At 33.6% G+C, this 72,089-nt stretch overlaps 3 protein-coding genes across 4 annotated transcripts; 2 read left to right on the top strand and 1 right to left on the bottom strand.

The window, feature by feature from the left end:
• The first annotated feature begins 15,438 nt into the window (after nucleotides 1-15,438).
• Nucleotides 15,439-16,381, top strand: LOC141547948 (olfactory receptor 4P4-like). Its single transcript, XM_074276643.1, is given in 3 exon segments — nucleotides 15,439-15,641; nucleotides 15,644-16,206; nucleotides 16,208-16,381. Coding segments are annotated over 3 exon segments (906 nt in total). The 5' UTR covers nucleotides 15,439-15,472.
• Nucleotides 16,382-29,726: 13,345 nt separating this feature from the next.
• LOC141545907 (olfactory receptor 4P4-like) lies at nucleotides 29,727-56,632 on the top strand. Of its 2 annotated transcripts, XM_074273280.1 has the most exons (3): nucleotides 29,727-29,863; nucleotides 49,744-49,869; nucleotides 55,652-56,632. In XM_074273280.1, the coding sequence occupies exon 3, from the start codon at nucleotides 55,697-55,699 to the stop codon at nucleotides 56,630-56,632; it is 936 nt and encodes a 311-aa protein (XP_074129381.1). In that variant the 5' UTR covers nucleotides 29,727-29,863; nucleotides 49,744-49,869; nucleotides 55,652-55,696. The 2 variants fall into 2 exon arrangements, with proteins under 2 accessions (XP_074129381.1, XP_074129382.1); XM_074273281.1 differs by lacking the exons at nucleotides 49,744-49,869; nucleotides 55,652-56,632 and adding an exon at nucleotides 33,188-34,261.
• A 7,161-nt stretch (nucleotides 56,633-63,793) lies between these two features.
• Nucleotides 63,794-64,732, bottom strand: LOC141547418 (olfactory receptor 4P4-like). The gene has a single exon (XM_074275853.1). The coding sequence runs from the start codon at nucleotides 64,730-64,732 to the stop codon at nucleotides 63,794-63,796; it is 939 nt and encodes a 312-aa protein (XP_074131954.1).
• Between the last annotated feature and the right edge of the window lie 7,357 nt (nucleotides 64,733-72,089).

Here is a 72,089-nt window from a genome sequence, read left to right as displayed (position 1 = left end):
GGAGAATTTGATTTAGAAGGTAAAAATAACCTGGGAAGAAAAACAAAAGTTCAAACTGTTTAAACTCATTTCCCAGTATTCCTTTTCTGGGTGTGACTGATTTTGTCCATCATTGATCAATTGGAATTGAATTAGATCTTCTCTTTGTCGAAGATATCCACTTCCATCAGAATACATCCTCATAGAGTATTTTTGTTGAAGTGTATAATGATCTCCTGGTTCTGCTCATTTCACTCAGTATCAGTTCATGTAAGTCTCTCCAAGCCTTTCTGCTGGTCATTTCTTACAGAACAATAATATTCCATAGCATTCATATACCACATTTACCCAACCATTATCCAATTTATGGGCATTGATTCATTTTCCAGTTTCTAGCCACCATGAAAAGGGCTGCCGCAAACATTTTGGCACATACAGGTCTCTTTCCCTTCTTTAGTATTTCTTTGGGATATAAGCCCAGGAATAGCACTGCTGGAGCAAAGGGTATGCACAGCTTAATAACTTTTTGGGCATAATTCCAGATTGCTCTCCAGAATGGTTGGATTCATTCGCAACTCTACCAGCAATGCATCAATGACCCAATTTTGCCACAAAACCTCCAACATTCATCATTATTTTTTCCTGTCATCTTAGCCAATCTGACAGTTGTCTAGTGGTACCTCAGAGTTGTCTTAATTTGCATTTCTCTGATCAATAATTATTTGGAATACTCTTTCATATGAGTGGAAATATAGTTTCAATTTCATCATCTGAAAATCATCTGTTCATATCCTTTCACCATTTATCAGTTGGAGAATGTGCTTAATTTCTTATAAATCAGAGTCAATTCTCTACATATTTTGGAAATGAGGCCTTTATCAGAACCTTTAACTGTAAAAATGTTTTCCCAGTTTTTTGCTTCCCTTCTAATTTTGTTTGCATTAATTTTGTTTGTACAAAGAATGCCATTGCTTCTTGTTCTTCAGTATATCAACTGGTGTAGCCACAAAGAACGTTTTCCTGCTTGCTCTCTACCCAGAAATCTAAACAATATTGAAATAGAGAGATGCACTATGGGGCAATCATTCCCAAAATGAGCAAATCTAATTTCAAAGCATTTGGGGAATTGAGAAATTATTCTCCCAACAGTACTAGTTAGGTGGTGGTGGTAGAAAAGCAGTCTGTTATTGCTGTTTGTCTTGCATTTCAGAATTTGTGGATGATCTCAAAAGGGCTTGGTGTAGCGAGCTGTCGTCTCTAGAAGCTGCCGGATCACTCTCTGGGAAGAGATCTGCTGTGTCTTCTACTCAAATCTCTCAGACAGATTCTTCTTCCTGTAACGAACCGTTGTCTCCAGGCAGTTGCTGTTAACTCTTGTCCAGAGAAGTGACTTCCCTTCCTGCAGAGAGCCGACTTCCCTTCCTGCAGAGAGCTGCGTCAAACAAGATGTAATGCAGAGTCCTCTTCTATCTCTGGGAGTCCTCTCTTTTATTCTCCCAGAGAATGGGCGTGGGAAGAACCACCTCAGCCAATGAGCCTGCTCCTTCCATCAAGTCAACCTGAGTTCTCACCTTGTAATTGTCCAACCTGAATTCTTACCTTGTCACTATCCAGACAACCCGAGTTCTCACCTAGTAATCCCAACATCTCCCCCTTTCTTTTGATTTAGAACATAGGACAGTCATGATCTTGAAACATAAATCCATCAATATGGGAAGTATTACACATAATTACATAAATTACATAAGCACATAGTAACATAGTAACATAATACATGCTAGAAGTATATGACAAATAACATAATCAAATAATCATAAATTGAAAATTTATAAATGTCCATAAGTCCATTGTCCATTAGTCTCATCTTGTGTGAGGAAGTCCAATGATTCCTGCTGGTTTTTAAAGTTCTTTAACAGTCTTCTTATTATCCATGCTCTTTCAGTGTCAGATGTTTCTTAGATCTTCTCCTTTATTTTGAGGTCTTTCTCTTTTTCTGTCTCTCTGTGATGGACAAGGCGAATATGACTCGTTGGCACCCATCTGATTCCTTTTCCTGCTGAAGAAATACAAGCAAACCCTCTCCCCCAGGCAGTTAACCTATCTGGTCCCTTCCATTCACCACTTTCTGTATCTCTCCACATCACCTGGCGATTATCTAAGGACAGTGGAGATGCTCGCACTGGACACTGCCCTTCTGGTGGGTTATAAAACCTGTCTGCCGGAGCCAGTGCATCTTTGTCAAAAATTAGAAAATTAATGGTATAGAGAACTAAATTTAGAAGTTCCCTAGGGCTACCTGTGGCTCCCCCTTTCTTTTGTTTTTGGAGGAGTGTCTTAATATCTCTGTTTCTTCTCTCTACTATTGCCTGCCCTTGAGGATTAAAGGGTATGCCCGTGGTATGTAAAATCTTATACTGTGCACAAAAGTGTGTAAAATGTTTGGACGTATATGCAGGTCCATTGTCTGTTTTTATTGCTTGTGGCACACCCATAATTGCAAAAGCTTGTATAAGGAATTCAGTGACCACTCGGGCTGTCTCTTTTGCTGCTGGCATTGAATTTATTGAATATTGCTGGATAGAAGAGGACTCTGCATTACATCTTGCTTGACGCAGCTCTCTGCAGGAAGGGAAGTCGGCTCTCTGCAGGAAGGGAAGTCACTTCTCTGGACAAGAGTTAACAGCAACTGCCTGGAGACAACGGTTCATTACAGGAAGAAGAATCTGTCGGAGAGATTTGAGTAGAAGACACAGCAGATATCTTCCCAGAGAGTGATCCGGCAGCTTCTAGAGACGACAGCTCGCTACAATTGGCATCCACACGTGGGGCAAGGACTTTTGCTTATCCTGACAAGAGGAGCTAGACCAGACCTTTGCAATTTGGAGACTATAACTTGGAATTTGAGGCATTTTTCAGATTATAGAAAGTTAAAAATATATAGTGAAGAAAAACAGAGGTGGCCTAATGACATAGATGGGAACAGGAAAAAATATGTTATAAAAGAAATCCATCTTCCAGAAAGTCATCTAGAAGTTCCTAGATTCCTTTTTTTTTTTTTTTTTTTTTGGGAAAATGTAATAGTTATTTAATAATAAATAATAATTTAGTAACTGGCTCTTCTTCCCTAGTACTCTCTATCCACACTTTAATCCTTTCATCTCCATTAGAATAGGTCACTAAATCATGCACTGAAACATGGCTTCCTAAGTGTTATTTTGTGCTATGGACTAATTTTCAGGAAGTCTGATAAAGACTATACAGCTTTCAGGGGAAAATAAAATAAAATATATTCTAAAATAAATGAAAGAAATTCATGTGTTTGATTAGAGATTGTTGTCAATAATGATATTTTTTCCTAACCTGATTCAAAGATCATCTGAAAATTACCCATATAATGTTTCAGGATATGTATGTTCCAAGTTGAGGATTACATTAGTATGCATTTTGGGGAGTTTTTGTATCTGTATTTAATTGAAGTCTCTCTCAGGGAACTGAAAAACAATGAAACTCTGAAAAAAAAAGGTGCTATGGAAATAATTTCTTCTAAATGGAATTATATGTTTAAGGATTCATATATTCTTTTTTTTAATAGTTTTTATTTACCAGATATATGCATGGGTAATTTTACAACATTGACAATTGCCAAAACTTTTGTTCTAATTTTCCCCTTCCCCCCCAAGATGGCAGGTTGACCAATACATGTTAAATATGTTAAAGTATAAATTAAATACAGTATATGTATACATGTCCAAAAAGTTGTTTTGCTGTACAAAAACAATCAGACTTCGAAATAGTGTACAATTAGCCTGTAAAGGAAATCCAAAATGCAAGCAGACAAAATTAGACAGATTGGGAATTCTATGTAGTGATTCATAGTCATCTCCTAGAGTTATTTTGCTGGGTGTAGCTGGTTCAGTTCATTACTGCTCTATTGGAACTGATTTGGTTCATCTCATTGTTGAAAATGGCCACATCCATCAGAATTGATCATCATATAGTATTGTTGTTGAATATACAATGATCTCCTGGTCCTACTCATTTCACTCAGCATCAGTTCCTGTAAGCCTCTCCAGGCCTTTCTGAAATCGATTCATATACTCTTAATGAACTCTGGGCAACTTTGCATAGAGTAGAGATAGTATTGAGCCCAGAAATAAGAAGACCTGAATTAAAACATGGTCTTAGATGCTTATTTATCTAATTGACTCTGGGCAAGACAATAAAACTCTATCCACCTCAGTTTGTTCTACTGTTAAATGGACATAATAATAGCATCTACCTAGCATGATTTTTGTAAGGATTAAATGGTATAATATTTGTAAAGGATTTAAAATGATGCTTAGGACATAGTAAATTCTTGATTTCTCAATTTTCTCTCTCTTACCTCTATCCCAAAGGTAATGTTGGGGAGGAAGAACTCCTATTCTAATCTTGCCTGAAGTAAAGAATAGACCAATCTCTAGGCTGGACTCTAAGCTCCCTGAAGGAAGGATGATTTTCTTAAAATACATAATGAATCCAGTGTCAGGAGAAATCTCTCCCAATTAAATGATGTGTTTAATTTTACATTAATTAATAATTTCTATCTTATGTTGCTTAAGACATGCTGCATGATATTGGGCATGAAAAGATTTTAAAAAAGGATATAAACACATAATCTTGGGTTTCATAAATATGGAATGAAGAGATGACTAGCAAGTATTTCATTTAAGAAATACTGGGCAGGACAGCTAGGTGGTGCAGTGGATAGAGCATCACTCCTAAAGTCAGAAGGAACTGTTTTCAAATCTGGCTTTAAACACTAAACACTTTTTAGCTGTGTGACCCTGGCCAAGTCACTTAACCTCAATTGCCAAAAAAAAAAAAAAAAAAAAAAAATAATAATAAAAAGAAAGAAACAGGGCAAGGAAGTTTCACAGAAGTCAGTTCTGGGTCATGGGAATCAAACACATCTATTTATATGTGCTAATCAACCTTCTTTTTCACATTTGTAGGTAATTCCAGATCGAGACAATTTCTCTGCCAATGTAAGAGCAGAAACTATTGCCACTTTATAGTTTTATAATTTTAAGGAATTGTCAAGGTGCACAGAAAGTGGCATTGTATTTCAATAGGAAGAAGGCTGACTTGGAATCAGATGGTGGATTTAAACCATACTCCTTCCAGTTACCACATCTGTGACTTGGGGAAAATTACTTAACCTCTTTTCATATCTGTAAAATTAAGTCATTTAAAAGATAACACCTAAGGTCCCTCTCTGAGGCTTCAATTTTTAAAACTTGATTTTAAGTTATTTGACCATGGTCATAGAAAATTATATGATGGAGAGCTAATGAACTCAGGCCTTCTTGACTCTGAGGCCAATTTTTTTTTTTATCTGTTATGCAATAGGACTTCTCAGGACAACACTGGCCTAAATTAAAAGGCACACATAATATCAAGGTCAAAGGAGATAACAGACTTGTTATATATCTCTAGATGAAATCTGGAGTAGTATGTTCCAATTTGGGGACCAAATTTTGGAAGGAACATAGATATGCTAGAGAGCATCTAGAATAAAGAAATGAGAATTCTTAATACATCATCCAAAAAAAAAAGTTTGGTTAAATGAACTGGACATATTTAGCCATATTGGGCATGTTTGGAGGGGAAAATATTAGAAATAAATTTATTCTTGATCTGAGAGTAAAATAAATTTCAATGGGTAGAAATTGCAAAGAGGAAGATTTAGTTTCAGTTATAAAATTCATAACAATGAAATACATGTGTCTAACATGAAAACGGATTGTCTCATGATATGGCAGATTTCCATTTATTTAAGGTCTTTAAGAAATTGGTTCTCACAGTTCAGTATGGAATGTTACAGAAGGCATTCCTTTCCACTTAGAGATTGACACAGCAGGCATAGGGGCTGGTTTCTTGCTTTGCAGTTCTGATTCTATGACTCACAGAGGAAAAAAAACAAACATGTTTTTTGGGGTGATGGGACAATGTAAACTGAGAAGAATAATACATGGTAAGGTGTAAAGCTTTCACTAAAGTGAACCTGAGTTTTGAAGGAATACTGAAAGCTAACCCTGAAATGGACAAAAGAGTGGCCCTCTCATCCCTGAGTCAAGGGGCCTCAGGCTTATAGGAAAATGCTGCTTAAACTAAATTAAGGGAAGTGTTATGTTCATATTGGGCCCCATCCCCTGGTTCATGAGACCCTAGACTTTCCGAGAAGTGTGTGTCTAACAGAGCCAAGACAACATTGCAGAACATGTTGACAGATTCCATTGTGTGCTCACTTACATCCAGACATTTCCCCATTATAAAGGAGAAACTCTGTCAGTAATTCCCGAAATCACAAGGCTGTACCAGGATGTGGCAAACGCGCTTAAAAGTGTACTTTGCTAAAGGTTCGGGGCTGATCTCTACTAGCTTGTCCAGTGGGATCAGCTAGCTGGCTAATAAATGATGCTTTAAATTGAATAATCTGGTCCAAGTTGTCTATCTCCTGTCAGTCCATTTCAACCCTTTTGTAACATGTTAATGTTTACAAAATATTCTCAAAACAATAGCTCATTTTGTCTATTAGACTATCTTGTGACTTAGAAGCCAAAGGTTTATTTTTACTCTCTCACTTATTCATTCATTTAATCATTTGTTTTTTAACTAAGGGAATCAAGGTGGAGATAGGTTAAATCCATTATTTATATTTATCTAGTATTAGAGGTAGAATTCAAAGTAGAATACATTTTAAAGTAAGTAGTACACTTTCCATTTAAAACATGATGTCATTTGAAAAATAAAAAGAGAATTCTTATTAGTTGAATTTAATTGAATTTAGAGCAACTAGATAATGGATAGAGCAACAGCCCTGGAGTCAGGAGAGTCTGAGTTCAAATCTGGCAATAACAATAATTTAAGTTTTTCAAAGCTGCCATTTTAATAATGTCTGAAGCTAGATTAAAAATTGAATGCTTTATACCTTTTGACCCAGCAGTGTTATTACTACTAGGTTTATATCCCAAAGAGATCTTAAAGAAGGGAAAGGGACCTGTATGTGCAACAATGTTTGTGACAGCCCTCTTTGTGGTGGCCAGAAACTGGAAAGTAAGTGGATGCCCATCAATTGGAGAATGGCTGAATAAATCGTGGCATATGAATATTATGGAATATTATTGTTCTGTAAGAAATGACCAACAGGATGATTTCAGAAAGGCCTGGAGAGACTTACATGAACTGATGATGAGTGAAATGAGCAGGACCAAGAGATACTTCAACAACAATATTATATGATGATCAATTCTAATGGATGTAGCCATCTTCAACAATGAGATGAACCAAATCAATTCCAATAGAGCAGTAATGAACTGAACCAGCTATACCCAGTGAAAGAACTCTGGGAGATGACTATGAACAACTTCATAGAATTCCCAATCCCTCTATTTTTGTCTGCCTGCATTTTGGATTTCCTTCACAGGTTAATGGTACACTATTAAGGTCCAATTGTTTTTGTACAGGAAAACAACTGTTTGGACATGTATACATATATTGTATTTAATTTATACTCTAACATATTAAACATGTATTGGTCAATCTGCCATCTGGGGGGGAGGAGAGGAAAAATTAGAACAAAAGGTTTAGCAATGGTCAATGCTGTAAAATTACCCATGTATATATCTGGTAAATAAAAACTATAATTGATAAAAAAAATTAAATGCTTTATCACTTGTCTATCTATTACCTGATAGTAAATTTCCATTTATAAAAAAAAAGAGAATGAAACATTTTGGAATAATTTGGTTTGAATATTTTGGCACTTGCCCGAAAATAGCATAATAAGCCTTCCTGGGAAATATCGGTTATTAGGGCATCTTGAATAAGGGACAAATGATGCCATGACTAACCATATAATAATTGAAAACTATCTCATGGGGGTAGAGTTTCAGTCCTTATAGCCACCATTGTCCATTTGGTATCCATATAAATCTTTAACAATAATAGAATGATAAAATATATTCTGAATGACATTTTGAATAAATAATTTTCTTTTTACAAAGTCTACCATCAACTAATTTAACTTCTGACTCATTTTTCTTCTCAATATGCTATGACCATGTATATTACAAAGGTTAGAAGAAGTGATGGACACTCTTCACTTTGAAAAATGTTGGTATTAATTGTGAGACACAGGAGTCATTGGCACAGGACTCCCTAGAATGACATATCTGTATTAAAGTAAGTGCTCTATGGGCAAAGATGATTTGCAGTTACCCAAAAGAAATATAAAATGTACAAATTTAGAAACATCTCCACTCTAAATATTAATAAGAACTATTTTTGGGTGATCTCTGCTAGATCATTCTGTTCTTGTATTGCTTTGTCAGCCACAAGTGGGCACACTGAAGCTTGATCCCTACATAATGATGTCATTTGGGTTCTGTTCAAGCACGAAGGACAGCAACCAGCTAAGCAACCACCTGCATATAATTTCTGCTATATAACATAGTTATAATTTTGAGAACATTAGATATGGGGCAACTGAATGTGTTCATATATATATATATACCTATGCAAACACACATACATATATGCTTGTATGTTTTTAGGAGGACCTGAGTTCAAATCTAACCTCAGACACAACACTTTCTAGCTGTGTGACCCTAGGCAAGTCACTTAATCCCAATTGCCTCAACAACAACAACAACAAAACCCCAAAAAGTTTTGCTTCAATTACTTAGTATCTATGAAATATAATAGTCATTATGAGCATTGTACACCATTAGGCCATCTGCATTTGTCACTTTTAAGGAAAAAAAAAACACCTCATTATATCCAAATACAGATTTGAACAATACACTCAGAACATTTCAGTAACAAGTAGAAATTATACCACAATAATGTTTCAAACTGAGAAATTTGCAACTTCTGCATATTTGACTGCATTCAATTTTTATCATGTTCTAAAGAGATAGCTATAAAAATCGTACTTAAAATTTAAAAATAAAGGTGTTTAAATTTTTATAATTATAGCACATAGCCTTGGAAAAGAAGTCATTCTTCTCTCTTCAGTTTCTAATTTCAATGGGTTGTTTTTAATTTACTACATTGTATCCATAACTTTTTTGAAAAAAAAAATGCTAGTAATGGTGAAATAATGCGAATAATTCACATCACTCTGTTCTAGAAATTCTGATTGTCCTTCTTTAGAAAGCTGGGTAACACAGATTAAAAAAAATGAATAAATAATATCTCAAGTATTGACTTATACCCTTAGCCCTCAGTGAAATGAGTAATTTTATAAAATCATACAGAACTGTATGATAAAAACATGAGTGATAGTTATAGTACAGAACTAATATGATATAAACATGAGAGAAGTAAGAAGTAACTTAGTTCAAGGGAGAGAGATCTGGTTTCCAGGTCAGCAAAATCTCTCTTTAAACATATCTCTGATGATTATTGGAAATGTGAACCTGGGAAAAATAACAGAAAAAGATTACTTAGGGAGGAAAAAGACAGAGACAGAGAAAGACAGCAGAGAGACAGACACACAAAGATATAGAAAGAGGCATAGAGGGAGACAGAATCAGAGAGACAGAGAAACAGAAGCAGAGAAAGAAAGACAGAGATAGAGGCAAAGAGAGATGGGGGGTGGCAAAGAAAGTGAGTTGGACAGAGGCATAAAGACAGAGATACATATGAACAGAAAGACAGTGAAACAGAGAGAAAAGAAGAGCATGTGATGGAAAAAGAATGTAAAGAAAGTCAATTTTTATTGTAGAATGGATGAGGGCTTAAAGGAAAAAGCAGTGTTTAAGATGTAAACAATTTCATTCAACATAAGGAATATGTCAACTAACATCATGATAATGGTAAATTTATATTTATCTGAGTAATATAATTTGCCTAAAACATAGAGTGCCTTTAAGGTGCTAGAGTCAAGCCTACAGAACTGGAAGGGACTTAAGAAAACATGTTGTCCAATTTCTTCACTTCATGAAGAGGGTAGAGTTGGCAAGAGAATTTGGGTTTTCAGCACCTTTTCTTTGGGTGGTCTTCTCAGCACTCTTCTCTTTCTATTGTTCCTAACTTCCAGTTTTAAGAGAAAAGTTGAGAGACTAACCTCACTCAGATTCTTAAAGAACAACACTCTGGGAAGAAAAGAGAAATGATTCTCCATAATATCCTTGTCCCCCAATTTGTTCTTTTAGAGACTTTTAGAAGTCTCTCTTGGTTCAACTCTCACTTCCAATGGAAAAGTTTCTTTATTCTGTGTTGTCTAGTATGAATGTCTGTCTGTGTATATATGTTTATATATGTATGTATATTCATATTCTACATATGATTTTTATATATCAGTACTCTTTCCTTTCCCTCCCTCTCTCTCTATCTCTATATGTACATATAAATACATATATTTATATACATATATATATATGTACAGAAATACATGTAGACACATAAATATTCTATTTCAGAAGTAGAGCTAATATTACATTGGTATATAGATGAAGGCTTTCTTTTGGGGGAGTCAATTGAAGTTAAGGGACTTGCTCAGTATTATATAGCTAGTTATATGTTTAAGAATTTGAACTCAGGTGTTCCTGACTAGAGGATTGGTGCTCCATGCACTGCACCATTTATAGATGATGAAGACATCTCACTTGCTAATGTGGAAGAGCATCTCATTTTCAGTAGGAGAGTGTTCCATGGGGGCAACTCAACAGTTAATCTACTTTTCTGTGATGACTCAAGCAATCGTTCTCAGAGACTGAATTTAAACTGAGATCTTCCTCACCCTGAGACAGTCATTATAACATTTTCCCCCGCTAATACAAATTTATTTTCAGGTCAATAGCAGTTGTTCAATAAACGCTGGATTGTACTAGGTGTTTAATAAATGTTTGATTGACTAGCTGATTGATGTACTAATTAGTTGACCCTGAAATTTGTCTTTGTATTTTAATGTCTTACATTTCTTAATTGCCTGGGAATGCTTCTGGGAGACTAAGTCCTAAAGGTCCCTCACAAGCCTTTAAATTTGCTTTTCTCTATGACTCCACAAAAAGCAGTTATTGGGCTAAATGTTTTAGGTGGAGTCAGTAACTTTGAAAATCTATTTGTCTGCTGAGTTCCCAGTCAGGAAAAGAAGGGAACACTTCTTGATTCCCATCTGTTTTCCCTTTACAGTGAATTGAGGTCACCTGGCAATAGTTACCTACTTCCACTCCTGCTTGTTGATAAAAACAGACCATTCTCTTGGAAGATAATGAGAGTCCACATTTCCAGGAATACTTGACCAGAAACCAGTCTTCCCTTCATGGTATCAGGTATGTTTATGATGGGAATATATCTCCTATGAAAGATTGTATCTATTGTCATGATATAATGTAAGTTTTTTTTGGATGGATTTTCACTCATTGATTTTAGGATTTGATTATCCAAAAAACATCACCCCCACCATTATTAACAATGTTGTTTACATATATGACAGGTAAGCCAAAAAAAAGGAAATGCTTTTGGAAATGTTTTCTCTTTCTTTTAAGACCTCCATAGTTGTAAGGGTCTTAGTTGTAAGGGTCTTTGTAAGCCTAACACATAGTCTAGTCATTTTAGATTTCCTAGGTTCCTACTTCCCTGTGTCAACTAGCCCAGTCATATACTCACCCTTTCCCCCAAAACATATTCTCCTTAAATACACCATCAACAGGCTGTCTTAAACCTCAAGATGTTCAATATTAAGGACTCGAAATATGTGTCTTTAAGGCTAGGATTGAAGAAAGGGATTCTAGGTTAAAAAAAAAAAAAAGAAAAAGAAAAAGCTTTAGTTAAGGCACTTCAAAGTTCTTAAAGATGTTGATGGGAAAAAAAAAATATTCTTTTGCTTCTTTGGAATCTTTTTTATCATTACCAGCATTTCTGGACTGAATGGGGCATAGCCAAAAGATATAATAGGAAAAAAAACTCTTAAAATTGGGTGGTTTAGATCTTGACTCTAACCATTGGCCCTTGATAGCAATATGCCAATGGAGGATTCATTTAACTCTTTTGAGTTTTAGATTTAGATTTGAATCCTTACAAAACTAGTCATTCTCGGAGTGTCTTTGAAAATGTCACTTTGTTTCTCCAAGATTCAGTTAATTAATCATTTAGACATACAAATAGATCATAGACTTAGAGATGAAAACATATTTTAAAGTATTTTACAAAGTCTTTTCATTTTATAGAAGAAACAAGAACAAATAAATTTGTAAATGCAAAGTGAATTTGAACTAAGGTATGGTAATTCCAAGTTCAGTATTCTCCTTTCTAAAGTTTCCTTGCCTCTAAGGTTCCTTTTTGTTGTTCTTCACTTGTTTCAGTATTGTTTAACTCATGATAGTCCCATTCAGGGCTCCTTGGTGAAGATGCTGAAATGGTTTTCCCTTTCCTTTTACAGTTCATTTTATATATGAGGAAAAAGAAAAAGTAACAAGGTTAAATGACTTGTCCAGGGTCACACAGTTATTAAGTGTCTGAGGTTAAATTTCAATTCAGATAGATAAGTCTTCCTAATTCCAGGATTGTAAAACTCTCCATTGTGCCACCTCATTACCTCCAAGATACCTTATAATTCTACATCTTACAATATCTACTCATTTTCTTTTCCTCCCACATATGAAACTTTACTTTGGGTAGATAGCTCATGTTAAGATACTGAGAAGTAGAATTGTAAGGTTTTGTTTTTACAATTGAAAAGTTCATCTCATAGACTCCCTCTCCATGTCCATTGTAGAAAAGAACATGATATAAGCTTTAGGGTAGTAGAGTCTGTTTGAAGAGGAGTAAAGAATGTCTTATGTCAACAGATGTAATAGACATAATCAATGGTGCTTCTTGTGTACAAATGACCTGGGTTTATTGGGAAAGCAAAAAATTTAATTGAACATCAATAAGCCTTGTGTATATTACTTTCTCCTCCCTTAAGGAGGATACATCCATCATTTATTGAACATATGGTGATGTGACAAAGGGAGGGAACAATTTGGAAGCCCATCCAACAGTGCATGTACTGGAAATGTCATAAAATGTTAGCTTATGGAAGGATTTCCTCCCATGGAAATTCTGAAGAGTAGATCAGGAGGCAGGGTGATATTATGGAATACAATTGCTGATTCAGCCTCTTTGAACAGTGGGTATCCCCTCAAAAGGGTATAGTGACTGTTTCTGGCTTATGAAGTCTTCCTCCAATCATTCCAAGAATTTGTGTCTAAAGTCTTCATTTCCAACAAGATCCTTTATCTTTGGAGTTTAAATCCTCACTCAGAACAGAGCATGTTCTTCATTATTCTGTGCTATTGGGTAGTTATACCTATAACTTCCCACACAAAAAAGCTCTGGGATAATTAATTATGAATTGCCCAATTATTTTTTTTTCATCTTTCTTTTGGGTTATTTCTTTATTCCTTGTGATTGAATGTTACAATTCACAATTTGATTTAAAATCAAGAATAGAAACCATTACTGGATTACTGGGGGGAAAAAAACAAACAGATCAATTTGAAAATAATAAACAAATAAAGGTCTGGGACAAATACTAATTTCAAAGAAAAATGATAAGTTGCCTCCCTTTACTCTAGAGAAAAATGTTACAAACATAGATTATTTTTCTACTTGTTCTGTGGTTTTTCCCATCTCTACTTTGAATTTATAAGACATAGGAATAATCAGATATATCTTAATCTTTCACTTTATTAGATCAAACAAGGAAAACTTATCTCTTTTTATTTTATTTGTTTCCTTTTGATTTGTTTTTTCTTTTAGTAATAATACAATAAATTTCTTATTTCTTTTTTCAGATTGCATAGGTTTCATATTCCAATGAGTATTAAAATACCTCATGAATATACTTGAAAATTCTTTGTTAAATTTAAATAATGATTCGACCAAAAGTGTAATAGGATGATTTGTCTCTACTATGAGAGGGATGAAAAGCTATGAATTGAGAAATGCTTGTGATTAAAAATTAAATATATTAATGAGTTTAAAAAGAGAAAAAATTTGAGGAAATTACAAAAGTAACAAGTTAGCTATATAAGAGAGACAATATAGCACTAAATTAATTTGTTCTGAATATTTATAATTATGAAACAGAAAATTTTTAGTCATGAAGGAGAAAAAATGGAGGAGTAAATGTTATTTAGATTTTCTAAGATTATGTCTGGAAAAATCTTAATTCCAGGATCTTTCATGAAACTGGAAAAATTTGGCCAACATAATTAAATCTCTCACAATGGATCAGCTATAGTGTATTTGAAAAGCCTCAGAATAATATTTTTTGATGCTAAGGTGATATATCACTTTCAGCCACAGCAATAGAAAATCTTCATTTTCTTAAATGAAGAAAGATTGTTGCCCCCAAAACCTGCAAATGTATTTAGAGACCTAAGAGACATAATCATTATTCTTTTATAAAAATCTTTTTGCTGATTTGGAACTATGCCCAAAAAGTTATCAAACTTCGCATACCCTTTGACCCAGCATTGCTGTTATTGGGCTTATATCCCAAAGAAATACTAAAGACCAGAAAGGGACCTGTATGTGCCAAAATGTTTGTGGCAGCTCTTTTTGTCGTAGCTAGAAACTGGAAGTTGAATGGATGCCCATCAATTGGAGAATGGTTGGGTAAATTATGGTATATGAAGGTTATGGAATATTATTACTCTGTAAGAAATGACCAGCAGGAGGAATACAGAGAGGCTTGGAGAGACTTACATCAACTGATGCTGAATGAAATGAATAGAATCAGAAGATCGCTGTACACTTCAATGCTGTATGAAGAGGTATTCTGATGGAAGAGGATATCTTCAACATAAAGAAGATCCAACTCACTTCCAGTTGATCAATGATGGACAGAAATAACTGCACCCAGAGAAGGAACACTGGGAAGTGAATGTAAATTGTTAGCACTACTGTCTATCTACCCACGTTACTTATACCTTTGGAAACTAATACTTAATGTGCAACAAAAAAATGGTATTTACACACATATATTGTATCTAGGTTATATTGTAATACATGTAAAATGTATGGGATTACCTGTCATCAGGGGGAGGGAGTGGAGGGAAGGAGGGGATAATTTAGAAAAATAAATACAAGGGATAATATTATAAAAAAAATGAAAAAAAATATTTATACTGCTTTTTTCCCACTCCCTCTTTCCCCCTCCTCATATTTTAAGTCATTCTGTGATTTTTGAATTGCAGATATAAATGGGTATATTTAGCCTTGAATAAGTATTAAGAGAGATATTCACTTTTTACAAAATTCTATCCCTTAAAGTTCTACACTTTGGTTTCAAATTTGTTTTATGATCAATGTGTCAATTAAAACAATTGTTTGTTTTTTCTAAATGGGTTTTATGAATTATATAAAAAACTAATACCAATAATGTTTTCTTCTATTGCACAGAATTTCAGGTAATTTAATATTATACTGAATATTCTTCACCTACTCTAACTACATGGAAAATCGGAACAATGTCACAGAGTTCATTCTCTTGGGACTTTTTATGAACAAAGAGATCAAAATAATATGTTTTACTTTCTTCTTGCTCTGTTACTTTGCAATCTTCCTGGGTAATTTCATCATTTTCATCACTATCACATGTAGCCATCTGATTCAGCAGCCCATGTTCTGTGTCACCTGGCCCTCATGGATCTGGCCTATACTTCCACCATTGTACCTAGGCTGATCAGAGACCTAGCTGCCAAGAGCAAAAGCATTTCCTTTAATTGTTGTATGATTCAGCTCTTCTCTGCTCACTTGCTGGGAGGTGTGGAAATGTTCATTCTGGTGTCCATGGCCTTTGATCGCTATATTGCCATCTGTAAACCACTGCACTACACAGTTCTTATGAACCGGCTCAGATGCAACATGCTGATATTGATGGCCTGGGCAGTGGCCTTTTGGCATTCAATTGCCCAGCTTCTCATGGTCCTCAGCCTACCTTTCTGTGGCCCTAATCAGATTGACCATTACATATGTGATGTGAAACCCCTCCTGAAACTGGTCTGCACCAACACTCATGTTGTTAGTATCTTGGTCATTGCCAACAGTGGGATGGTTTGCTTGGTTACTTTTCTAGTCTTGGTAGCATCTTATATAGTCATATTGTATAATCTTCGAAAGCACTCACTAGAGGGTAGGCACAAAGCCCTTTCCACTTGTAGCTCCCATATCATGGTTGTTATCCTTTTTTTTTATCCCCTGTGTTTATACTTATGTGCCACCTCCCAGTGCCAACAATAATGAGAAGGAGTTTTCTGTGTTGTACACTGTGATTGCACCCATGCTGAACCCTCTTATATACACACTGAGAAATACAGAAATGAAGAATGCCATGCGAAAGCTGTGGTACCACAAAATATAATTGAATCAAAATATAATGTATGATATTCAAATTGATCTAACCTTTCAGTCCATAGTGTCAAATTCAATTTCCATATTCTTTAATTTCCTGGCATGGACAGTGTCATAGAATACCCTCAATAAATAATTTGAAAAAATATGGATAAATCTTGTCTAAATTATTTATTTCTATATAATCTAGTAGCAGGAAGAAATACACATACAATATAGTTTATACTAATTAAATATTTATTGACTGAACTAATAACAAGTATTAAAAAGATAAAATTAAATGACATATGTGTTCTTGTTACTCTATCAAAATATTTAAGCCTTAAATTGATTGTTTCTGAAATTATTAAATTACAAAATGAGGACCAAAACAACTGTTTCTTTGAATACTCTCTAGGTAATAACATAATGACAATTGGAAAAGGAATGTGATAATATGTTAACAAAAAGAAAGCAAGTTTAGACAAATGGCCCTGAAATACAAAGGCAAGTAATGAAAGTGGTACAGATACAGACAGTGATGAAGAAAAGGAGATAGTGATAAATGGGGGACATGTTGAGGAGAGAGGCAGAGATTAACAATGTTGTCTCTTCCAGTCATCAAATTCCAGAGGCAAGACAAATGTCAAGAAGCTAGCAATGGCCCAGAATTCAGTGAATTACTTTGATGTTTTTGATGTCTTACTAAGCTTTAAAGTATTGCTCTGCACCTGCTTAAGTTGCCCTCATGGTATTTGAAACAAAAGAGGGTATCTAATCATACTTGGAATAGATACCCCCAATCCCAATTCACCCATGAGTTTGGGTCCTTCAGGAACCTTCAACCTCATTTAGATTGTCAGCAGGATAGTTTTACTGGGGTGAATCCACTCTTTTAAAAATAGCTTTTTCTTTTCAAAATATATGCAAAGATAGTTTTTAATATTCACCCATAGAAAAACTTGTATTCTAAATCCATCCCCCAAGACAGTAAATAATCCAATTTATTAAATATGTACAATGCTTCTATACCTCCCCTTCCCCATACCACTCTCTTTTTTTATGCTTAGTTCTTGGGAACTAAAGAGTATAACTGAGTGTGACTTAAAGAATAACTTCGAAAGAAGAGGAGAATTGGGGAAGAGGAGAAATCGGTGGGAAGAAGAAGGATTCATCAAATATTTTTCTCTTAATATGTATGTGGCTTTATGGAACTTTTGGGATTTTCAAAAACCTTGGTGGAATATTTTGATATCATTGAACATTATAAGAACATAAAGCCAGTCTAGGAATTTCCCTAAAATTCTTAATGTGCTAAATTAATGAAGCATATTTTGTTGATACACAGAATAATTTGCACACATACACATATACAAGGTGCAGAGGAAAAAAGAGGGAAGAGAATAGGAAGGTGAAGAATATAAAAATACAGAGGATGGTGAAGGTTGTGGGCAATAAGAGAGAATGTGATATAACTAATCAGTAAAGATGATTTTAAGCAACTCATTTGTCAGTGAGATTTACTTTTCTTGCCTATAAAATGAGGTAGGCTACTGGAACTAGAGAACAGCTAAATTTTTCAGAATTGTAGTTTTTTTTTCAAATCTTAGGAAAGGTGGAGGGAGAAAAAAAATGGCATAGGAAAAATCCCTAATTGAAAATTCCCATGTCACAAAAATATACTGTGTATATTTCAGTTGTGATTTCAAGTGTTCTTCCCCAGTTCCAAATTATATTTCTGCTATTATTCTTCAACTCTGCATCAGAATACAGAGTGACAAGGGATAGAAGATGATTTATAGCTAAACTTGTAGACTAGAAGGAATTCTGTTACAAATCAGAGTGCTTTCCTGGAAGAATATTAAGTGTATTTAAGTTGAAGTCTAGAGAACTATTGCATCTAATAACCATTGGTCTGGATTATTCAGTTAAATGTAGCAAACCAGACTTTGTTCCTCAATAGGAATCATATTTGTAAGGAGAGAGTCTCTGTGCAATATTTATACTTGAAATGAGTGAAGCACAGTAATAAAAAGCATCTGGGGATATGGAGACATATCTGCTAAAGTATATAAGGGGCATTTTGATATTATTTGAAATTTACTTTCAAGTTTCAAGATAGAATATAGGTTTTTAAGAGTTCAATAAATTGTTTTGAAGGATTACTTCAGGAAACAAACAAAAATACCATTACCACCAATAAGAACTTATTCCTTCACTTTACATATGAAGGAAATTGGTTCAAGAATATAGTATTAATTTTTCAAAGGTCACATATGTAACTTTTTTGTCTTTAAGTGCCAGTATGGAAAAATTTAACTTTTGAGGAGAAATTTAGTTCTTTTTCCTATCCCATACTGGTATTTACATATTGGCTGAACATATTTTCTCATTCTTGCAAAAAATAGAGTGAAGTTTTATGAATGATACCTTTCTCTGAAGTGTGGTCAAAGTTATCCTGTGATGAGCTTTATTATAATAGGATTCTATTATTGCTTCATTCAGTGAGAAACCTTTTGTTTTAAAATTCTACTGTGTGTCAGGTAATAAACAGATGGCCCCGTAGAAAGAAAAAAAAAAAAAAAAAGTAAGACAATTTATAGGACTACTGTAAAGACCAGCTTCTTAAAATTTGGGTTATCAACCTTTAAAGAGTCTTGTGATTGAATGTGGGGGGGACACAATTATAATTTATTATTAGTAAAAGTTTGATTTTTATATCCATCTTATATTTATAGTAATATGAAATTGCTTGGGCAAAAAGGGAGTCACAAGTGTACAAAAAACAAAACAAAACAAAACAAAAAAACCTAAGTAGCTTTATATAAAAAAGCAAAAATGATGTGCTTTGGTATAGTGTTATTAAGAATAAAGTTCCGGAGCATAGAGCCAAGAGGGTGGAGAGGAATGAATTTATCTGAGCTCTCTCAGATGTCCCTCAACTTAACAGCAAATCAAGCCTCTGAACTAATTCTGGAGTGAAAAAACAAAACAACAATAACAACCAAAAAAACATAAATATTTGGAGTGTATCAAAATTCCAGCAGAAGATATTTTCAAAGAACTTCAGAAAAAGTTCTGTTTCAATCAGGCACAGAGAGAAGCAGGTCAAGAACAGGCAGGATGATGTGAACTATGCCAGGGAGAAAATCTCCCAGGAGGAATCTACAGCAGTGTTGGCTACTCTGTTGTGGCTACAAGCTAGTAGATCAGCAGGTTATAAGTAAGGCATCCAACACAAATAGTAAAGGTAAATAACCCTAAACCCCAAAATATTATGGGAACTGACTATGCCCACCAAGCACCTAAAGTTAGTCAACACAGATCTAGCTTAGCCACCTCTAGAGGAAGCTTGGACAATCTCCCCTTTGCCTAAAAGCAGACATCAACTTTTAAAACAATCAGCAAAAAAGCAAAAATAATTCTGATCATACTTCTTTATGAAGAAAGAGAAAAATAGATTTCAAAACATGAGGATACTAAAAGCAGATCATCTCAAGAAGCACCACCTGACCAGACTCTCTTGGAAGAATTCAAAAGGGATCTAAAAAGAAAGTTATAATAAAAAATGGGGAAAGGAAATAAGAACTATACAAGAGGATTTAAAAAAAGAAAACAGAAATTATCTGAAGAAAACTCCTTACAAAATAGAATTAGTGGAATGGAAAATGTACATTATTCTTTGCAAAATATATTTGACAAAATGGAAATAGAAAACAACTCCTTGAAAAACAGAATTTGGCAAATGGGGGGGGGGAACCCATAGAAGAAAACAATTCATTTAAAATTCAATTGGCTGATAAATTGTCAAAGGATATGAACAGAAAAATTTGAGATGAAATTTAAACCATCTCTAGTCTGTGAAATGTTGCTCTAAATCACTATTGATCAGAAAAAATGAAAATTAAGGCAACTCTGAGGTATCACTACACACCTCTCAGATTGGCTAAGATGACAGGAGAAATAATGACAAATGATGGAGGAGATGTGGGGAAAACCGGGACACGTGCATTGTTAGTGTTATTACGAACTGTTCCAACCATTCTGGAGAGCAATTTGGAACTATGTTCAAAGGGGTGTCACATTTTTCATACCCTTTGATCCAGCAGTGTTTCTATTGGATTCTATTCCAATAACATCATAAAGGAGGGGAAGGGACCCACATCTGCACAAAGATTTATGGCAGATCTTTTTGTAGTGGAAAGAAACTGGAAGTTGAGTGGATGCCCATCAGTTGGAGAATGGCTGAATAAGTTATGGTGTATGAATCTTATGGAATATTATTGTTCTATAGTGAACAATCAGCAGAAGGATTTCAGAGAGACTTGGAGAGAAACTTACATGAACTTCTGCTTAGTAAAATCAGCAGAACCAGGAGATCATTAAACACGTTAACAGCAAGATTATACAATTATCAGTTCTGATGGTTGTGGCTCTTCTCTTTTTTATTTTTATTTTTTTTTTTATTTAGAATTTTTTCCACAGTATATATGCATGAGTAATTTTTTTTTATAATATTATCCCTTGTATTCATTTTTCCAAATTACCGCCCCTCCCTCCACTCCCTCCCCTTGATGACAGGCAATCCCATATATTTTACATGTGTTACAATATAACCTAGATACAATATATGTGTGTAAATACCATTTTCTTGTTGCACATTAAGTATTAGCTTCCAAAGGTATAAGTAACCTGGGTAGATAGACAGTAGTGCTAACAATTTACATTCCCTTCCCAGTGTTCCTTCTCTGGGTGTAGTTATTTCTGTCCATCATTGATCAACTGGAAGTGAGTTGGATCTTCTTTATGTTGAAGTTATCCACTTCCATCAGAATACATCTTCATACAACATTGAAGTGTACAGCGATCTTCTGGTTCTATTCATTTCACACAGCATCAGTTGATGTAAGTTTCTCCAAGCCTCTCTGTATTCCTCCTGCTGGTCATTTCTTACAGAGAAATAATATTCCATAACAATCATATACCATAATTTACCCAACCATTCTCCAATTGATGGGCATCCATTCAATTTCCAGTTTCTAGCTATAACAAAAAGAGCTGCCACAAATATTTTGGCACATACAGGTCCCTTTCTGGTCTTTAATATGTCTTTGGGATATAAGCCCAATAGCAGCAATGCTGGGTCAAAGGGTATGCGAAGTTTGATAACTTTTTGGGCATAGTTCCAAATTGCTCTCCAGAATGGCTGGATTCTTCACAACTCCACTAACAATGTATCAGTGTCACAGTTTCCCCACATCCCCTCCAACATTCATCATTATTTGTTCCTGTCATCTTAGCCAAACTCACAGGTGTGTACTGGTATCTCAGAGTTGTCTTAATTTGCATTTCTCTGATTAGTAGTGATTTGGAACACTTTCATATGAGTGGATATAATTTCAATTTCATCATCTGAGAATTGTCTGTTCATATCATTTGATCATTTATCAATTGGAGAATGGTTTGATTTCTTATAAATTAGGGTCAGTTGTCTATATATTTTGGAAATGAGACCTTTGTCAGAACCTTTACTTTTAAAAATATTTTCCCAATTTGTTACTTCTCTTCTAATCTTGTTTGCATTAGTATTGTTTTACAGAAACTTTTTAGTTTGATGTAATCAAAATCTTCTATTTTGTGATCAATAATGATCTCTAGTTCTCCTCTGGTCATAAATTCCTTCCTCCTCCACAGGTCTGAGAGGTAGACTATTTTCTGTTTCTCTAATCTATTTATTATTTCATTCTTTATGCCTAAATCATGGACCCATTTTGATCTTACCTTGGTATATGGTGTTAAGTGTGGATCCATATCTAATTTCTGCCATGCTAATTTCCAGTTTTCCCAACAGTTTCTTCCGAATAATGAATTTTTGTCCCTAATGTTGGTATCTTTGGGTTTGTCAAAGATTAGATTGCTATAGATATACACTTTTTTGTCCTTTGTATCTAATCTGTTCCACTGATCTACCGGTCTATTTCTTAGCCAATATCTAATGCTTTTGGTGACTGCTGCTATATAATATAGCTTTAGATCAGGTACACTTAGACCACCTTCCTCTGACTTTTTTTCATTAATTCCCTTGCAATTCTCGACCTTTTATTCTTCCATATGAATTTTGTTGTTATTTTTTCTAGGTCATTAAAATAGTTTCTTGGGAGTCTGATTGGTATAGCACTAAATAAATAGATTAGTTTGGGGAGAGTTGACATCTATATTATATTTGCTCGGCCCATCCAAGAGCACTGAATGTCTTTCCAATTATTTAAACCTGACTTTATTTTTCTGGCAAGTTGCTTGTAATTTTTCTCATATAATTCCTGACTATTCTTTGGTAGAAGGATTCCCAAATACTTTATACTCTCAACATTTTTTTGGAATGGAATTTCTCTTTGTATCTCTTACTGTTTCATTTTGTTGGTGATATATAAAAATGCTGAGGATTTATGTGGATTTATTTTGTATCCTGCCACTTTGCTAAAATTCTGAATTATTTCTAATAGCTTTTTAGCTGAGTCTTTGGGGTTCTCTAAGTATACCATCATGTCATCTGCAAAGAGTGATAGTTTGATTTCTTCATTTCCTACTCTAATTCCTTGAATCTCTTTCTCGGCTCTTATTGCCAAGGCTAGAGTTTCTAGTACTATATTGAATAGTAATGGTGATAGTGGGCAACCTTGTTTCACTCCTGATCTTACTGGGAAAGGTTGCAGTTTATTTCTATTGCATATTATGCTTACTGACGGTCTTAAATATATGCTCCTGATTATTCTAAGGAATAGTCCATTTATTCCTATACTCTCAAGAGTTTTTAGTAGGAATGGATGTTGGATTTTGTCAAATGCTTTTTCTGCATCTATTGAGATGATCCTATGTTTTTTTATTAATTTGATTATTAATATGGTCAATTATACTAATAGTTTTCCTAATATTAAACCAGCCCTGCATTCCTGGTATGAATCCTACTTGATCATAGTGTATTATCCTGGGGATGATTTTCTGAAGTCTTTTTGCTAATATCTTATTTAAGATTTTAGCATCAATATTCATTAAGGAAATTGGTCTATAATTTTCTTTCTCAGTTTTCGATCGACCTGGTTTAGGTATCATTACCATGTCTGTGTCATAAAAGGAGTTTGGTAGGACTGCTTCATCCCCTACTTTTTTAAATAGTTTATATAGCATTGGGGCTAATTGTTCTTTAAATGTTTGGTAGAATTCACATGTAAATCCATCTGGTCTTGGGGATTTTTTCCTGGGGAGGTGATTAATAGCTTATTCTATTTCTTTTTCTGAAATGGGACTATTTAAGCAATTTATTTCCTCCTCTGTTAATCTAGCAAGCCTATATTTTTGGAGGAAGTCATCCATATCACCTAAGTTATCAAATTTATTGGCATAAAGTTGGGCAAAGTAACTCCTTATTATTTCTCTAATTTCCTCTTCATTGGTGGAAAGATCCCCCTTTTCATTTGTAAGACTTACAATTTGATTTTCCTCTTTCCTTTTTCTGATCAGATTTATCAAAGTTTTATCTATTTTATTTGCTTTTTCATAAAACCATCTCTTGGTTTTATTTATTAATTCAATAGTTTTTTTTTTTACTTTCAATATTATTGATTTCTCCTTTTAATTTTTGTACTTCAAGTTTAATTTTTGGTTGGGGGTTTTTAATTTGGTCTTTTTTTCGAGCTTTTTTAAATTGCAAGCCCAATTCGTTAATCTTCTCTTTCTCTATTTTCTTCAAATAAGCCTCTAAAGATATAAAATTTCCCCTTATTACTGCTTTACCTGCATCCCACAGATTTTGGTATGATGTCTCATCATTGTCATTATCTTGGGTGAAATTATTAATTGTTTCTATAATTTGCTCTTTAACCCACTCATTCTTTAAGATGAGATTATTCAGTTTCCAATTACTTTTTGGTCTATTTACCCCTAACTTCTTACTGAATGTAGCTTTTATTGCATTGTGATCTGAGAAGAAGGCATTTATTATTTCTGCCTTCCTACATTTAATTTTGAGATCTTTATGTCCTAGTATATGGTCAATTTTTGTATAGGATCCATGAACTGCTGAGAAGAAAGTATATTCCTTTCTATTGCCATTCAGTTTTCTCCAAAGGTCTATCATAACTAGTTTTTCTAATGTTCTATGGACTTTTTAAATTTCTTTCTTATTTGTTTTGTGGTTTGATTTGTCTAAATCTGAGAGTGCAAGGTTGAGATCTCCCACTATTATAGTTTTACTGTCTATTTCTTCTTGCAATTCTCTTAACATTTCCTTTAGAAAGTTAGATGCTATACCACTTGGTGCATACATGTTTAGTATTGATATGGCTTCATTATTTATGCTACCTTTCAGCAGGATATAGTTTCCTTCCTTATCTCTTTTAATTAGGTCAACTTCTGCTTTTGCTTGATCTGAGATAAGGATAGCTACCCCTGCTTTTTTGGCTTTACCTGAAGTGTAATAGATTCTGCTCCAACCTTTTACCTTTACTCTGTATGTATCTCCCTGCTTTAAATGTGTTTCCTGTAAATAACATATTGTAGGGTTCTGATTTTTGATCCAGTCTGCTATCCGTCTCCGTTTGATGGGAGCATTCATCCCATTTACATTTACAGTTAAAATTACTAATTCTGTATTTCCTGCCATCATATTATCCCCAGATTATGCTTTTTCCCTTGACCCCCCTGAACCCCTTCCCCAATATTCAATTTATAGACTCCCCTTGTGATGCGCAGCCCTCCTTTTTTTTTTAGTATCCCTCCCCCTCCCTCCAAGTCCCTTCCCTTATTCTCCTTTTCCTTTTCCCTTTTCCTATCCCCCCTATTAATGAGGTGATAAAGAATTCTCTGAAACACAAATATGTCAATTATTTACTCTTTGAGCCTCTTCTGATGAGAGTAAGATTCACACAATGTTTCTCCCCCTCTCTAAATTCCCTCAGATATGGTGTATTTTCTATGCCTCTTCCTAGGATGTAGTTTCCCTCTTTTTATCACTCCTTCCCCTTTTTCTGATACTACCCCCTTCCCTTTACTACACCCCCCTTTTTTTCTTTTATATCAGTAAAATCAAATTATCCATGTTTACTTTCTATATACCCACAACAGAGATACAGTTCTTAAGGGTTCTGTGTACCTTTTTTTTTTTTTTCTCTTCAGTCTTGTAGATCAATTTTTTTGCTTAACTCTGGTGTTTTTCTTAGAAACATATGGAATTCCTCTATTTCATTGAATGACCATCTTCTTCCATGGAAAAAGATGCTAAACTTAGCTGGGTAGTTTATTTTTGGTTGCAATCCTTGATCTTTTGCCTTACGGAATATCAGGTTCCAGGCCCTTCTATCTTTTAATGTGGAGGCAGCCAGATCTTGTGTGACCCTTATTGTGGCACCTTGGTATTTAAATTGTTTTTTCTAGCTGCTTGCAAGATTTTCTCCTTTGTGTGGTAATTCTGCAGCTTAGCCAGTTGTGGCTGTTCTCAACAATGAGATGATTCAGGCCAGTTCCAATGGTCTTATAATGATGAGAGCCACCTACAGCCAGAGAGAGGACTGTGGGAACTGATTTTAGATCACAACATAGAATTTTCATTTCTTTTATTGTTGTTCACTTGAATTTTATTTTCTTTCTCACTTTTCTTCCTTTTTTATCAGAGTTTTTTTTTGACTTATTTGTTTTTGTTTTTGTTTTCGATTAGCAATATAATTGTATAAACATATATATATATATATATATATACTTATATTTGTTTTAGCATATTTATATTATCCTGCAATCTCTATGTATACATATAACAAAAATATAGTTCTCAAGAGATCGTTCCTTTTTATCTTTTTTTTTTTTTTTTTTTTTTGAATTCTATATTTGGAGGTCAAATGTTTTGTTCAGCTCAAGTATTTTCATCAGAAATAAATGAAATTCACCTGTATCATTGAATTTCCATCTTTTTCCCTGAATGACAATACACAATGTAATTGTTAAGTTTATTCTTGGCTGCATTCCAATTTCTTTTGTCTTTCAACATATAGATTCAAAGCTCTTGGATCCTTTAATGTAAAAGCTGCTTGTGGCTCCTTGGTACTTAAATGGTTTCTTTCTGGCTGCTTGCAGTACTTTTTTTTTTTTTTTTTGGTCCAATAGTTCTGATATTTAGCTATGATATTCCTTGGAGTTTTTATTTTGGAGTGTTTTTTTCAGGAGGTGGTTGGTAAATTTTTTCACTGGAATTTTTACCTTAAATTTAGGACATTGGGGCAGTTTTCCTTGATTTCCTGAAATATGTCTGTGTTTTTTGTTTGTTTGTTTGTTTGTTTGTTTGTTTTTTCCCAATAATGGTTTTCAGGATGTCTAATAATCCTTAGATTGTATTTCCTACATCTATTTTCTAGTTTAGTTGTTTTTGCAATGAGGCATTTTACATTTTTTTCTATTTTTTTTTTGATTGCTTGACAGATTCTTGATATGTCATTGAGTCATTCATTTCCATTTGCTCAGTTCTTATTTTTAGTGAATTATTTTAACCAATTGCCTTTTTAGCACTTTTTGTATTTGGCCAATTGAATTTCTAAATTTAAATTTTTAATTTTTAAAAATTGCATTTTGTTCTATGAATTTTATTTCCCATTTCACAAATTCTGTTTTTCAGGGAATTATTTTTTTTCCCCTTTTGTCAGAACAATTTTTAAGGAATTCTATGTTTTTTCTATTTCACTAAATCTATTTTGTTTGGAGTTTTCTTCAGATAATTTCTGTGTTTTATTTCCCAACTGTCTTACAAATTTCTCATTTCTTTTTTCCATTATTCTTCTAGCTCTCTTTTAGGATCCTTTTTGAATTCTGAGTTAGCCTTGTGCGATGAGGATTAATTTATATGACCCTTTGGGGCTTCATCTGGAGATGATCTGCTTTTAGTGTCCTTAGGGTTTGAAATCTGTTCTCCTCTTTCTCAAGAAAAGAAAAAAACCCAAAACAACAAAACAAAACAAAAAAAAAAAATCTTTCTATCATCAGAGATCTTTTTTTTTTTTTTTTTTTTTTTTTAAGTTGAGGTCTGCTTTTAGAGAAAAGGGGAACTTGTCCAAGCTTTTCCTATAGGCAGCAGTGGTTGTGTTGGGTCACTGCTGATTAAATTCCAAAATTGTGTAAGCATGGCGAAGTCCTGTGAAATTTTTGCACTTAGATGCTCACTGTTTGCCTTTTATATTTGCGTAAAAGGTTTTATAACTAGTTTTCTGGTCTACCAGCTTGCAAAACAGATAGAATAGCCAATACTGTTGTAGATTCCTCCCCGGGAGATTTTCCACTATATTGGATAACACAGATTAAAAAAAATGAATAAATAATATCTCAAGTATTGATTTTGCATCCTTAGGCCTCAGTGAAATGAGTAATTTTATAAAATCATACAGAACTATATGATAAAACCATGAATGATAGTTATAGAATAGAGTTAATATGATAAAAACATGAGAGAAATAAGAAGTAACATAGTTCAATGGAGAGAGATCTGGTTTCCAGGTCAGCAAAATCTCTCTTTAAACATATCTCTGATGATTATTGGAAATGTGAACCTGGGCAAAATAACAGAAAAAAGATTACTTAGGGAGGAAAAAGACAGAGACAGAGAAACACAGCATGGAGAGACAGACACACAAAGGGAGATTCAGACATAGAGAGATAGAAAGAGGCACAGAGGGAGACTGAATCAAAGACACAGAGAGACACAGAGAGAAGCAGAGAAAAACAGATATAGGCAGAGAAAGACGGGGCAGGGGAGAGCAGGAAGCACAAAGTGAGTTGGACAGAGGCATAAAGACAGAGATACATATGGACAGAAAGACAGAGTGAGATTGAGAGAGAAAACAACAGCATGTGATCAAAGGAGAATGTAAAGAAAGTCCATTTTTGATTGTAAGATAGATGAGGGCTTAAAGGAAAAAGCAATGTTCAAGATGTAAACAAAGAATTTCATTCTAAGTAAGGAGTATGTCAACTAAAGTCATGATAATGGTAAATTTATATTTATGTGAGTAATATAATTTGTTTGAATGGTGCCTTCAAAGTGCTAGAGTCAAGCCTACAGAACTGGAAGGGACTTGAGAAAACACGTTGTCCAATTTCTTCACTTCATGAAGAGGGTAAAGTTGGCAAGAGAACTTGGGTTTTCAGCACCTTTTCTTTAGGTACTCTTCTCAACATTCTTCTCTTTCAGTTATTGCTGACCTCTAGTTTTAAAAGAAAAGTTGAAAGAGGCTAACCTCACTTCAAATTATTAAAGAACAAATCTCTGGGGAGAAAAGAGAAAAGATTCTCCATCATATCTTTGTTCCCCAACTTGTTCTTTTAGAGACTTTTAGAAGTCTTCCTCTTGGCAGAGATCTAGGACACTTTCTCTTGGTTCAACTCTCACTTCCAACGGGAAAGTTTCTTTATTCTATGTTGCCTAGTATGAATGTCTATCTATGTATATATGCTTATATATGTATATGTATTCATATTCCATATATGAATATATATGTATATATATATATATATACACACTCTTTCCTTCCTTCCCTCCCTATCTCTATATGTACCTATAAATACATACATTTATATACATATGTATATGTACAGAAATACATGTAGACACATATATATTCTATTTCAGAAGTAGAGCTAATATTACATTGGTATATAGGTGAAGGCTTTCTTTTGGGGGAGTCAATTGAAATTAAGGGACTTGCTCAGTATTATATAGCTAGTTATGTGTTTAAGACTAAATTTGAACTCAGGTGTTCCTGACTACAGGATTGGTGCTTCATGCACTGCACCATTTACAGATGATGAAGACATCTCACTTGCTAATGTGGAAGAGCATCTCATTTTCAGTAGGAGAGTGTTCCATGGGGCACTCACCAGTTAATCTACTTTTCTGTGATGACTCAAGCAATCTTTCTCAGACACTGAATTTAAACTGAGATCTTCCTCACCCTGAGACAGTCATTATAACATTTTGCCCCCCTAATACAAAATTTTCTGGTCAATAGCAGTTGTTCATTAAATGCTGGATTGTAGTAGGTGTTTAATAAATGCTTGATTAAATTAGCTGATTGATGGACTAATTAGTTGACCCTGAAATTTGTCTTTGTATTTTAATGTCTTACATTTCTTAATTGCCTGGGAATGCTTCTGGGAGACTAAGTCCTAAGGGTCCCTCACAAGCCTTTAAATTTGCTTTTCTCTATGACTCCACAAAAAGCAGTTATTGGGCTAAATGTTTTAGGTGGAGTCAGTAACTTTGAAAATCTATTTGTCTGCTGAGTTCCCAGTCAGGAAAAGAAGGGAACACTTCTTGATTCCCATCTGTTTTCCCTTTACAGTGAATTGAGGTCACCTGGCAATAGTTACCTACTTCCACTCCTGCTTGTTGATAAAAATAGACCATTCTCTTGGAAGATAATGAGAGTCCACATTTCCAGGAATACTTGACCAGAAACCAGTCTTCCCTTCATGGTATCAGGTATGTTTATCATGGGAATATATCTCCTATGAATGATTGTATCTATTGTCATGGTATAATGTAAGTTTTTTTTGGATGGATTTTCACTCATTGATTTTAGGATTTGATTATCCAAAAACCATCACCCCCACCATTTTTAACAATGTTTCTTACATATATGACAGGTAAGCCAAAAAAAAAGGAAATGCTTTTGGAAATGTTTTCTCTTTCTTTTAAGACCTCCATAGTTGTAAGGGTCTTAGTAAGCCTAACAAATAGTCTAGTCATTTTAGATTTCCTAGGTTCCTATTTCCCTGTGTCAACTACCCCAGTCATATACACACCCTTTCCCCCAAAACATATTCTCTATAAATACCCCATCAACAGGCTATCTTAAACCTCAAGATATTCAATATTAAGAACTGGAAATATGTGTCTTTAAGGATAGGGTTGAAGAAAGGGATTCTAGGTAAAAAAATAGCTTTAGTTAAGGCACTTCTAATTAAGGCACTTCTAATCTCTTAAAGATGCTGATGAAAAAAAAAATCTCTTTTTGCTTCTTTGGAATCTTTTTATTATTACCAGCATTTCTGGACTGAATGGGGCAAAGCCAAAAGATATAATAGAAAAAAAACAATAAAACTCCTAAAATTGAGTAGTTTAGATCTTGACTCTGACCATTGGCCATTAATAGCAATATGACAATAGAGGATTCATTTAACTCTTTGAGTTTTAGATTTAGATTTGAATCCTTACCAAATTAGTCATTCTCTGAGTGTCTTTGAAAATGTCACTTTGTTTCTTCAAGCTTCAGCTAATTAAGCACTTAGAGATACAAATAGATCTTAGATTTATAGCCTAAAACATATTTAAAAGTATTTTACAAAGTCTTTTCATTTTATATAAGAAACAACAACAAAGGAATTTGTAAATTCAAAGTGAATTTGAACTAAGATCTGGTAATTCCAAGTTCAGTATTCTCCTTTCTAAAGTTTCCTTGCCTCTAAGGTTCCTTTTTGTTGTTCTTCACTTGTTTCAATATTATTCAATTTATGAGAGTCCCATTCAGGGCTCCTTGGTGAAGATGCTGAAGTGGTTTTCCCTTTCCTTCTACACCTCATTTTATATATGAGGAAAAAGACAAAGTAACAAGGTTAAATGACTTGTCCAGGGTCACACAGTTATTAAGTGTCTGAGGTTGAATTTTAATTAAAACTCTCCATTGTGCCACCTCATTACCTCCAAGACACCTTATAATTCTACATCTTACAATATCTATTCATATTTCCTTTTCCTCCCACATATGAAACTTTACTTTTGGGTAGATAGCTCACGTTAAGATACTGAGAATTAGAATTGTAAGGTTTTGTTTTTACAATTGAAAAGTTCATCTCACAGCCTCCCTCTCCATGTCCATTGTAGAAAAGAACATGATATAAGCTTTAGGGTAGTAGAGTCTGTTTGAAGAGGAGTAAAGAATGTCTTATGTCAACAGATGTAATAGACATAATCAATGGTGCTTCTTGTGTACAAATGACCTGGGTTTATTACTTGGGAAAGCAAAAAAATTAATTGAACATCAATAAGCATTGTGTATATTACTTTCTCCTCCCTTAAGGAGGATACAATGGTGATATGACAAGGGGGGGGCAATTTGGAAGCCCATCCAACAGTGCATGTACTGGAAGTGTCATAAAATATTAGATTATGGAAGGATTTCCTTCCATGGAAATTCTGAAGAGTAGATCAGGAGGCAGGGTGATATTATGGAATACAATTGATGATTCAGCCTCTTTGAACAGTGGGTATCCCCTCAAAAGGGTATAGTGCCTGTTTCTGGCTTATGAAGTCTTCCTCCAATCATTCCAAGAATTTGTGTCTAAAGTTTTCATTTCCAACAAGATCCTTTATCTTTGGAGTTTAAATCCTCACTCAGAACAGGGCATGTTCTTTATTACTCTGTGCTATTGGGTAGTTATACCTATAACTACCCACACAAAAAAGCTCTGGGATAATTAATTATGAATTGCCCAATTATTTTTTTTTTCATCTTTCTTTTAGGTTATTTCTTTATTCCTTGTGATTGAATGTTACAATTCACGATTTGATTTAAAATCAAGAATAGAAACCATTACTGGATTACTGGGGGGAAAAAACAAACAGATCAATTTGAAAATAATAAACAAATAAAGGTCTGGGACAAATACTAATTTCAAAGAAAAATGATAAGTTGCCTCCCTTTACTCTAGAGAAAAATGTTACAAATACAGATTATTTTCTACTTGTTCTGTGGTTTTTCCCATCTCCACTTTGAATTTAGAAGACATAGGAATAATCAGATATATCTTAATCTTTCACTTTATTAGATCAAATAAGGGAAACTCATGTCTTTTTTTTATTTGTTTTCTTTTGATTTGGTTTTTGTTTTAGTAATTTTCAGATTACATAGGTTTCATATTACAATGACTATTAAAATATCTCATGAATATACTTGAAAATGCTTTGTTAAATTTAAATAATGATCTGACCAAAAGTGTGATAGGACAATTTGTCTTTATAATGGGAGGGGTGAAAAGCTATGAATTGAGAAATGCTTGTGATTAAAAATTAAATATATCAATGAGTTCAAAAAGAAAAAAAAAATTGAGGAAATTGCAAAAGTGACAAGTTAGCTATATAAGAAAGACAATATGTCACTAAATTAATTTGTTCTGAATATTTCTAATTATGAAACAGAAAATTTTTAGTCATGAAGCAGAAAAAATGGAGGAGTAAATATTATTTAGATTTTCTAAGATTATTTCTGGAAAAATCTTAATTCCAGGATCTTTCATGAAAGTGGAAAGATTTGGCCAACATAATTAAATCTCTCACAATGGATCAGCTATAGTGTATTTGAAAAGCCTCAGAATAATATCTTTTGATGCTAAGGTGATATATCACTTTCAGCCACAGCAATTGAAAATCTTCATTTTCTTAAATAAAAAAAGATTGTTGCCCCCAAAACCTGCAAATGTATTTAGAGACCTAAGAGTCATAATCATTATTCTTTTATAAAAATCTTTATGCTGCCTTCCTCCCACTCCCTCTTTCCCCCTCCTCATATTTTAAGTCATTCTGTGATTTTTGAATTGCAGATATAAATAGGTATATTAAGCCTTGAATAAGTATTAGAAGAGAGATATTCACTTTTTACAAAATTCTATGCCTTAAAGTTCTACACTTTGGTTTAAAATCTGTTTTATGATCAATGTGTCAATTCAAACAATTGTTTTTTTTTTTCTAAATGGGTTTTATGAATTATATAAAAAACTAATGCCAATAATGATTTCTTCTATTGCACAGAATTTCAGGTAATTTAATATTATACTGAATATTCTTCACCTACTCTAACTACATGGAAAATCGGAACAATGTCACAGAGTTCATTCTCTTGGGACTTTTTATGAACAAAGAGATCAAAATAATATGTTTTACTTTCTTCTTGCTCTGTTACTTTGCAATCTTCCTGGGAAATTTCATCATCTTCATCACTATCACATGTAGCCATCTGATTCAGCAGCCCATGTACTATTTTCTGTGTCACCTGGCCCTCATGGATCTGGCCTATACTTCCACCATTGTACCTAGGCTGATCAGAGACCTAGCTGCCAAGAGCAAAAGCATTTCCTTTAATTGTTGTATGATTCAGCTCTTCTCTGCTCACTTGCTGGGAGGTGTGGAAATGTTCATTCTGGTGTCCATGGCCTTTGATCGCTATATTGCCATCTGTAAACCACTGCACTACACAGTTCTTATGAACCGGCTCAGATGCAACATGCTGATATTGACGGCCTGGGCAGTGGCCTTTTGGCATTCAATTGCCCAGCTTCTCATGGTCCTCAGCCTGCCTTTCTGTGGCCCTAATCAGATTGACCACTACATATGTGATGTGAAACCCCTCCTGAAACTGGTCTGCACCAACACTCATGTTGTTAGTATCTTGGTCATTGCCAACAATGGGATGGTTTGTTTGGTTACTTTTCTAGTCTTGGTAGCATCTTATATAGTCATATTGTATAATCTTCGAAAGCACTCACTAGAGGGTAGGCACAAAGCCCTTTCCACTTGTAGCTCCCATATCATGGTTGTTATACTTTTTTTTGTCCCCTGTGTTTACACTTATGTGCCACCTCCTAGTGCCAACAATAATGAGAAGGAGTTTTCTGTGTTGTACACTGTGATTGCACCCATGCTGAACCCTCTTATCTACACACTGAGAAATACAGAAATGAAGAATGCCATGCGAAAGCTGTGGTACCACAAAATATAATTGAATCAAAATATAATGTATGATATTCAAATTGATCTAACCTTTCAGTCCATAGTGTCAAATTCAATTTCCATATTCTTTAATTTCCTGGCATGGACAGTGTCATAGAATACCCTCAATAAATAATTTTAAAAAATGTGGATAAATCTTGTCTAAATTATTTATTTCTATATAATCTAGTAGCAGGAAGAAATACACATACAATATAGTTTATACTAATTAAATATTTATTGACTGAATAACAAATATTACAAAGATAAAATTAAATGACATATGTGTTATTGTTACTCTATCAAAACATTTAAGCCTTAAAGTGAATTGATTGTTTCTGAAATTATTAAATTACAAAATGAGGACCAAAACAACTGTTTCTTTGAATACTCTCTAGGGAATAACATAATGACAATTGGAAAAGGAATGTGATAATATGTTAATAACAAGAGAGAAAGTTTAGACAAATGGCCCTAAAATACAAAGGCAAGTAATGAAAGTGGTACAGATACAGACAGTGATGAAGGAAAGGAGATAGTGATAAATGGGGGACATGTTGGGAAGGAGAGAGGCAGAGATTAACAATGTTGTCTCTTCCAGTCATCAAATTCCAGAGGCAAGACAAATGTCAAGAAACCTAGCAATAGCCCAGAATTCAATGAATTACTTTGATGTTTTTGATGTCTTACCAAGCTTTAAATTATTGCTCTGCACCTGCTTAAGTTGCCCTCATGGTATTTGAAACAAAAGGGGGAATCTAATCATACTTGGAATAGATACCCCCAATCCCAATTCACCCATGAGTTTGGGTCTTTCAGGAACCTTCAACCTCATTTAGGTTGTCAGCAGGATAGTTTTACTGGGGTGAATCCACTGTTCTTTTTAAAATAGCTTTTTATTTTCAAAATATATGGAAAGATAGTTTTTAATATTCACCCATAGAAAAACTTTTATTCCAAATCTATCCCCAAGACAGGAAATAATCCAGTATATTAAATATGTACAATTCTTCTATACCCTCTCTTCCCCATACCACTCTCTTTTTTTATGCCTAGTTCTTGGGTAACTAAAGAGTACAACTGAGTGTGACTTAAAGAATAACTTTGGAAGAAGAGGAGAAAGGGGCGGGGGAAGAAAAAGAAGAAGGATTCATCAAATATTTTTCTCTTTAAAATATATCTGGCTTTATGGAACTTTTGGGATTTTCAAAAACCTTGGTGGAATATTTCGATATCATTAAACATTATAAGAACATAAAGCCAGTCTAAGAATTTCCCTAAAATTCTTAATGTGCTAAATTAATGAAGCATATTTTGTTGATACACAGAACAATTTACACACATACACATATACAAGGTGCAGAGGAAAAAAGAGGGAAGAGAATAGGAAGGTGAAGAATATAAAAATACAGAGGATGGTGAAGGTTGTGGGCAATAAGAGAGAATGTGATATAACTAATCAGTAAAGATGATTTTAAGCAACTCATTTGTCAGTAAGATTCACTTTTCTTGCCTATAAAATGGGGTAAGCTACTGGAACTATAGGACATCTAAATTTTTCAGAATTGTAGTTTTTTTTTTAATCTTAGGAAAGGTGGAGGGAGAAAAAAATGGCATAGGAAAAATCCCTAATTGAAAATTCCCATGTCACAAAAATATACTGTTATATTTCAGTTGTGATTGCTAGTGTTCTTCCTCAGTTCCAAATTATATTTCTGCTATTATTCTTCAACTCTGCATCAGAATACAGAGTGACAAGGGATAGAAGATGATTTATAGCTATACTTATAGACTAGAAGGAATTCTATTAGAAATCAGAGTGCTTTCCTGTAAGAATATTAAGTGTATTTAAGTTGAAGTCTAGAGAACTATTGCATCTAATAACCATTGTTCTGGATTATTCAGTTAAACGTAGCAAACCAGACTTTGTTCCTCAATAGGAATCATATTTGTAAGGAGAGATTCTCTGTGCAATATTTATATATGAAATGAGTGAAGCACAGTAATAAAAAGAATTTGGGGATATGGAGACATACCTGCTAAACTATATAAGGGACATTTTGATATTATTATTTGAAAGTTGCTTTCAAGTTTCAAGATAGAATGTAGGTTTTTAAGAGTTCAATACATTGTTTTGAAGGATTACTTCAGTAAATAAACAAAAATACCACCACCACCAATAAGAACTTACCTAATTCCTTCACTTTACATATGAAAGAAATTGGTTCAAGAATATAATATTAATTTTTCAAAGGTCACATATGTGACCTCTCTTTGATCCTTTAATGTAAAAGCTGCTTGTGGCTCCTTGGTATTTAAATTGTTTCTTTCTGGCTGCTTGCAGTATTTTTTTTTTTTTTTTTTTTTTTTTTTTTTTTTTTTTTGTCCAATAGTTCTGAAATGTAGCTGTGATATTCCTTGGAGTTTTAATTTTGGAGTGTTTTTTCAGGAGGTGGTTGGTAAATTTTTTCAATGGAGTTTTTACCTTAACAAATTTAGGACATTGGGGCAGTTTTCCTTGATTTCCGGAAATATGGCTGTCTCTCTTTCTCTCTCTCTCTCTCTCTCTCTCTCTCTCTCTCTCTCTCTCTCTCTCTCTCTCTCTCTCTCTCTCTCTCTCTCTCTCTGTCTCTCTTTTTTTTTTTTTTTTTTTTTTTTTTCCAATAATGGTTTTCAGGAAGTCTAATAATCCTTCGATTGTATTTCCTAGATCTATTTTCCAGTTTAGTTGTTTTTGCAATGAGGCATTTTTCATCTTTTTCTATTTTTTTTTTTTGATTGCTTGACTGATTCTTGATATCTCATTGAGTCATTCATTTCCATTTGCTCAGTTCTTATTTTTAGTGAATTGTTTTAACCAATTGCCTTTTTAGCACTTTTTTTATTTGGACAATTGAATTTTTAAATTTAAATTTTAAATTTTTAAAAGTTGCATTTTGTTCTATGATTTTTTTTTTTCCATTTCACAAATTCTGTTTTTCAGGGAATTATTTTCTTTTTCCCTTTTGTCAGAACAATTTTTAAGGAATTCTATGTTTTTTTCTATTTCACTAAATCTATTTTGTTTGGAGTTTTCTTCAGATAATTTCTGTGTTTTATTTTCCAAACTGTCTTACAAAGTTCTCATTTATTTTTTTCCATTATTCTTCTAGCTCTCTTTTAAGATCCTTTTTGAATTCTGAGTGAGCCTTGTGCGATAAGGACTAATTTTTATGACCCTTTGGGACTTCATCTGGAGATGATGTGCTTTTAGTATCCTTAGGGTTTGAAATCTGTTCTCCTCTTTCTCAAGAAAAGAAAAAAATTAAAAAAAAACCTTTCTATTGTCAGAGATCTTTTTGTTTTTTGCTCATTTTTTTTTTAAGTTGAGGTCTGCTTTTAGAGCAAAGGGGAGATTGTCCAAGCTTTTCTTATAGGCAACAGTGGTTGTGTTGGATCACTGCTGACTAAATTCCAAAATTGTGTAAGCAAGGCCAAGTCCTGTGAAATTTTTGCACTTAGATGCTCACTGTTTGCATTTTATATTTGCATAATACCTTTTATAAGTAGTTTGCTGGTCTACCAACTTGCAAACCAGATAGAATAGCCAATACTGTTGTAGATTCCTCCCCGGGAGATTTTCGACTATATTGGATAACACAGATTAAAAAAATGAATAAATATTATCTAAAGTATTGATTTTGCATCCTTAGCCCTCAGTGAATTGAGTAATTTTATAAAATCATACAGAAGTATATGATAAAAACATGAATGATAGTTATTGTATAGAGTTAATATGATAAAAAAAAACATGAGAGAAGTAAGAAGTAACATAGTTCAATGGAGAGAGATCTAGTTTCCAGGTCAGCAAAATCTCTCTTTAAACATATCTCTGATGATAATTGGAAATGTGAACCTGGGAAAAATAACATAAAAAGATTACTTAGGGAGGAAAAAGACAGAGACAGAGAAAGACAGCATGGAGAGACAGACACACAAAGAGAGATTCAGACATAGAGAGATAGAAAGAGGCACAGAGGGAGACTGAATCAAAGATACAGAGAGACACAGAGAAAAGCAGAGAAAAACAGATATAGGCAGAGAAAGACGGGGTGGGGGAGAGCAGGAAGCACAAAGTGAGTTGGACAGAGGCACAAAGACAGAGATACATATGGACAGAAAGACAGAGTGAGATTGAGAGAGAAAACAACAGCATGTGATCAAAGGAGAATGTAAAGAAAGTCCATTTTTGATTGTAAGATAGATGAGGGCTTAAAGGAAAAAGCAATGTTCAAGATGTAAACAAAGAATTTCATACTAAGTAAGGAGTATGTCAACTAAAGTCATGATAATGGTAAATTTATATTTATGTGAGTAATATAATTTGCTTGAATGGTACCTTCAAGGTGCTAGCTTCAAGCCTACAGAACTGGAAGGGACTTGAGAAAACACGTCCAATTTCTTCACTTCATGAAGAGGGTAGAGTTGTCAAGAGAACTTGGGTTTTCAGCACCTTTTCTTTGGGTACTCTTCTCAACACTCTTCTCTTTTAGTTGTTCCTGACTTCTAGTTTTAAAAGAAAAGTTGAAAGAGGAAAGAGGAAATGAAACTTAGAAAAATCAAATTCCAGTAAATACTTAATTAGTCATTTAAACTGTGAATGTGAATGGGATGAACTCTCCCATAAAACAGAAGCAGAAAGCAGAATGGATTAAAAGCCAGAATCCTACAATATGTTGTTTGGAAGAAATGCATTTAAAGAAGAGTGATGTACAGAGTAAAGGTAAAAGGCTGGAGCAAAATCTTTCATGCTTCAGGTAAAGTTTAAAAAAAAGGCATAGATAATCCTCATCTTAGATTAAGCAAAAGCAAAAATAGATATAATTAAAACAGATAAGGAATAAAATTATCTTTTTTTTCCCCTCAGGCAATTGAGGTTAAGTGATTTGCCCAAGATCACACATCTAGGAAGTATTAAATTTCTGAGGCCAGATTTTAGCCCAGGTCCTGACTTCAGGTCTAATGCTCTATTCATTGCACCACCTAGCTGCCCCAGAAACTATATCTTGCTAAAGGGTACCATAGACAATGAAGCAATATCAATAGCAAATATATATGCACCAAGTGGTTTAGCATCCAAATTCCTAGAGAAGTTGAGAGCTGCAAGAAGAAATAGACAGCAAAACTATACTAGTGGGCAATCTTAACCTTCCTTTCTCAAAACTAGATAAATCAAAACACAAATAAAGAATTTAAGGAGGTAAATAGAATCCTACAAAATTTAGGGATGATACATCTTTGGAGAAAATTGAATGGAGACAGAAAGGAATATACTTCTTTTCTCAGAGATTCATGGAACATGTACAAAAAATTGACCATGTATCAGAACATAAAAACCTTAAAATCAGATTCAAAAAGGGAATAGTAAATGCATTTTTTCAGACCATAATGCAATAAAAATACATGAAAGGCCATATGAAAATAGATAAAAATTATTTGGAAACAAAATCTTCTAATCCTAAAGAATAGTGAAACAACAAATCACAGAAACAATAATTTTATCCAAGACAATGGCAATATTTAGACAACATACCAAAATGTGTGAGATTCAGTCAAAGCAGTTCTTAGGGGAAGTGTTATGTCTCTAGATGCTTACTTGCATTAAATAGAGAAAGATAAGATAATTGAATTGGGCTTACAACTAAAAAAGCTAGAAAAAGAACAAATGAAATAGCCCCAAATAAATTTTGAAATTCTTAAAATAAAAGGGGAAATAAATAAAATTGAAAGTAAGAAAATTATTGAATTAATAAATAAAACTAAGAGTTGGTTTTATTTAAAAATCAACAACAAAATAGATAAGCCTTTAGTTAATTTCATTAGAAAATGGAAAGAAGAAAATCAACTTGGTCTCAAAAATGAAAAGGGAGGACTTTCTACCAATAGTTCAGACTTGCTCACTAGAGGATTTCAGTACCAGCCTGAATCATGATCATGGGTGAAAAGTGAAGAGGTGGAAGATTGTCAAACAAAAGTCCATTTATTCAAATTTTTCCCAGCCTTATATACTTTAATACAATTATATAACTATAGCACACTGCACATGTGCTAACTATAGAATGCTTCACACATAGTACCACATAAACTGCTTGCTATTATGTGCAGAGATTTCCTTGCCACTTTTGTATAACTCTGCTTTAATTACAACACATGTTGTTACTATTTCTGACTTCTCAGGAATGCTGAGTCGCCCCTAAGGGAATGATGAGCTAAATGAGTCATCAGCAGGGTTCTTTTTACTGTACTAAAGGGTCTTATACCTTGCTAAGAGTTCCCCTCTACATCTCCTGCTTTCTTTTGTTTTAATTGAAGCAGATGTACATCAGTGGTTAAATACATACAACAAGTTTCAGTATAGGAGCAATCCCACAGGCAAGTAGTAATATAAGAAGAAACAATATACTATAAAAGACATCTATAACTCCCAGAATGAAGGTATTTAAAATAACTATTAATTCATAACCACACATACACTTCCTCCAGTAGCCAAGAGACAATCCAAAGCCAATCTATTGTTATTCACTTCATGTGTCATGGAATCTAATAATTCCTGCAGATTTTGAAGTACTGCATCAGTCTATTTAGCAATTATTTTTGGTCATGGTAATATTTATTAGTCAATTGTCATACACATAGGGCTAATAACCTAATAACCATGTTTTTTTTTTTTTTTTAATGGTGGATGTAGTCAGAGATAGAACAACCTGATGTTTCCTAGGCCTTCTTTTTTTTTTTTTTTTCCCAAGGGTTTTTTCTTTTTCCTTTCCTCTTTGATGGAAGAGACATATATGATGGATGGCATCCATCAGATTCCTTCTCCATCTGTAGAGACACAAGCAAACCATCTGCCCCAAGTGATTAACCTATCTGGTTTCTTCCATTCACCACTCTACAAGTCTCTCCATATCACCTGTTGATTATCTAAAGATACTGGAACTGCTGGTACTGAACACTGCTCTTCCAGCAGGTTATAAAACCTGTCTGCTCTGGAGCCAGTGTGTCCTCATCAAAACCCCAAAATTTAATAGTTTAAAGGGTTAAGTTTAAAAGTTCTCTAGGGCTTCCCATGACTCTCCCTCTTTTTTATTGTTGAAGGAGCATCTTGATATCTCTGCTCCTCCTCTCTACTTTTGCCTGTCCTTGAAGATTGAAGATTAAGCCAGTGGTGTGTGAAATCTGATATTGCACACAAAAGTGTGTGAAATATTTGGAAGTATTTATAGGTCCATTGTCTATTTTTATTGCTCGTGGCACAGCCATAACTACAAAGGCCTGTATATGGAATTCAGTGATCACCTGGGCTATCTCTTCTGCTGTGGGTACTACAAAAGTAAATCGTAAGAAGATGTTCACAACAATGTGGATAAAAAAACAGCTGGTCAAAAGATTTATAATAGGTCACATCCATATGCCGAATTTCATTGGGCCTCAAACCACGAGAGTTATTCCCTGGAGGGAACATAAGAGTGTGGATAGGGAGACAAGTTATAAAGGTTCTAGTGTCCTCCTAACTTCTTCTTTTGTTATCCGAAACTGTAGCTTGTGCAGCTGTATGATATTTACAATGAGATTCTTGAGCAGCCTGAAATAGGGGAATGTTGGCTAACATGGTGAGAAGATGATCTGCCTTTGAATTTCCATAAAATATAGGTCCTAGAAGATCAGTATGAGAGGGGACATGAAAGAAGTAATACCTGTGCAGATTCTCACTTGCTCCTCAACTTCCTTAAAAAGTTGAAATATGTTAGAGGCTACAAATTGTATTTGGGTTGTGGCAATTCTTTGTTCCACACCTACTGAATAAGCTGAATCAGATATTATATTTATATCTCCTGGGTAATAAGTAAGAACTAACATAATTGAATAAAACTCATTGTTTTGAGTGGAATGAAGAGAAGTTCTGACTACTGGTTTTATGGCAGAGTCAGGAGAATATACAGCACAAATGTTATGCTTGAATGAATCTGTAAAGGTGGTTGGTCCTTTAAGATAGATCTTAGAAACACTTTTTCAAAGACCTTTTCAAAGCCAAATATAATAGTTGGGCCATTTTTAAGGGGAACCTGTGCATGAAATTTGGATCTGTGGCCAATAACATATGCCACTCTTGGATGTTTTCACAGCATACATTAATTTGTACATTGGTATAAAAGGTGTATATCTTGTTGGGTCCCATTCCAGATAATTGCATTACATATTTAATGGCCTTTAACAAGATTCTAGCTATAAGCCCTGGATAAAGAATAAGGCTTTGGTCTAGTTGTGCTGTTTTTGCTGTGGATTTCCAATCATTAGTGGTGAAGATTTCATATACCAAATTCTCTAACAGCATTTTAACGTAAGATGATACAGAACTATAGATGGTACAAGCCTTTTTTCAGATCTTTGATAACATCCAGATTAAAAGGAGTGTGTCTTCTCCTGATTTAACCTGGAGGTCCATTAGGGTCAGGTTCTTCAATCACGGATGTGTTTCCATTCTCGACCCAAACATATCCTGTCCCTCTTCATTTTCTTTAATTAATGCCTCATAATTGGGACAAAGGAGGATAGTAAAACTGCTGTGCTGGCAGCATACATCCCTGCCCACTTTTTCTCTTGCCCATGAAGGTGGACTTGAGGAAGGAGGATCAGGGAACAGAAGATACCCAAAGGGCACATGCATGTCAAGGGCAAAAATGAAGGTGGACTGAAAAAGGGCAAAGTGCCATGCCCCTCAAATGTCCTACCTCAGTTCCTATTTTTGTTCCCACCCCACATGCCATACACTCAGGGCATGTGGGTACCATCCCCTTCTTTGTTCTCCTCAAACTTCCTTCCATAACAACCCACTCTAAAAGCTTTCTATTTCTTATATGTGATATTTCTTAAAGCCAATTTTATTACATTGTACATAAGGAATATGTGCTTGGAGATTGAGCCAGGACCCATGATATGGTAATATTCAGTTAATTGCTCTTCTACTGCCTACCACATCACTGGCTCCAACTTCTCCTGCCCAGAGAGCCACAGAGATGTATGCTCTACAATATCCAAGAACTCTGTGATATGCTTTTGAGTCAATAAAAAACACACACTCCATTATTAACCTAATTAAGCATTCTTCATTCTTCTCTTGACAAGGAATTTTTTTTCTTTTCTTTTTTTAGTATTTGTCCCATTTTGGATGATAATGAAAGTGACTAGATTAGATACACCTAGGGGGGATGGGGAGCCAAACCAGATACATCAGCAGGGTTCCTGTTACTGGCCTAAAGGGTCCTATACCACACCTAGGGTTTCCCATTCATTATCTGTGGTCCTCTACACCAATGAAGAGGAAATTAGAACAATAATTAGGAGTTATTTTGCCCAACTTTGTCATAAATTTGATAATCTAAGGAATTGGAGAAATACCTACAAAAATATAGATTGCCCAGATTAACAGAAGAGAAAATAAGTTATTTAAATAGTCCCATTTTAGAAAAAAAAATATAACAAGCTATCAATCAACTCTCTAAGGAAAAAAAAAAATTCCAGGGTCAGATGGACTTACATGCAAATTCTACCAAACATTTAAAGAACAATTAATTCCAATACTATGCAAACTATCTAAAAAAATATGGAAAGGAGACCTACTAAATTCCTTTTATGATACAGATATGGTGCTGATAACTAAACCAAGTAAAGTGAAATCAGAGAAAATTATACACCTATTTCCCTAGTGAATATTGATGAAAAGTTCTTAAATAAAATATTAGCAAAGAGGTCACAGAAAGTTATCCCTAGGATAATGCACCTCGGATAAGTAGGATTTATAGCAGAAATTCAGGGCTAGTTCAATATTAAGACAAGTATTAGCATAATTGACTATATCAATAACCAAACTAACAGAAATCATATGATTATCTCAATAGACACAGAAAAAGCATTTGACAAAATACAACACCCATTCATATAAAAAAAACATTAGAGTATGAAAATAAATGGTCAGTAGCATCTAATTAAAACCATTAGAAAGTTTCATATGTAATGAGGATAAACTAGAACCATCCTCAATAAGATCAGGTGTGAAATAAGGTTGCCTACTATCACCATTACTATTCAACATTGTCTTAGAAATATTAGCTTAGTCAATAAGAGAAGAAAAAGATTAAAAGAATTAGAATTGATAATGAGGAAACCAAATTATTACTCTTTGCAGATGATATGAAGGTATATTTAGAGAACTCTAGAGAATCAACCTAAAAACAACTGGAAACAATTCACAACTTTAGCAAAGGATACATAACAAAGTCATAGGAATCCTCAGCATTTTTATATTTTACTAACAAAGTCCAACTGCAAAAGATAAAAAGATAAATTCCATTTAAAATAACTGTCAATGAAATAATATAATTGGGTGTCTACCTACCAAGGCAAAATAAGCAATTATATGAACACAACTATAAAACACTTTCCACACAAATAAAATCAGATCTAATATGTTGGAAAACTATCAAGTGCTCATGGGTAGACCAAGCTAATATAATAAAAATGGCAATACTACCTAAATTAATGCCATACCAATGAAACTCCCAAGAAATTTTAACAGATCTAGAAAAATAATAACAAAGTTTATCTGGAAGAATAAAAAGTCAATAATTTCAAGAAAATTATTGAAAAATTCAAATTAATTTGGCCTAGCTGTGCCAGGCCTAAAACTACATTATAATCAGCAGTTGTCAAAACCATTTATACTGGCTAAGATATAGAGTAGTAGATTTGTAGAATGAGTTTTGTTCACAGGACAAAATAGTCAATGACTATAGCAATCTAGTGTTTGACAATCCCAAAGACCCCAGCTTTTGGGATAAGAACTCACTATTTGACAAACCTGTTGGGAAAACTGGAAACTAGTATGGTACAAATTAGGCATTGATCTACACCTAATAACATATACCAAGTTTAGATTGAATTGGATTCATGATATAGAGATAAGAGTGACATTATAAGCAAATTAGAATAAAATAAGATGGCTTACCTCTCAGATCTGTGGAAAATGAAAAAAAAAAGTGTGACCAAGAAAGAACTGGAACTCATTATTGGACAGAAAATATTTAATTTTTATTATACTAAATTAAAAAGGTTTTGTACAAACAATACTAATGCAGACAAGCTTGGAAGGGAACCAATAAACTATGAAAACATTTTTTCCATTCGACATTCTGATAAAGGCTTCATTTCTAAAATTTATAGAGAATATATGTTTAAGAATTGAAGTCATTCTCAAATTCATAAATGGTCAAAGGATATGAACAGACAATTTTCAGATGAAGAAATTGAAAACATATCTAGTTATATGAAAAAGCACTCTAACTATTAATAAGAGAAATGTAAATTAATACAACTCTGAGTTACCACTACATATCTTTCAGATTGGTTAAGATTGTAGGAAAAGACAATAACAAATGTTTGAGGGGATGTAGGAAAACTGAGACCCACATATTTCTGGATGAGTTGTGAATAGATCCAACCATTCTGGAGAGCAATTTGGAACTATGCCTAAAGAATTATCCAACTGTGCATATCTTTTGATACAGCAATTTCTACTCTGCTTATATCCCAAAGATGTTTTAAAGGAGAGAAAGGGACCCATATGTAGAAAAAAAAAGTTTGTGGCAGCCCTTTTTGTAGTGAGAAGAAATTGGAAACTGAGTGGATGCCCATCAATTGGAGAATGGCTGAATAAGTTATGGTATATGAATGTAATGGGATATTATAGTTCTATAAGAAATGGTCAGAAGGATGATTTCAGAGAGACTTACATGAACTGATGCTAAGTGAAGTGAGTAGCCCTAGGAGACCATTCTATATTAAAAGATTATACAATCATGCATTCTGATGGTAATGGCTCTAATCAAAAATAAGATGATCTTGTGATGATGAGAGCCATATATACCCAGAGTAAGAACTGAGGGTGGATTACAACATAGCATTTTCTCTTTAGTTGTGGTTTGCTTGAATTTTATTTTTTCTCATTTTTTTTTCGTTTTGATCTGACTTTCCTTGTGCAACAAGGTAATTGTATGCCTATATTTGATTTAACATATATTTTATCATGTTTAAGATATATTTCATTACTTGCCATCTAGGGGAAGGAGTGAGGAAAGAAAGGGAAATTGGAACACAAGATTTTTCTTTTTTATTTTTTTATTTTATTTTTTTATTCATTTTTCCAAATTATCCTCTCCCTCCCCTCCCTCCCCCCGATGGCAGGTAATCCCATACATTTTACATGTGTTACAATATAACCTAGATACAATATATGTGTGTAAATACCATTTTCTTGTTGCACATTAATTATTAGCTTCCAAAGGTATAAGTAACCTGGGTAGATAGACAGTAGTGCTAACAATTTACATTCGCTTCCCAGTGGAACACAAGATTTTTCAAAGATCAATGTTGAAAAATCATCCTTGCCTATATTTTAAAAATAAAAAAGTTCAATAAAAAAATAAAAAAGAACTTATCTTAATTAGCTTAAATTTAAGAACTTATCAAATGTGTATACCCTTTGATGCAGCAATGTCCTTACTAGTCCTGTATCCCAAAGAGATCATAAAAAAGGAATAGAACCAACATTTGCAAAAATGTTTGTAGCAGTGCTTTTTGCAATGGCAAGGAAATGGAAATTGATTGGATGCCCATCATTTGGGGAATGTCTGAATAAATTATGATATATGAATGTTATGGAATAATATTCTATGAAAAAAGATCACAAAGATGATTTCAGAAAGGCCTGGAGAACCTTACATGAACATAATGCTAAGTGAAGTTAGTTGAACCAAGAGATCATTATATACAGCAACATAACTGTATAATGATTAATTCTTACAGACATGGCTCTTTTCAACAAAGATGTGATTTAGGACAGTTTTGATAGTCTTGTGATGGAGAGAGATATCTGTACCCAGAGAGAGGTCTGAGTGTAGTAGTATTTCTCTCTTTTCTTGTTGTTTGCTTGCATTTTGTTTTCCCCATTTTCGCCCTTTTGATCTGATTTTTCTTGTGAATATGATAATTGCAAAAATATGTATAGAAGAATTGTGCATGTTTAACACATATTGGATTAGTTGCCACCTAGGATAAGGGTTTGGGGAAAGGGAGGGAGAAAACTTTGTAACACCAGGTTTTGCAATAATGAATGTTGAAAATACATATGTTTTGAAAATGTAAAGCTTTATAAAAATAAAGTTTCTACAATGAATGATGTACATATAAATCATTTCAGAAAAGAGAAAGGGGGGATTAAAAATTCAACATAATCATTTGATGGAATGAATGAGAGGATGGAAGGGGAAAATTTTGGAACAAAAGGCTTTACAAAGATGTATATTGAAAACTATACATGTGTTTTGAAAATAAGAAGCATTGTATAAAAAAATAATGAGCTTGATGATGTTAGAAAAACATGGACAGATTTACATGAAATACTGAAGAGCAAAATAAGCAAAACCAAGATTGTGCTAGTAGGCTTATTAATAAAAGAGATCAATGGTCTTTTTGAATGTGAAAGATCCCTCATGGCAGTGGGCTCACAGCTTATAGCAGGTACTCTTGATAATAACAATTGATTCTGATTGATTAAGAATTTATGAGAAAATGATTATTGCCATGAAAGATGAGGCTATATTCCAATGAGGGTTTTCAGTTACATGACATAGGTCACCAAACTCTTGGTCAAAGAGATTTTTCAATTTCTATGATACTTGTATGACAAAATGTCACAGTTCCTCAATTTGTCTGAGCAAACACGATATGAAGAAAGCCACCTTTTAGCCTAAATTTAGAATGTATTTTGCTGTTTGATTAAATCTTAGCTTATGTAAGACTTTTTCAAAGATTTCTCACACTGGTTGATTTCTGGATGAGGGTGTATAAAGAAAGAAAAAAACCTCAGTCATGATTAATAATTCATTATTAATATTTGAAAAGAATAATCATTTTTCTCAACACTGAAGATATTTTCATTATTCTTGTTTCTCTTTCTTTTTTTAATGGTTTATATCAAAATATGTTTTGCAGGATTTATGGCATAGTAGTTATATTTTTTGCCTTCTCAATACATAGGAAAGGGGACAAAGGAGGGATGAAACATGGAATTGAAAATAAAAAAAATGATTGTGTATATAATATGTGTGTGTACTTGTAGAAGCATGTAGGTGGTACAGCAAATGGAATAGAGAGTACAGAACATGAAAACAGGAAGAATTGAGTTTAAAATCCAACAACATGTAAGACTTGTTTTATCTTGGCAGTCACTTAAGTAAGTTTGCCCTGGTTTCCTTATCTTTAAAATGAGCTAGATAATGAAATGGCAAATGACACTAATATCTTTGCCAAGAAATGGTTATACAGAATTAGATTTGACTGAAGAAAAGTAAACAAGATATATATGTATTATATACATATACATATGTGGGGGGTATATGTGTAAATTCATGGATTGCATCTTCTGCTTTTGTATTGATGAAATAGTTTATTTACATATATATTTCCCCCTAAAGATTACTTTTCAGGGCATTTTTAGCTTCAGTCCCATACACTGTTGATAACAATGATTTCATTTTATTTGAAAAAAATATTTTTCCTTTGTTTTGTTTGTTTATTTGTTTTTGCTTTTGTTTTTGTTTTGTTTTGTTTTTAAGAAAGTTGTTTTAAACAGTTTTTGTTTATTTTTAATGGCCTGGGTAAAGATTTCAAGCAGATGATACCTTTATTAAACATTGAGACCTGAGTTTAACTCTGGTCTCAGGCATTTAACACTTCCTAACAGTGTGATCCTATCACTTTTCTGCTCTTAATATACTAGAAACTGTTCTACTTATTCAATAAAAAGTGTCTCTTGATGACTATCTGCCACTTATTTTATACAAGGCAGCCAAACAATTCCTTGGGGATGAATCCTGAGATCTCTCTACTGAATATAAACAATCCTCATTAGTCAGTACAATTTATCTGGATGATCACAGAAGCAACATATTTAAGAATTCCAATATGCTACTATATAACATAGAATTTTACTGTCAAAAAGAACTTCAACATGTATAACCAAAGAATGATAGCAGTAAGAGTAATATTAGGCAGAATCTAGAATATCAGAGTTGGCAAGGATCTAAAAACATAGGCTGAACTTGAATGAACTGCTCAGCCCAGGATAGTTGACCTAAAAACATCTGTGAACTGATCTTAATTTTACAGAAAACAAGAGATAAGGAATATCTGATGGCACTATTCTTGGCAAAGAAATGAATAAGAATCAATTTGTGTCTTAGAATCATCAGAACTTTCTATTTTTTTTTTGATCAATATATCACTTAGTATTAAGTGCCCCAGAATATGAGGCAAAGAATGAATTTTATTTGAAAATGATATTTCAAAAGTTCTTTATGTAATGATATGAGGATAGATTGGGACTTCTACTTCCCTTTATTTTTCTTATTTCCTGGTAATACCTTGAAGTAATTTTCTTTTGCAATTCAGCACTCATTTGCATTTAGAGTCTGAAAAAAAAGTGACTATCCATTATCTGTTTTGAGGATCTACACAGATTTACTGGAAGATGATACTTCATATCCCACTTTCTGCATGTCACAGATGAAGAACTCAAGAGTTAAAGAAGCTAATCAGTTGGATGAAGAATACATAACTGAAAAGAGGCAGAGGTGAGGCATGTCTTTTGACTTATGGTTTAGTTTTCTTTGCACTTTGTCAGTGTAGTTATCTCAGTCCAGTGAAGCTGGGGAATTCAAAAGATAAAAGTTTTCTGTCAGGGTCTCAAATTTTCTAGCTTTCCCTTTAAATACATGCAGAGTTCTTGGAGTGATTCTTTTCCAGATCAGGTTCATGAGATTCAAATAAGAAAAACAGCTTGGCCAGTGTCACATAACTAGTCTATGAAAGAACTGTGAAAAAAGATATGATGTTTATAAAAATTTTTCCTGGGTACTTGTGAGACTTTTTTAAAATTTAAAATACAAAATAAAAGAAAAAAGGTTAATTGTAGTCAATATTTAATAAAGGGATCATCTTTTTAAAATCTTTGTCCTGGCCAATAAAAAATAAACAAAAACAAAACAAAAACAAAAAAAAAAAAAACAAAAACAAATCATGGCAACAGAAAATATGATCCAGTGGAAAGTGTGCTAAATTATGATTTCTAGATTTAAATCCTCATTCTGTTCTTGAATAGATGGGTAACTTTGACAACTCATTTTTCTTCCTTAGACCTCATTCTTCTTAACTGTAAAATCTAGTCTAGTAGACTAGCTACTTCTAAAGTCCCTTCCATTTCTTAAGTTTTTGATTTTGTGCACTGAGGCTATTAGATTCAATAGGAGTTACCTGAAGAAATTTCTAGCATATGAATTAGCTGATGAAAAAAAAAAAACAATAAAAAAAGAAAATTGTAGAATATATTATTTCTGACATTATAATGAATAAAAACAAGCTAAAATCCAAATGACTGAAATAGATGAAATGAGGAAAGAAAACAAGGCATTTTCATCAGAAGTTGACAGACACAATGGGAAAAAAAATAAAATATCTGAGTAAATGAAGCAATTAAAAGTTATTTTAATATATCAATAAATATAAAGTAATTGTAATTGTACTCCCAACAATGAAATGCAAATAATTTGATATCTCAGATGGCATTTTGTGTCATAAAAGGGATTTTCATTAGTCTGTGTTATTAAAATGTCATACATGGTAATTTGTTCCATAGTGTTTTAATGGTTAAATCTTTTCAGTAATATAAGCAATTATAATATTCACCTGGAGGTAACTGAGGAAAGGAAGTCTTCCTCATATCAAGTAATTCTATTATTGGGGTGGGGGAGAGGGGAAGTAGATTTTTTTTTTCAAAAAAGTTATCTTTACTCCTCACAATAGAGATCTGTTTTAAGCATTGTGAGAAAAGTGACTTGTTCAGTGACACACTGAAACAATAAATGTCAGTCGACTTCACCCAGAGTTTATTAGAAATTAGGTCAGCTGTCACTCTTTTGGGCTACAATAAACCTTAATTCAATTCTTAACCAAAATGAGACCTAGAATAATAAGCTATAGAATATCTCAGATTGGAAGCTGCAAGAGAAGATAGAAACCATGCAGAATAACCCCATCTATTTTCAAATAAGATATCTTACCCCTTGAGAGATTAAGCAACTGAAAAATATTTCCATAAGTAGCAATGGTAGAATTTCAATTGAGTTTCTTTGACTACTGAATTTGTATATTATGCTAAGGATCATAATATTTCTCTATATGGACTTAAAAGTCACACTTAATTGAAAAATTCAGATGATGCAATCTCTTCCATGTATTACCTGGTATAAAATTACACATTTCTATAAATTCTAAGTAATCAAAGATGAGTAAGTGGTTAGCCAATGAAAATATTTTTTTTTTGTTTCTGTAGCATCTTATGGAGAAAAAAAATATCAAAATAATCTTTGTAAGTAGTTTTCATGATTTCAAAAGCTTTTGGAGGTATGGAGAGATTTTCTTCAGAGATTCAACTTGTTTCTCTGAGGGTCATTTGAAAGGATGGTCATGCTTATACTGGTTCTTTCTTTCTTCCCTTTTACACAGTGCCCTAACATCCAACATTTCCCTTTGAAACTCATTATATATTATCTGGAAAAGTTTCAATTGGCTTGTACAAAAATTATCCTCAGCCTTCTAAGGTAAAAGTCTATTACCACAGTTACAGCAATTAAATAGGCCACTTTGAAGTAATGAATAACTACATTTATTTTCTACTAGTTCAGAACCACATGCATTTTTCTTCTGTGTTTCAGTAAAATGGAATTTAAATATACTACGCCCTTAGTATGTTTACATTGTCATCAGAGGCTATTGCAATATCATTTCAAACGATCTTGGTGCAATTTCTTGAAACACTTTTCTCAGAGCTTTCCACCTATTTCAGCTCAATATATTTGTGGCTCATGTCTAGATAATTTATCTCCCTTTACTGATCATTTTATTATAAAATTTTTATTATCTTTTTAGTATAAAATTTTTATTATAAATAAGCTGTGGGGTTTAACTGATGTGCTATTTCTCTGTGAATCATTAAAATTTTCCAATTCTTAGATGAGGTTGAGTTTTAGAAACTGACTATTAAATGATTTCAAATATTGTTTCAATCAATGCTCAAGAAGATTTCAACTAGTTGTCATTCATTGAAAGGAAAAAATACTTTCAATTTTTTGTTTACTTAGTATATTGGTCAAATCTGGAAGCCTACTGAGAAATTATTTTTGGATGCCTGATAATGAAATTCCAAATATTAAACCAGTGTATCCAAATTTGAAAATTAAAAACAGAGAAACAATAACAGTCAAAACATATTTAATTTCCTTGATAAATGATATGAAATAGAATAATAAGAGGGGCATAACATTGGCTATGGAGGGAGACAATCTGTGTTTGAGAACTCTACTTTTTAGCAGCAAATACTTGGGAATGTCCCATAAATTCTCTTTATTCCAGTTTGTTTATGTAGAAGTAAGAATGGTATTTATACTATGTACCTCATTAGATTGTTGACAGTAAAAATATTTTTCACATTAAGTGTTCTATAATTGAGATATGTTATTATGCCAAAGAAGCAGGAGTTTATTTCTTCTACTTGGAGAGATGGCAGACTTTTAAATTACTTAAATAATTATAATCTTATTTTTTGTGTTATCTGTACTTTCATCAATGCAAACAATTCTAATAATGCATACTGAATTATTCAGGCTGAAGTTTTCATTGCTCTCCCATAAAGACTTTCACCATCAGAATAAATGGGGAAGTTCTGAATGGCGTGGAAAATTTGGATAAGCTTTCTTTCCCTGTCAATTTACTTTCCAGGGATGTCCATATTGATAATGAGATTGACACAAGTATTGCTTGAGCTAACTCAGTGTTTGGGATGCTCAGAAGAAAAGTATGGGAAAGGAGTAGTAGTAAACTGACTAACAAACTGATGTTTTCTTTCCTTCCTTCTCTTCCTTGCCTTCCTTGGTTTCTTTCCTTTCCTTCTCTTCCTTCCCTTTATTCCCTCCCTTCCCTTCCTTCCCTTCCTTCTTTTCTGCATTTTATGAATGGCCTATGGCTTGAATGAGTCATATAAAAAAAAATCTTTGCTCTTGATAAGTTTATCATTCTCAGAATAAGGGGAATTTAGGAAATAATTGTGATGAATTACCATTATTTCTACGTAAACTTTCCATATGATATGCAGAAATTATGAAAATGTATACATTTTCTATGCTTTATGTATTTATATCTATATTTATATATTTTATAAGCTTTCTGTATGCTGCCTAATAATGTTTTGTGCAATGCCTAGAGGATATTAATTGTTTGCTAATGGATTGGCTTTTGTTTTGCTCCCTTCAGTGCTTTAATGTTGCCTTTATAAACACAATGATACAATTGTAATTAATTTGCTTTACTTCCTTTTCTTTACTTGCCATTGAAAGTTAGTGTTGCATAATAAGGAGAGAGTTCTGTGAAACCATGAGAAGATAATTTTATCCTTGAGTTAGAATATATAAAAAATATTTAAATTGTATCATGGTTGCTATTGAAATCATAAATCTAGAAGGAAGAATAAATAAATTTTAGCATTATTTGTTATTTCCTCATGTTTTCATAAAATATTTTCCTTCATTATTACTTAATACTTAATAATAGTCCTTTATTTTTAATATAATTCATTTTCTTTAATTTTTCTGAATTTATGCCATTTCATTTTCTTTAATTTGCTTAAGCCACATTATTCCCATTCCCTGGACAGATTATTATATTATATCACACTTCTAGTGTGAAACATAGCAGTGATATCTTTGAGTCAATGAAAATAATCAATGTAGGAAACTTTGTAATTATTAAATGGTTTTCTAAGACAGCTGTTCTAAATCACATTGCTTACTGATCTGAAATAATATGCTATCTTCTTATAACCTCTCTCAAATTATAACCCCAGAACAACAATTCAATGAATTTAAGATAATATATCATAACATTATCATCTTTTGGATCACAATCCATTTCACACTCCTGATTTGTGAAGCACCCCAACAATTTTTTTTGTCTTTCCATTCTGCTTTCTCTTCACCCACTCATAGTGTAATTTAATTATAACTTTCATGATGGATTGCTACATTAATCCAGAGTATCTTTCCTTAGCTATACTCATGAATAACAATTTGCCTTCTGGAAGTCTTGACCAGTAGGTTCTTCAAAATCAATATGTCTGAAACAAAAATCATTTTTTTCTCCCCAAAGTATCTTTTACTTCCAACTTTCCTATTAGTTTTAATGTACTATCATCCTTCTAGTCACATAGCTTCAAAACTTTGGTGTCATCCTGAATTTCTAATCTACAATGCAGATTAAATCTCATATCAAGACTTACTATTTTTACTATTTATTATTTACTATTATTTCCAACATTTTCCACATATGCCCTCCTATCTACTTACACAGATTTTACCCTAAGTCAGGCTCTCATCACTACACATTTGGACTAGTGCAAAAATCTATATTCATTAATTGAGTTTTTTATGCATTTTAATTCATCCTTCCCTCAGTTCACAAAATAATTTTCCTACTGTATGGTTCAGTCCATGCCAAAAACTTTAGTAGCTCAATATGGCCTTCAGGTCAAAAGTAACATTCTTTTTTATGCATTCAAAGCTCTTGATGATCTGGCTCCCCTTACAAATCCACATCCATATCCACATCCATATCCACATCCATATCCACATCCATATCCACATCCATATCCATATCCATATCCATATCTATATCTATTTGTCTAATCCATCTTTAATAGTTTATTCTCCCATAGTCTCTATAATTTAACTTATAACATTCTTATTTCTTGACTGAATTTACTTTAATTGCTGCTCCCTTCCACAGTCAGAATGCTCTCTCTGTTTGCCTCCTCCAATTGCTCTCCGTGGCTTCCTTTAAACTTGCTTAAATCATTGGGTAGCAATGTTGGATAATGAATACAGGTTCTGGCCCTGTAATCAGAAAGACCTGAGTTCAAATTTGGCCTCTGCTCTGTGACCTGAACATGTCATGTGATAATGATTGTTTGGAGGGGGGCAGGGAGAGAAAGAAGGGGGGAGGGAAGAGAGGAGAGGAGGAAGGGGAGAGAGAGGAAATGGAGAGAAGAGAGGGAGAGAGGAAAAAAAGTGGGAGGGGGAGGAGGAGACAGTGATCAAAAACATCTAAACATCTGTTTCATCTTTCTTTGTAATTCTAACACTTAAGAACAAAGTATACACTAAAATAATGCTTATTGACTAGCAATATTAAAATGGAATCAAGACCTTAATAAGCATCATGTTCTTTCCCTTGAGAGTTAGGAAAATTCCTAGTTAACACTGCTGGTGTTTAACAAAAATAACTAATATTATCCCTATTTTTTTCTAGTTTTAGGTGTACTTTTTCCTCTTCAAGAATCTCAGTATTGAAGTCATGGGAGATAGAAACAATGTCACAGAATTTATCCTGCTGGGTCTTTTCAATAATCAAGATTTAATAGTCAAGCAAGTCTTTTTTATTTTCTTTTCATTTTGCTATCTTATGATCTTGCTGGGAAATTTTTTCATCCTGACCACCATCAGATATAGTCAACTCAATGAACAGCCCATGTACTTTTTCCTTAGTTACTTTTCCTTCCTTGATGTCTGTTTCACCTCCACGGTTGCCCCAAAATTGATTGTGGATTTATTGGCTTGTAAAACAACTATCTCCTACAACAATTGCATGGTCCAGATGTTCTATGCTCATTTTTTTGGTGCCACGGAAATCTTCATCTTGGTGGCAATGGCCTTTGATCGCTATGTCGCCATCTGCAAGCCATTACATTACATGGTCATCATGAGTAGACAGGTATGCCGTATTATTGTGATGGCTTCTTGCATAGGGGCATTCTTTCATTCACTCATGCAGGTGTTGATTGCTATTCAGCTACCTTTCTGTGGCCCCAATAAAATAGACCACTATTTCTGTGATGTGTTTCCTTTGCTAAAGCTGGCCTGTACAGACACTTTTTTGATGGCTGTTGTGATAATTGGTACCACTGGCATGCTGTCTATTTTGACCTTTTTTGCCTTGATTATTTCTTATATCATCATCCTGACCTCTTTGAGAACTCAATCCTCAGCAGGTCGGCGCAAGGCACTCTCCACCTGTGGCTCACACATTACTGTGGTCATCATGTTCTTTGTGCCCCTCATCTTCACCTATGTGCCTACTGGCAATTCTGTCAGTGGAGACAAGGTGTTTGCCCTCTTTTACACCATTATTGCTCCCATGTTCAATCCTCTTATCTATTCATTTAGAAATACTGACATGAGGAATGCCATGAAGAAAGTTTGGTTAGAAAAACTTCTTCACAAAGGAAAGTGAACTGGAAAAAATGATCTGGTTTTAAACATGAAGTATTACCGAGTACAACAGAGGACTTTTCCACCACTAAGTGGACTGACACAGAGATATTTCTAAAGTCCAATCAACCTGAGCTGTTGTCTGAATTGGCAAGACTTGAATTAAGTATTTAACTCTCAATCAAAAAGTCATCACATTGGACAAAAAGGCTTTTTGTGTTTGTCTCTGTCTCTGCCTCTTTCTCTCTTTGTCTCTCTCTGTCTCTCTCTTTGTGTCTCTTTCTGTCTTTGTCTCTATCTCTCTTTCTGCCTCTGTCTCTCCCTCTGCGCCTTTCTCTCTCTCTCTCTCTCTCTCTCTCTCTCTCTCTCTCTCTCTCTGTCTCTCTCCCTCTGCGCCTCTCTCTGTCTCTGTCTCTCTCTGTCTCTGTCTCTCTCTCTCTCTCTGTGTGTCTCTCTCTCTCTCTCTCTCTCTCTCTCTCTCTCTCTCTCTCTCTCTCTGTCTCTGTCTCTGTCTCTGTCTCTGTCTCTGTCTCTGTCTCTGTCTCTGTCTCTGTCTCTGTCTCTCTCTCTCTGTCTCTGTCTCTGTCTCTCTCTCTCTGTCTCTCTCTGTCTCTGTCTCTCTCTCTGTCTCTCTCCCTCTGCGCATCTCTCTCTCTCTCTCTCTCTCTCTCTCTCTCTCTCTCTCTCTCTCTCTCTCTCTCTCTCTCCTCTCTCCCTCTCTCTCCCTCTCTCCCTCTCTCTCTCTCTCTCTCTCTCTCTCTCTCTCCCTCTCTCTCTCCCTCTGCGCCTTTCTCTCTCTGTCTCTGTCTCTCTTTGTCTCTCTCTCTCTCTGTGTGTGTGTCTCTGTCTCTGTCTCTCTCTGTCTCTGTCTATCTGCCTCTGTCTCTCTTTGTCTCTCTCTGTCTCTCTCTTTGTGTCTCTTTCTGTCTTTGTCTCTATCTCTCTTTCTGCCTCTGTCTCTCCCTCTGCGCCTCTCTCTCTCTCTCTCTCTCTCTCTCTCTCTCTCTCTCTCTCTCTCTCTCTCTCTCTCTCTCTCTCTCTCTCTCTCTCTCTGTCTCTCTCCCTCTGCGCATCTCTCTCTCTCTCTCTCTCTCTCTGTCTCTGTCTCTGTCTCTCTGTCTCTCTTTGTCTCTCTCTCTGTGTGTGTCTCTGTCTCTCTCTGTCTATCTGCCTCTGTCTCTCTTTGTCTCTCTCTGTCTCTCTTTGTGAGTGTGTGTGTGTGTATGTGTGTATTGGTATTCAATAATACCCAACACTAATATACCAACAATCAATTCACACAATTAGCTCTATGGTGTCATTGTGTTATTTATTTATTTATTTATTTTTTACTGCTTTCATATAAAGGCAATAAGTTACAGTAGTAGAAAGATTTTCTGAGAGTATCTCATAACTCCTTGTCCTCTAACCAAAAGACGCAGAAACAGAAGAAACAGAAGTGGAAGCAGAAGCAGAAGAAGATGAAAGAGGAGGAAGAGAAGCAGAAAATGGAGGCGGAAGAGAAAAAGAAGCCCTCTGATTTTGTGTTCCTGGAACACAATTATGCCCCTACTATTGGAAAATCTCTAAGAAAGGAGAACCAATATCCTCTAAAACCTTAATCTCTTGGTGAATTCAAAATTTTGTGACATTGAATTGAAAGTGCTTCCTTTCAATATCTATTCATTGTGTCTAATTCTACCCCCGGGGGCCAATTCTTCAGACATCTCTTCACATATATGTAGACAACAGCCATATCCTTTTTAAACCTTTGTACTATCTCCTATTCTCTAGCTTAAACATGCTCAGTTCTTTTATATAATATAAAATGAATGATTATCCTCCACCCATCTCCTACATTTAACCCTTTCTTAATTCTAATTTTTGCCTATCCCCTGAATCACCTTGTTTTGCATAGTATTGTGCATATACTTACACATCAACATCCTCACTCAAGAAAATATAAACTCTGTACTTTTATCCCCAGTCCTAGTAGTTGAACTTCAACTTCATAACATTTTTATATCATACTTTCTCATGCCATTTTTGTAATCTCCCTATATACCAACTTTCATTAACTCATCCTCCTTTAAGATTAATTCTGTTAAAATGCATCACCTAATCATGTTTGTTGTATCTACTATCTACCCACACCTAGGACAGTTTAAATATTTCCTAAGGGAATTCAGGGCCTACTTCACAATATTTTTTTCTCTGACTCATCTTCTTTCTTTGTATTAGGGTTCTACAACAAGCATAGTGTTATTCCCTTAAGCATCCTAATTTCTTGGTCCATGTAATCAGTGCTCATGATCTACTATTTCACTCAACATTCACTAAATATGAAAATGGTATTACTATTGATTTTGCTACCACCAAGTATTTTATTGAATTTTTTTCTATTTGCAATTGCTTAATCTGATCATAATCTTTCACCATTCAGTCTCTCCCTTCCTTATGATTCCTAATCATCTTGTATCTAATTATGGCCTTTAATCATTTTACCCCTTAAGTTCTTTTGTAGGCCATCATTTTTAATCTAATTATACTATCTTTCCATCCTCCTCATGCGTCATCGGTAAAACATTTCAACTCATTGCTATACTTGACATATAAGTAACTTCAATTTATCTGCCTATTGATATTACCAATTATTACCAATCCTACATTGGAAAGCTTCCATCTTGAATTACTCCTATCATCCAACATCTTACATCTTATCCATCTACTGGTAAATGAAGATAGAGAAAATCATAAAATTGTGTTTAGAATAGACTACAGATTTATATTATGTATATCCAAATAAGGCCTCCTTTTAAGAAATCAATACTTATACAGCAAAATATCCTATTCACTATAGTAGTCTTAAAAAAAACTCCCCTCAAATTTTTATCACCCCTCATTTACCATCTTGGCTAAGAACTTAGCCTCATACTTTATTCCTTTGTTTAGTCATTTGTTCAGCTCCTAGTGATAAACTTGACAAACTACTGTACTGATTTGCTATTTCCTTATGTTCTGTTTATTTTAAAGAAGAAACTCTTGTAAATAGATTAAGTGACTTGTCCAGAGTTACATGAATTTTAGGTGTCTTAGGCTGCCTCTGAAGTTCAGAAGATGAGTCTTCCAAGCTGCAGCTTCAGTACTGCCACTTAGCTACTCTGTTTCATTTTTCCTCCATTCCCCACCACCAACAGGAGGCCATTTAAGAAGCTCTTCATCTTATTTGTACCTCCTCATCTCTTATAACTTAGAAATATACTCCTACCTCCCCCTTTTATCTTTATATCAAAAAGTAACCATTAATCTTTTCAAAATAAACTCTTCTATATATAATGATGATCCCATTCCATCTAGTCTTCTCTAGGAATTTGATTCTTCTGTCACCCTCACTCTTTTACTAATTTCATTGAACTTTTTTATATCTTCTGCAGGCAAAAATTTATTTGTCTCTACATCATCATCATCATAACCATCATTATCATAGTAGTAATAAATCTCATTTAATATGCTCACAAATTAACATCATATAAAATTAATCTCTTTCATTGTTCAATTCCTTTATAAATCTGTGTACATGTGATACTTACACTTTTTCTCTCTTCATTCAATTCTACACCTTCTGTTGACTGGTGACCTAAAATTAATTGAAATTAGTATCTTCAAAATTAGAAATTGCTTGTTAATTGTCAAATGTCCTTTTTTCTTAATTCTAATCATTCTGGACTTTTTAAGTCCTTTATGGCAATGTTGATCACTATCTTTCCTTGGATATAAATTTCTTTCTTTGATTTTATTACATCTGTAATTCTTCTTCCTATTTGACTGCTGCCTTCTAAGCTTTCTTTTTCTAAATATCCTGCCTTCTAAGCCTTCTTTTTCTAAATATCCTTTCCTGATTATACTTAATAAATGTGCAGGACTCTAAACAGTCTTCCCTGGACCTTCTTCTCTTCTCTTTTTTTATATGATTTCCTTTGATGACAAGTTCCCTCTGTTGGTGGAATTAATTCCATCATCATGATGTTGATAATTCTTGGATCTGTATAAGTTAAACTCTGACCTAATCTTGGACCAAATCTTTTTCTTGAGCTATATTCTCATATCTCCACCTTCCAATTGGGTATATAAAATGAATATACTATAATGTTAATATATCTGAAAGAAAATATCTTTCAACATACAATATTCCTCTCCTCCAAACTTCGCTTAACTCAGTGATAGAGATTCATCAAGTTAATGCTTCACTTACACTCATCAGACATATACAATCTTTTACTAGGTCTTGTCATATCTACCTTCTTAAATAAAATATTTATTCTTTATTCCTTTGTTTATCTATCTATCTACATGTTTGTTTATATATTTATTTCTTTGTTCATTACTGTATTTGGCACAGTGCCTGACAATAGTAGGCATATATAAACACATTTCCTTCCATGACCCCATAAACTTCCCGACATATATGGCCTTCTCTCCATAAATATTGCTGCCTCCTGATGCAGACCTTCATCAGCTAATGTCTGAGCCATCAAAATATCCTTTTAGTTAGTAGTCCTGCCTCAAATCTCTTCCCAATCCTATTTACTAAAATTCAAAAAGTTTTTCCCAAAGCATAGGTCTTCCCATGTCATACTTCCAACTCAAAACTCAAAAACAAAACAAAACAAAACAAAAAAAAACCTTGTAGCTTTAAAATCCAATGTAAAATTTTATGTTGTCATGTTAAAACCTTTCAAAATATTGTTGCTTTGTACCTTTACAATCTATTTACACTTTATCATATACTCTGATCCAATTACATTGATATTTTTAACCATAGCACTCCATCTCTTGCCTTCACAAATTTTTATTAATTTCCTTATATTATTGGAGAGCTATTCCTGTTTCTGACTTTACTGAAAAAACATGCTCAAAATTTACCTTCTACAGAAATCTTTTGCTACCCTTATACCATATTAGTGCATTCACTCTGAAATATACTTCTATTTCCACTGTATATTTTATCTATTCATTATATCTGTGTTGTTTTAGCCATAAGAATATTATCTTTTTGAAAATATATATCATGGTTTAATTATTTTTTTGTTTTGCATTCCTTGGTGTTTAACAGTGTATCTTACATATATTGAGTATTTAACAATGATTATTGAATTAATAAATCAGCTATTGAAATAATTGTAAAATGCATTTACTTTAAACATAGATGTCACACAGTTTGTTGTAATAAAAACATTAGTTATACACAGTACAGAAAGAATATTATGCTATTACCTGACATAATGTGTAACAATATCAGATGAACATTAAGCATATTAGAAATATTAGACTTGAACATAAAAAAATGAACAAACATCCTGAATTGAAAATAACCTACTAGCAAAGTTAGAAATCAGTTTTTAAACCAAAAAAATCAGAGACAATGAGAGTATTACAGAACGGTGATGATCAAAGAATACACACACACACACACACACACACACACACACACACACACACACACACACACACACGATGTTCACATACATTTATACAAGTTGTTGTTTTCTGACCTTTATTCTCAAAGAGGAACATGACATCAGGGAAATGATACCATGACATATAATTATATATATTTATGTTCTTATTCTAAATATAGTTTATTTTAAAATATTTTCTATGCTTAATATTTCTTATTAAATAGGAATGCATATGCATATATGTATATACTATATCCACATACAAATACAATGTATACATGGAAATTGATTCCCACTTAATCATAAGAAAGGGTAAATTCATTTTTTAAAGTAATCAATTATGCAATAAGAATTACAAAGTATTAAATATTTGGGAAATGATCCACACATATTTTCCTTTAAGGGAAAGGGAAAGGACAACTATAAAGGAACAATGGAGAAAAAATAGTGGCTGAAGAAAAAGAAGACAAACAGCATTAGTTTAATTAAAGGTTCATGGAAGGCTCAAATTAATGTAGACAATACTACTCCTCAAACATGCTACATATTAAAATCAATTCCATTAGACTACTCTTGACTCTACACTTAATAGTAGATACATAGCTATTGAGAGAGATAAGTATGAAATAGGTATAGATTTTCTATATTTGCATACATGTAATATATATGTATACATTAGTGTATACTTACATGTTTATATATGATTATATATATTTATAATGTAAATCCATAACCCATGTAAATATACATATGAATATATGTATATAATGCACACCTCAACTTATATCTACACCTATACCTTTATAAATACATACGGTACTCATATACATACATGTATATATACACATGCATATATACATATACACACACACACAAACACACATACACATTCTTATTTAACATATTTCATATACAAAGATCAATGAACTCCGTTTTGGGCCAATACTGTCTCATTTTCCAGTACTACTTCCCCTTGAGTGTGGCAACACAAGCATAAGAAAAAAAAAAAGTTGCATTAATAGAAGGATGGATGGCCCAATGAATACAATGCTAAATCTGGAGCCAGGAAGACCTCAGTTCAAATCTAACTTCAAATGCTAACTAGCAATGTGCTCCTTGATTATGCACTTAATCTTTTTTTTTTTTTTTTTTTTTTCTTTTCCAGGCCTGTCATCTATAAAATGAGGATTAAAATAACTCCCACCTTACAGAGCTGTTGTGAGGGTAAAATGAGTTATGTGTAAAGTGCTTTATATAGATTAAAATACTATATAAAAGCAAGTTATTATTAGACATAAAGACCCAGTCATGTTGAGATATCTCTCTCCCCTTAACAATTACTTATAATGGAAAAGTACCAATTTAATGCTTTTTAAAACTTTCTATATGATTAAATAAGCTGGTAAAATTACATATGTGAACAGAACTACACTAGCAAAATTCAAAATCTATCTACACTTAGCCTAATTTAACAGTGTGAAGGTAAGAGCACGGAATTTTCGGTCAGAAAACTCAAGTTCAAATTCTGTTCTGTAACCTTAGGGAAATTATTTGGCCACTCCTGACTTATTTTCTCGTAAGTTAGATCAGTTTAGTAGACTTGATGAACTCTGAAATCTCCTCAAACTTTCTATCTCATGCCAAACTGTTTTGTGAGCCCAGAGTAGCCTTTCATACAACTTGTGCAGAATGAGTTGGTATTCTATCCTTGCATCAAGGCCCACAGTAAAAAGCAGCAATGCTTTTTAGAACATTTGTTTGCTCTCCTTGAATCTGTTTCTGTTCCACAACTTCTTCATGGCATTTTTCATTTCTGAATTCTTCAAAGTATAGATCAAAGGATTGAACATAGGAGCAATGATTGTATAAAAAAGAGCAAAAACTTTATCTTCTTTAAATGTGGTGGCTGGTCTAATATAAATGAAAAGGGAAGGTCCAAAGAATAGGACCACAACAGTGATGTGGGAACCACATGTGGAAAGAGCTTTTTGACGGCTCTCAGAGGAATGAAGCCGAATTGTATATAAGATCACAGCATATGAAGTTATAAGGACCATAAAAACGACCAATGCAATCATCCCGGAATTGGCAATTACTAGAAGACCAAACCTGTAGGTATCAGTGCAGGCAAGTTTTAGCAGTGGATACATGTCACAGAAATAGTGATCAATCTCATTGGGTCCACAGAAAGGCAAGAGAGCAGCAAGGAGGAATTGTGCAAATGAATGCAAAAACCCCCCACTACAAGCAGCCAAAACTAAGGCATTGCACCTATCCCTGTTCATGATAGCCATGTATTGGAGAGGTTTGCAAATGGCCACATATCGGTCATAGGCCATTCCTGTGAGTATGAAGACTTCCACCCCTCCAAAGAAGTGCACAGTGAACAGCTGGATCATACAGTTAGTATAGGAAATAATCTTCCTTTCAGCTAGCATATCACTGATGAGTTTAGGGGTCACTGTGGAGGTATAGCAAACATCCATTAAGGACAAATAAGTCAGGAAGAAGTACATGGGTTGTCCAATGAGATGACTACATGTGATAGAAATTATTACAGTAAAATTTCCCATCAAAATAAGTATGTAACAAAATAAGAAAATGAGAAAGCACAAAATCTGAACCTGTTTATTCTGGGAAAGCCCCAAGAGAATAAATTCAGTGACATTATTCTGGTTATTCATTTTTATTTTCTATTTATTTTTATTGAAAGGTGGTGATCAGTAGATATCTGAAAAAAGAATAATAGGAAACAACATCAGAAATACTGTATCAGGAATATGTGAATAACATAAAGAAAAGGTTCATGAATACAACAATGATGTCTGCAGAACAGATAATTTGATTTATCATGTAAATAAGGGCATTTGGAAGGCTTATAAAAACATATGAATTCTGATGATTCAGCTAATAGGATTATAGAAAGTCAGCATTGGAAGAAATGGCTGATATCATCAAATCCAAACTCTAACTGAGCAAAAATCAGATATTTTCTCTAGTGGCCTTTTAATTGCTTCTGGAAACTGCCTGAGGCAAGAAACCTGTAACTTTCTGAGTTAGATCAAGTAAAATCTTAGGAATATTAATAGTATTAAAATGTCAGAAATTAATTGACAAAAAATATTTATATATGATAGTAACCTCCTTTGGAAAGGTGATAGTATAAGAGTAAATATTGAGGCTTTTTGTTTGTCTTTTAAGACATAGGCATAACAGGAATTTGTCTTACTTCAGTTTTGATTGTTGGAATTAATTTTGTGATTTTACTTTCTCAATGGGGATCGAATAGGAGATGAGAGAGAGTGGAGATCCAAAAATATAAGTCAAATTGAAAAGAGTAAAATAAAATCATATAAAATGTAATTAAGTTCTTAGTTTTCCTAGTGCTTAGCAAGAGGTAGTTTGTACACATATATACTTACATTCATACACATACATTTATATGTATGTATACATACATACATACATATATTATATGAAATGCATTAATTATATATACATATATGTGTGTATATAATACATATATGTATATATGTATGTTATATAAAAATAATTTCCTACCTGTAATCCTTATTGATTTTTAACTAGAGTCAATGAGAAAATTATCTAAAGTGACAGCACCTCTTTTTCCATATCTGCAGAGTGAAGAAAACAGTACATGCTATAACTACATCACCTGGTCATTGTGAGTCTCAAATAAAATAAAAAGTGAACCATTGATGTTAATTCACTGTCTTCATTCTACTGTATCTCAGGAAAGCGTATGCTCTGTATGAATAAAAATCACTTCTATAACATCCCTCATAAGTGTTCATTCAGTTCCCTCCTTACAGATTTCCAATGAAAAGGAGTTCTTTACCTTTAAAAGCAGATGAAATTCAGTATCATGGAGATTAATTACTATAATAGTTATATGCAATAAAAGAGTTAAACTAATCAACTAAATATTATACTTGCTATTTTGGATGCTTTTATATATTTATAAATTTTATACATTGAACTTCATCATTTTGCTCAAATCAGTAGGAGACAGTACAAAAGTACAAACAAAGTTGCTCCCTATGAGTGAGAAATCTGGAATACTCTATTCAAAATGGGCGTGGATACAATTAGACTATAAAAGAGGGGAATTTTTCTTTTAAGTATTTATGAGTTAAGGTGAAATTCATTATTAACATCTATGCAGGATGTAAATTCTACCTTTTTTGTGTTCTACTTTGGCTGGCTAGGTGGCACAGGGAAAAGAATTTCAGTCCTGAGATCAAGAAGATGAATCTTCTTGAGTTGAAATTTGTCCTCAGGCATTTACTATCTGTGTGACAGTGGGCAAGTCATTCAACATTGTCAGTCTCAGTTTCCTCATCTGAAAATTGACTTGGAGAAGATAATGATAAACAATTTCAATATTTTTGCCAAGAAAACTCCAAATGAGGTGACGAAACATTGGACATGACTAGCATGACTGAATAACAATACATAATATTCCACTCTAAGCAATGTTTGCATATGTGTTTATGTTTTTTATTTAATATTTTTAATATTCCATTTGTTTATATATTCATTGAATTATGAATTTATTAGTGCTTCTTTTTCATCAGAATAGTAAGTCCCTCCTCCTCCACATTCTGGCAAGTCACTTTCAGAGGTTTGGTAAATTTTTTAAAACTATAGGAGTTAGACAAATTATCTTAGTTTGAGAGAATAATATTACCTCAGAGTTTTCTACATTAATGAAAGACTAGAGTTCTGGTCTCTAGCAGGTAAAGAAGAATTCGTAAATTAATAAATTATTTTCTGGAAATTTTATTATTCTATATATTTAACATCAATTAAGCTCAACTGAAGAAACACCAAATGTCAAAATTGTACAGTCATTTTGTACACACACACACACACACACACACACACACACACATATATATATATATATATTCTGTGCAACATACTTAACAAGCTGGCTTCAATCATTTACTTAATGTCTTCTTTATTTATTCTTTATTTATAATGTCTTTAAGAGAAAACTAATTTCTTCTGAAAGTTGTCCATTTCACTTTGATATAAGTAAAAATTTATTGGAATGTCATAATTTTTATACTGACAAAGTCTGGCTTTGCTTCTCTGCAACTGCCCTTTGTTACTTTTAATGCTTTAATCTGAATCCAAACAAAACAAGTTGGATTTCTTTCAAAGAATGAGTATTTCAAATTAATTATGATTGTAACTGCTATATTTCCTCTTCTTCTTTCTAGAAATCCCCAAAAGAAAATTTGTATTTTCTTATTCTTCCTATGCCATGGAGCTCACTTTCTTAATTGATGGATTCAATGAACTAAAAAAGATCTGTGAAATTAAATGGGAAAACTTCACCTTTATTTTCATGAACATAAATGATATTTATCATCTTTAATCATTAACATAAGCAAAAAGATGATTTTGATAAGGGATTTATAGGTTTTCTGAGGCTCAAAGTGGCCCAGTATCTAACAGGTTAAAGACATCTATTAGTACAAATTCCTCATTTTATAAAAGAGAGCATTGAACATGCGGGAAATGAATTTCCCAGAATTATATGGTGAGTAGATGATACTCTGTGACTTAAATTTCTGGTCAGTATTCTTTTTGAATGTCTATTAAGCTTAATTCCTTAATGCAAAGTTGCCATCTTCTCAGCAGTCCCTAGAACATGCCTAACTGAGGCATTATGACAGTGAAATAGGAATTAAAGAGAGGGCTGGAGACTTGGAAACATAATTAAACTGTTTGAGCCTTAGCTTCTCATCTAAAATAAGATGATTGAATCAGATAATTTCTAGACTACACTTAATTATAAATTTTATTATTATTTATTATTTATTAAATTTTATTATTCTTACACTAAACACCTTTACCTTACCAAAAAGGAAATTGTATTTGTACCAAATTTGTATTGTACCAAAATTGTACCAAAAAAGGAAATTTGATAAAAATTATTTTTACCAATTTATAATCAAGCAGTAAGATTCACTGTTGCAGAAAAGAAAAAGTAAGAAATAGAAAAAAAAAGTTTATATTTGAAAACTTACATGTCTTATAAGCATCCAACATATTTTTCAGGTGTAGTTTCCTATGAATTTTCTCAGCATAATTTGAACTATCAATCTAGCCCCATAAAGCTTTAAAAGGCACTTTACAATAGAGCAAAAACTTCAATTATCTCTAAACCTAACAATCTCATAAGGAAGATCATGTTGTATCAAAGTGGTATTGGACTTGAAGGTCCCAAGTTCAGAACCAACTGAGCATACCAGTTGCTAATGTCCTCAAATGCCATTGCTTCTTGCCCTTTACTATACCAACTGGAACAGCCACAAAGAGGAGTTTTCTGCTTGCCCTCTACCCTGAACACGATTTAAATAGAGAGAAGCACTATGGAGCAATCATTCCTGAAATGAGCAAATCTAATTTCAAAGCATTTGGGGAATTGAGAAATTATTTTCCCAACAGTCCTAGTTAGGTGGTGGTGGTGGAGGAGCAGTCTGTTGTTGCTATTTGTCTTATATTTAAGAATTTGTGAATGATCTTGAAAGGACTTTAAGACTATGTCTTCAAATTTGAAGCATTTGTGAGATCATAAGTACAAGTCAATTTGAGGAAAGTTATTTTAGCACAGAGAGAAAAAAAACAAAACAAAACATGAATTATATGCCTTGCACTATAGGTTATTGGTGGTGTGTTTGTAGCCTTTTTAAAGAAAGAATGGGATAAAGGCCTATCAGCCCGATTAGAGGAAAGAAGAACCGATTGTTATATTTAATAATCGACTGTAAATACTTGACTGATAGGAACCAAGGCTTATTAGTTTTTGTCTCATCAATGATAGGAATAGTGCTTTTTTGCAGTGTAAACCTTTAAGAATTTCTGAGGAAATGAAATTGTTGTTCCCTTCCCAACCATCCATAAAATAGTTGTTAGTGTTTTTTTTCTTCCTCAAGTTTCTACCCAATACAATACATTCTTCAATCACTTGTCAAAGTTCAATACTGATAAGCCACCTCTCATCTTGTCCCATCCAATAAACTCTCATTGTTCCATATTATCCATCAGGATCAAAATTATTTATGCTAATCTTAGAAGTAAAAACATGAGAGATTTTTGAAGAGGAAGTATAGAACAAAATGTCCTCAGATGTTAACTATTAATTATTTATGAATGTACATAAACAGAAAAAGGAAAGCAGAATAACTTGAAACATTTTACCAGAACTATTTTAATACATGTACTTGAAAATGAGAGGCTCTTCTTTTTATTAAGAAGATATTTTGAAGATTAACAAAATTAATGAAATAACTTTACTTTGGTTGTTTCAAACTTCTGTGCTTGACATCTCAGAAACGTAAAAAAGTCTTTTTTTTTTAGAAAGACATAGATCAATTCTCAGCTATTATATCCTATTGTTACTATGTCAGATGAATATATTAGGCATCTCTGATCCATAATTCTGATGAGTTAGAGTCACTATGTTCAAAGTGTCTCCATTTAGCTGAAGAAGGATCTTTTCAGACGTAAAAAAGGTGTTTGGTATAACACAAGAATCCACTTTGGCTAGCAATGTCTTCCCAAAAAGCATTCCAGGCCTCTAAGAATTTTTTTTTTAATAAGACAATTCTCCCAATGCATGAACCAGCTATTTGATATCTGCAAGGTATAAGCATTATTGTCCCTAATTTGTACTAATTTGTACTTGTACAAGCTATTAATAATAGGTTATTTGCACCAAATATATATATCTTACAAAATAATTTACATCATCCATGAATAGTAGAACACAAAAGATCAAATACTTATATGTTGAGATGGAATTTCTATATGATTTATATACTCCTGAGACCTTCACATCAATCAGATATTTTTGACATTTTATGCCGTCACACTCTTCCTATGATGTGCTGATCCTACATACTCTTTCATTTTCTATTTCAACTTCCCTTCCTTTTTAAAAATTTCTCTACTCTCTCCAGATGAAGGTCTCCCATAGAGAGATCTATGGATATTTGATTCTTTATTATTACAATTTTTAGAAGAAACAGTTCCCCAAATAATTATGAGGGTTGTGTAAATGTGCTATATTTGCATCCCATTATTGTATCAGATTATTTTTCTTAAAAGCATTTGGGGTGACAATGAAGGAAGTAATTTTTCAGTTAGCAGTACAAATTTTCATACTGTAAGATATTTTCTAATTTCTTTTTTATATTGTTTCTCTTAACACAAACACTTAGAGGCATATTGTTTGCAACTTTTTAGAGGTAGGGGTGTATTTTGTAAAGATAAATAATTATACCTAAATCAAAATAGAGATTATGCAGTAGTTAATATTACCTGATTATTATTTTTTCTCTTTGTTAAAAATACTTATTTTCAATCAGCAATACCCTATTTTCCCCTTTTCACTTCACCCAACCTAGAATAAAAGAACAAAACATGGTAAAACTATATAGTCAAGCAAAACATATTTCTGAATTGGATGCACACAGGAAAAAAAAAAAAAAAAAGATAAAGTATAATAGAAATTCATCAATTCCTAGATTTACTTTTGAAAGTGTAGTAATTAAAGTCAGGAGGACCTGAGTTCAAATCTTGTCTCAGACACTTAATACTTCCTATCTGTGTGACACTGGGCAAATCACTTAACCCCAATTGCCTCAAAAAAAAAAAAAAAAAAAAAAAAAAAAAAAAAGATAATGTAATAATTATTAAATAATAAATAATAATGTAGTAACTAGCTCTTCTTCCCTAGTATTCTGTATCCTACTTCCATCTCTATCTTAATTGTAGAATAGGTCACTAAATAATGTGCTGAAATTAGGTTTTTTTAAGTGTTAGTGTGTACTACGAGCTATGTCAGACAGTCTGGTAAATCCTATGGACCATTCAAGAAAAAAAAAAACAAAATATGTTTTAAATCAATGAAAGAAATGCATATTTTTATTAGAGATTATTATTATTTATTAGAGATTGACAATAATGATTTATTTTCCTATTCAGATTCAAAGGTCATCTGAAATCTACCCTTAAAATGTTTTAAGAATAGGGGGCTAGGTGGCCCAGTGGATAGAGCACCAGCCTTGAAATCAGGAGGACCAGAGTTCAAATCTTGTCTCAGACACTTAACACTTCCTAGCTGTGTGACCCTGGGCAAGTCACTTAACCCCAGCCTCAGAAAGGAAAAAAAAATGCTTTAAGAATATATGGGTCCGGTTGAGGGGGCGGAGCCAAGATGGGGGAGATGCACACGATTTTGTGAGCTCCCTTCTTCCCTCATTACCAATTAGTTAAATCAGCCTCAAAAATAGTGCTGGACTGATAGAAACCACAAGGACTGGAAGCAAGACTTACCAGCTGAAGAGAAACTCGAGTTTCAACAGAAAAGGTCAGTTCCCAGGGGAGGAAAAAGAAAGGCCAGCACAGACAGTTGGGTGGTGGCACACTGCGCCAATCGCGCTTGGGAGGGCTCTGGGGAGGGCTCTGGGATCAGAGAAGCCACTGAGATAGAAGAATCTGGCACAGGCTTTTAGCTCTTCTCTGCTTATAAAACAGAAATTCAGAAGAGAAATCAAGCCACTTTAAAATATAAAGCCAGATACTAGAACCACCCCAATCTGGAAGTGACTCAGCAGATCTTGGCACTGTGAGTGTGGCCGACTTAGGCTGTCCAGGCTTTCACCTGGGGATAGTTAAGAGATTGAAAAGCGGACAGACACGGCCCAAGGCAACACATAGTGCCTGGCTCCACTGGAGGCTGTGGAACTCAGCCCCAGAAGTCCCAGAGAAGCAGAACCTTTGAACTAGGGACCGAGGTTTCTGGGCAGACACTTCCAGTTTGAGCTCAGGGGCTTTTCACATCAGTTTCTGACATCCAGGCCCCACGGGACACATTGGCTGGGCCTTGTGTCGCCTTTACTGTTCAGTCTTAAACCTCAGGGAAGTCTCTAGGACACACAGTGCCCTCAAAGCACAACTCCAATTTCAGGACGTTGTTATTCTCTCTCATAGCTTCTCTTT

The sequence above is a fragment of the Sminthopsis crassicaudata genome, chromosome 6, assembly GCF_048593235.1.
Source record: "Sminthopsis crassicaudata isolate SCR6 chromosome 6, ASM4859323v1, whole genome shotgun sequence".
Classification (NCBI taxonomy): domain Eukaryota; kingdom Metazoa; phylum Chordata; class Mammalia; order Dasyuromorphia; family Dasyuridae; genus Sminthopsis; species Sminthopsis crassicaudata.
This window is presented reverse-complemented; position numbering and strand designations above follow the sequence as displayed.

Coding starts and splice junctions, on each gene's coding strand:
- LOC141545907 (XM_074273280.1), top strand. CDS start 55,697: ATGGGAGATAGAAACAATGTCACAGAATTTATCCTGCTGGGTCTTTTC.
- LOC141547418 (XM_074275853.1), bottom strand. CDS start 64,732: ATGAATAACCAGAATAATGTCACTGAATTTATTCTCTTGGGGCTTTCC.